The 72,089-nt window shown below is 38.4% G+C and overlaps 2 protein-coding genes across 2 annotated transcripts; both read right to left on the reverse strand.

Annotated features, from left to right (window-relative positions):
- Positions 1-11,853: 11,853 nt before the first annotated feature.
- On the reverse strand, positions 11,854-54,790 carry MARCOL (MARCO like). The gene is made up of 5 exons (XM_090290238.1): positions 54,742-54,790; positions 51,879-52,813; positions 45,494-45,632; positions 31,454-31,592; positions 11,854-11,929 (listed from the first exon to the last, which is right to left on the reverse strand). The coding sequence occupies exons 1-5, from the start codon at positions 54,788-54,790 to the stop codon at positions 11,854-11,856; spliced, it is 1,338 nt and encodes a 445-aa protein (XP_090146364.1).
- Positions 54,791-65,659: 10,869 nt separating this feature from the next.
- LOC150000564 (serine protease inhibitor Kazal-type 12-like) lies at positions 65,660-71,918 on the reverse strand. The gene is made up of 4 exons (XM_090289608.1): positions 71,839-71,918; positions 70,378-70,403; positions 66,330-66,454; positions 65,660-65,797 (listed from the first exon to the last, which is right to left on the reverse strand). Exons 1-4 carry the CDS (start codon positions 71,897-71,899, stop codon positions 65,752-65,754), a joined length of 258 nt encoding a protein of 85 aa, XP_090145734.1. The 5' UTR covers positions 71,900-71,918; the 3' UTR covers positions 65,660-65,751.
- Between the last annotated feature and the right edge of the window lie 171 nt (positions 71,919-72,089).

Here is a 72,089-nt window from a genome sequence, read left to right on the forward strand (position 1 = left end):
CCTGCCAGGCTGAAATTATTTAGTTATCATATAAATGGTTAAGACGTGTAGCCACTGGTTAAGATGGTGATCATTATACAATATATATAACTACCCAATCACTATGCTGCACACATGAACCTAATATAATGTTATATGTCAGTTACGCCTTAATTGTTTTTAAAAAACATTGAAAAAACCCTAAGGAATAATTAAGATGGAGGCTTTGGCGGTAGAGAGTCCAGGGGTCAAATATGGTTTGCCACTTCTGAGTCTCCTTGAGTTAGTGGTTTAACCTCTGAGTTTCAGTTCCTGCATTTCAAAATGGAGGCAGCAGCAGTTCCTATGCACTGGCACAAATCAATGTGCACACTGTACATAATATTGGGCCTGGCACATAATCAGCAAAGGATAAGTGAATGGTTTAAAAAATAATAACAGCAAAATTCTGTTGTTGTTCTAAGTTTGTATCTTAAGCATAACGTGGATGGTTCTAATTTAGGTTCTGGACCTGATCGTCTTCTCGCCACCCCCATCATGCCGGCCAGACCCCTGCCTGACCATGGTGTGAAGGACAGCACCATGACCCTCTGTTAGAGCACTTGGTCTCTGTTACAGCCACAGAAGCCAGCAAAGTAGTCTGACTGCGAGGAAATGAAAACACACAACTTCCCATCGGGGACTTTGGAAAGACTTTTTTAAAAGTATTCTCATTTTTGTTTCCTAAAAAAAAAAAAAAAAAAAGAAGTAGTAAAATAGATGTCTTCTTGTTTAGAGATCCCTGAGAGCAGAGTGTTGGGTTCTGTTTACCTTTGTGTCTAAAATGGATAGTTGTTTGTTTCTGTACTTCCTGACAAATGGCAGGCAGTGCCTGACATATAGATGCAACATAAACGTATATGGAAACTTTAAACTGTCAGGAAAAAATATCAAAAACAAATTTAGGCTTAACGTACTTAAAGCCTTGTAATTGACATCCTAATGGTACTAAGAGTCCCACAGTAATTCTGCAGTGTCTGGAAATAACAATAGGGACCTGTATTATTTAGCAAAGGACAAAGAACAGGAGAACCAACTGAATTCTTCCACAGCTGGAGAAATGTTTCTAGATTCTGTGGTTGTATAGCATCTTTGCTGGAGGAGGAGAAAATGGCTTAGAATTAGGTGGGAGCTGGCAGCCCAAGTAGCAATAAAGAGTGGGAGTTAGGTAAGTGGCATGGAAACGCTTTCAGATACAGCTTGTGCTATTTTTTTCCTCTCGTGAAATATGGAGCATTTTAAATTATTTATTTACTTTACTGTTGGTATTTTTATAGGGAACAGATTTTATTTTTGTTGTTTAAAATATAGTTTCCATACAATATTATATTAGTTTCAGGTGTACAACATAGTATTTTGACTTCTATGTACCTTACAATGTGATCACCATAAGTCTAGTAACCATCTGTCTCACACTACAAAGTTATTACTATATTATTGACTATAAACCCTATTTGGTACATTACACCCCTGTGACTTTTATTTCACAATTGAGAGTTTGTATCTCTTAGCCCCCTTCACATTTTTAGCTACTTGTGCTGTTTCTAAACCTGCATGATAGACATATGAGTATTTGCATTCTTATTTTATTAATATTATTATTAGCATTATTTAAACTGTGTGTGTTCTATACACTCTTCTGTATGTATGATATATGACAAAATAGAGAAAAGATAAGAAGGAGGACAAAGGAAAGTAGTAGGTGCTCTTGAATATAAACTGGCCCTGAATTTGAGAAGATTTGCTAAGTGAAAAGCATCAATATGTTGGCCTTTAAGGCTCTCTTTCTTTTCCAATATCTACAGATCTCTGACACTTTTTCCTCAAGGATGGGGACTTACTCTTCCCCTTGAATGGTCCTAAACGATTGGGAAACTAGTCCATTCAGAGGCCCCCTTTGTATAGAAAATGACGCAGGCTGCGGTAAGGCATTATATTCCTCAACTGGCCTGAATAGCTCCACTTTCTTCCCATGAAGAGCAAGGCAAAAAAATCAAGGGCACCTAGAATATTCATGGTAGGGTACAAAACAAGCACTCAATACTATTAATATTGTTTAAAAATATAAAACACTGATGGCTACAATCCTCACACTCAATGAAGGACTGTCTTTATGGGATTTGTAATAGATAATCACAGAGCTTCTTCATGGACTCTGAGTGAGAAGGGGCTCACTCCTTCCTCAGGCAGTCATGAATGGGGACTCTTACTGTCAAAATTTCTTATCAAACTTAGATTTGCCCCATAGTACTTATTCCTCATTTGTCCTAACTATAGTCCTTGAAGCCACAAAGAAAAGGTCTAATTGAGAACCTTTTGGTACTTTTAAGACAGTTCTTGTCTACCTCTTGAATTTTCTAACCTTAGTTGAAAAAAACTCTTAGACCAGGTTTCTATGCTAAATCATGATTCATTTAATTCACAAAACAGCTCTAGTAATACATCTGTCTGAATATAAATGAGAATGTTTTAATTACCTACCATGGTAAATATAGCATCTAATTTAGTTTTGGAACCTGACAGGAGCTCAAAAGAAAAAAAAAAAGAGTAATACATTAATGAATGAATCTGATTCTTTTCTCACTTAAGAAAAATAAGGTTTAGTGGTGACAGAGTTGCTGTCCATAGTGAATAGGAAACGGTAGCATTATGATTGATAAGCGCTCTCATTGACTCTGGAGCTCAAGCTCTGAAACACTATGTTCTCTAGGCGACATCATAATCTCTATCCCCAGAGCAGCTACCTGAACAGATTCTGGCTCTCAATATTCATTTACAGGGAAACAAATGCGAGTTCTCTGTTGCACAGCCTTTCTGGGCTATGGGCATTATGTCCATTAGTGTTGAAGAGAATCCTTTTAGCCCATGAACTCAAAAGGCAAGAGGAGCTTCCTGTCAGTGGTTTTGTCATAGATCCATGGAATGGCTCTTTGATATGGTCATTTTGCATAGTCAAGAGTCTTTGTAGCATTTAGCAAATAACATAAATGAATTTTTTCTGAAATACTGATTCAAGATAAGTCAGTTACTTCCTAATATCTGGCCTAGTGAGTTGTGAAAATGGTGCCCTTGCTTTGGACAAGGGCAAGGCAGTTGATGATATCACTAGCTGAGTGTGACCCTGGACACTAAATGCCACGGGGGTCTCTGGCTCTTGATCCATCAAACTGTGCTTGGCTTCTTAGGGTTAGCCCTGTTTAAAAACAAAGTAATCATGGCCCAAAGCATCAGGAACAGCCCAGGTTCTGCACCATTGTGTTCTTAAGACATCAACATGGACCTTCATTCTTGTGCTTGAGGATATCAGTGATCTTTCCATGAGAAAACTTGAATAAGCAGCTTCCAACAGAGAACAAGTGTAGTCTCAGTAGCTGTCTGGCTACCCCCCTCACTAGCTCCACTTGTACCACAAAATCCGGGGCTTTCCAGAGAGCCATGCTCTACTGTACAGGCAGATCTCTGCTTAAGCCTTGTCAATTAAGATCAGTAAATTCCACTGTTTTGTCTATTCTGGAACCAGATGAGGACTCCAAGTACAGGGCCTAGAGAGTTGGTGCTGATAGCCATACTGATCACTCCATCATGAAAACAGCACTATTGCAGAAAACGAGGAACCTGTCTTTAAGGCTTATTTCAGACATTTATTAGTTCTGATACCTTAGGCATCTTCTCTAACACCCAATTTCCTCCTCCATAAACTGGAGCTGATGGTAATACCTAACTCAGGCTTTCATGTGAATCAACACAATATATGTGAAAGCAAAAAGAACTGTTTATGCATCATCCAAACATGAAGTGGCATTAATTTGGGTCATATTATGAAATCGTCTTTCACTCTGAAATCTTTACCATGATTCATCGAGCTTTTTAAACCTGCTCTATGGTCTTGTTCCCAGAAGAATGTGTTTCTTAATAGAGATGACACATCTGGCCAAGCTGTAATGTAAGGCTGAGAATAACAGGTCACTTCTCCACTCCACCTCACTGCCCTTGTCCACTTTCAGCATCATGGGAGCAACAGCCCCTCTTGGTCCTAGGACTTTCATTCATCTATAGAACCTCAGCTGAGAACATGTTTCCAGGAAATTCTGTGATTCTTTCATCTCTGAGATGAGCAAGTCTGGTGTTTTTTAAGTGCATTTTCCTCTTTCCATCTGAATCACACAAACTCAGAGCTGGAATGCACTATAAACTCATCTAACCCAGCTTCCTTACTCTATACAGAAAGCTTCCTGGGTGATTTCTGAGAAGTGATCCTCACTTAGTTTCTGCTTCGACAAAAAAATTTTTTTTTTCAAAAAGAAACTCAGCCTATTCCTGACCTGAGTCAATAGACTATTATTGCTTTATTGAGTATAAATCAACATTGACTTAACTTTTTATCATATCTGTGAAAAAATTTTAATAATTTAAAATCTATTACTTATTTGTCCATTCTATATTTACTGAGCACTGAATATGGCCTGATATTAATGAACTAAACTAACCCCTCATTATGGTGATCACCTTCCCAGGCTGAGGTCTTTTTGTCTGGACTCCATTCTTACCCCAAAAGAGCAACCATGGAATTCCCCCTCTGCTGAGGGAGTCAAACTTTTGATTCAAAACCTCAAAGAGAACCCCATGTCAGTTGGCAAAGACTAAGAACTGAAGCAAAATCATCTTTTTTTCCAAAAACAATCGATTTTGTTTAGAGGAAATGACCTTTTCACATATGATACAGAATTACTAACTTTTAGGTAATCTCCAAGTTGAGCTGAATTTTTCTATCTCAAAATCAAAAGCTCTTCCATACATCTTTTAATGTGTAAAAAATCTGATACGGAATCATTTTTCTAGAGTCGTGAAAGATAAATCTGATATGCCACATAATTTTGTTATGTAGCTGAGTATCCATGTAACTGTCAAGGTCAGTTTTATTGAAAGGATTTCAGATTTAAACCATTATTTAATGGAGTCAACAGAGCATAATGTCCAATTGTACTGGCCTTAGAGTCTGACAGAATTCTGCTAGTCCCAGCTTTGTCACTATGTGACTGGGGCTAATCACTTTAATTTCTGGGCCCCAAGTTCCTCCTTTATGGAATGAAGATAGTTATTATACCCACCTCATTGAATTGCTATGAGCTTAACTGCTATAATTTTTGGAAAGGGATAAACATAGCCCTTTGTATTCAGTAAGAAGTCTAGAGTGTTTAGCTAGTATTATTATAAAATGTCATGTTTCTTTACTTACTCTCTAGGGGATGCAGAACATCATTTACCCTTCTCATTTTGACTCACTGTGAAAACTATTAATATTCTTATATGTGGTAATAAAAACTTTCAACTAAGCGGTACCCTTAATTCTCTTTGAGGCTGTTCCTTGTAAGTAAAAGAAAATAATACATTAGCAGAGAGGTTAAGAATATGTACTTGGAAGTCACTTGGGTTCAAGTAATAGATTCATCAGTTACTAGCTAGAAGATCTTAGAAAATTTACTTACCTTTTCCCATTTTGGATTTTCCTTTCTTAAGGAAGTAGTAACAGTATCTACCTCAAGGGTTGCAAGGGTTACAAAGGTAAGCCACGTTCCAGGTTCTCAGAGGATTCCTCATAGATAGCCGGCAGTTCCATGAACATCAGCTATAACCATTTTGTTTCCCTAGGAAACATGCAGCCTGTAAACACGCTGACAAAAGAGTGTTGGTGAGATGCATGAGTGAGCTGGTCTTGAGAAATAAATACAAGTTTTCCCTAAGCAAACAGTGAAATGCAGTAAAATACATGATCTTGATTTGGATGCAGTGAGAATTTCACTGGACCTAAAACAAAACATATTTGGCTGAGGGTAGAGAGTGGAGGTTGAGTCGTGGGACCGCTGAGTTCTCTATAGCCTTTTCTACATACCAGCTAGTATTTTAAGTGCTTTATGTGTGTAAAATCATTTACTACTCCTAACAACTGTATGAAGTAGGTACTTCTAACACACTTTACAGATAGAAAAAGTAAGCCATACAAGTCTTAAGTAATTTCCCCAAGGCTACAGAGAGAAGATTTAAACCCAGAGATTCTAGCACCTGAGTATCTACTTTTAACCACTGTACCATGCTGTCTCTGCTTGGCTAGGAGGTCAACAGAAGCTGAGGAATAAAAGGAGGGAGCAGAGGTGGCAGCAGCTGTCTGGGGAACTGTGGAAGGTGGAGGATGAGTGGAGAACAGGGAGAGGAGAGAAGAGAAGTTAGGAGATGTTTGGAAATTACAATATGTATCCGTACTACATTCATGAATAGGAAGATAAAGTAGGGCATGGGTGACTGGAGACAAATTTCAGGAACAGAACTGAGAAAGAGCTGACGAACTATCTGATGGTGATGAAGAGAGTCCAATATTTTGAACGTTGATGATGTTTATGGCTTGGGTAATTGCATGATGTTACTTCTCAGTTACAGTCTTCCATAAAACTAGGTGCAGAATTTGTTGCCCTCAATGTGTTCCAACCCTTTGTACTTAATGCTCTCTCACATTTTTCAACACGTATTCTACTTCTTGCCTTCATTAAAGTCTGTGGTTGTCCTTGGCCAGCATCATGTATTATACAAGTCCAGCATCCATCCTAATATCTAAAAAAACATAGGGTTACAACACGCAGGAGCAGGATAAATAAATGGTAGAAGCAGTGAGAGGAAGAAGAGTTTAATTGTGAACACCCAAAGGTTGAAGGTACTGCAGAATGTTCACATAGACATGTTCAACAATCAGTTTGAAATTCAGACTGGGAACTTAGGGGTAGTAAGAGATACCAATGCATATTTTGAAGTCATCTAGATGCATAATTGAAGTCACAACTAAATGTAATATCTAACATTTAACAGGTACTATTTGTAATACATATACCAAACACTTGACTGTTTTATTACTTCTCACTTCAAATGCACAAGGTAGGTGTGATTATCCACAGTTTGCAGACAACACCAGTGTTGAGAACTTCAGTAATCCCCAGAAGTTTATCTCCTTCATACTTCTCATAGGAGATAGATTGGAAGCAGAATTTTTTAATTGAGAGTCTGCCAGACATAATTGAAAAAGCCAAATACCTGGAATCAATAATAGCTCAAACAGTTCATGTTATTAAAAATTATAAAAATATTTTATAAGCAGCTGCCATCATGACAAGAGTAATATATCTCAAAAGCTATAAACTTTTGTAAACAAGGAACAGACTACTAGTTACCAGAAGAGAGGGAGGAGGGAGAGGAGTGGCGTAAGTAGGGGAAGGGTTTAGTAAAGGAACTAGTATAAATAATCCATGGACATGGACAATGAGGTGAGAATTGACTGTGGGAGAAGGGGTGGGCTGGGTAGGGGAGAGAAATGAGAGAAAAAGCAGGATAACTCTAATAGAAAAACAATAAATAAATAAAATTTTCTTTTAAAACTATATATAAACTTTTAGTCAAAACCAATTTTTGTTCCAAAGTTAAATATATAAGTGCCTTTTTATATTTAAGCTGAATAAACTTCATTTGGAAGACGTTTAGGGGTATATCTACTCAAAGAAACAGCATTTTGTTGATGTATAGGATTTTCAGGTCCATTATGTTATGTTTTGCACAGCGTAAGCTGGTTGCTAAAGGGAGCTAGAGAATCATTACAAATCCCATCTATACAAGTCCATTGCTTAAATTCTATCACCAGGGAGCCCACCAGGTGGGCGACCAAACCATACTGAATGCTTCCAGTGGCAGGAAATTCCTCTTCAGTTTGCACAGCACATTCCTGGACAGTTAAGAGGCCACATTTTTGTTGTTGTTATTCCATAAGTTCAAAATAGGTAAATGGTTTCAATGTTTTGCTAAATCTAGGACAATCTTGTTGTTCTGCGAGCACCAAAGGAGGATTTGAATAATTAATTATATAGACTAAAATAGTCTAATAATTTCAAAGCGATCATCTTAAAAACATATTAGTTACTACATGAAGAAACATGGAATAAAATTACAATTGACCCTTAAGAAGTACACATCCTTTGTTTTAATTATTTCTGAAACATTATTTATGAAGAAAAACAAGCTTCAAATATATCTGGCAGTTTATTTAGCTCTCCTTATCCCCTGCCAAAAAAGGCATGTATAAATAAATAAAACTTAATACATTATTCTGACTTCTTTGAAATAAAAATTAATAGAATCCTGACTAAGAATATTGATTGTAATGAATGTTGAAAGATCATTTTCTTTACTGCATTGCACGAGCCACTAAGTTATTCTGGGGCCACCGCCGTTCCCTTTGAAATTATTGACAGGAGAGGGACAAGCTTTCTCAATCATAATGGTGAAGTCTGGTGCAAAGGAAATGCTTACCTGCTTCCTGTTGTTATTTGTACTTATTATCTCTCCAGAAAGCAAGGAATAATAGATTTGAATTTTTATTGTTAGGAAGTTGAAGTGGTTCTGGGATAATTTTAGTGCATTCTAAGGACCAGAGGTAATTATTTCTCAGGAAAAGGAGGCCTGGCCTTATGGACAATATACATTTCATTGTTTCTAAGTAAAACAAACCTAAAGACCTAAAGGAAATTCTTTCTGACACTTTTTGGTATGAAAACTAAATCTTTTGGCTTTACTTTAGTTCTAAGTAATGGCTCATAGACGATTATAGAGACTCTTTCTGCTATTTTTTTTTTTTTTTTTTACTGGACAACAGTGGAAATCCATAGCTCAAAAGGCTCCAGACATATGCTTTTTCTAACCTAGGCCAGGAAAATAAGCCCTACGATTTGCTTGGTTCATTTCAGTTTTTTGCTGAAACCTGAAAAAATTAAGGAAAACTCATTATGCATGAGAAGCTTAAGTCTCTGACTTCTGATAACTAGCAGGCGTGGCCGGTATCCCCTTAGAACTGTCCTGCATTGGGACTCTGGCTGCTCCCACCCTCCCAAGAGGATAGGGCTGAAGTGTTTAGGAAGTGAACCAAGATCAAGTTGTGCATGTTACAATGGGTCAGTTTCTGTCCTTTCATCAATTTTTTCTGATTCCTACAACCAGATCTGAGATATGTCTTATATCCTAGTTGATCCCATGATCTTTGGCAATCAAGGAGGGTGGCTTGACCATCCTGAAACACTTTCATATGCCATTAACCAAAGAAACAATTACTGAATTCCTAAAGGTATGTTATGTGCTAAGCTCTGGGGATCAAACAATGAACAAAAGAACATTGTCCCTGCTCTTACTGAGCTTTCTTTGTAGTTGGGGAGACATGATGTACTCAGTTCAGTCCCTTGAATATCATAACCACCCAATATTGAATAAACAATACTTGGGCTTATGCAGCATTTCCAATGTGTTACCCACTACTTGAAAATCTCACAGGATACTTTGAAAATTCATTAAAAAAAAAAAAAGATTCCTGACTTTATGGAGCTTGCATTCAGGCTTGGGAGATAGGTATGTAGAGGGTATTTGCAAAAACAAACAAATAATACAAGAACAGACACTAAACATCACAGGTGATTGGAGATGAAATAATTACGAGGCTGCAACAGTGTGAGGCAGCTTTTGGAGGACGTGGGCCTTACTCTAGATGTCACTAAAGCCTCTTACCCATCCTTCTGCTGGAGCCTCTTCTTTAATGATGTGTTTGGCTACTTCAAGTATTTTCTGTCTCCACTTTTGAGGCTCTCATTCCATGTTATATATTTTTCTACATAATTGAAATGTAATTGTCTGCTAATATGCAAAACACTGCTAGAGTTTGGACCACTTAAAGAACAAGAGTGCATCTTAATCATTTTCTGCCCCCATGGCCTAACGGTCTAAGCACACTTAGAGGGCATTTAATAAGAAAGTGTTGAACTAACATTGAAGGTGACCCCAGCCCAACTATTGAAAATTTAGAATTAGCACACACTTAAATAAAATTCTATCTTCTTATGTAGGCAAATATAGCTTCATTGCCATGGGAAAGCCTGGGCTGAAATGTAAAATTCTCAGCCTCTGTAGTGTTCCTGGATGGAAGTAGTGGCATGGGAGAGGCTGGCGCCAGGGCGTTGCTCCCTCTTTAGCCTGCAACCCATCTTCTTTCTCCAGCCCTGGTTCTGTCATGCCTCTTGGAAAGCTTTGTGCACATGCACCTGTATACCAAAGCCCGCATCTTCAATCTTCACCCCAAGCGCAGCAGACAAACACCCCTAGGTCACATCTTAGAGTGAAGGGTATGGGTAGCAGCTACACAGTCTGCCTTAGGGGAATAAATTTGGGGGAAAAGTTTACATAGGCTCTGTAAGCAAGGTCAAGTCAGCTTGAGAAGGGAGTTACAGAGTTCATGGTTTCAGGGTAGTGTCTAGAATGGATGACAATTGTGAATACGGCTGATGTCTTTGACATACAAGCTCTTAACCCTGTGGGGACAGACATGACTATGAAGAGCCAGAGGGAAGCCCTCTAAAGCTAGGGGGTCCAGGGCACAGAAGCCCCTTTGCATAGATTTAAAGATGGTACTAACCTTCCAAAACTATTATAAAGATTAACAAATAACATGGAAGTAATCAGAACATATAACGATGATAACAATGTTAAATGATATACATGTTGTAGCTGCTGCTGCAGCTGTTATTATTATTAGAATTGGAAAACCATTAGGTACTACAGGAACGTGGGTGTTATTTTGTTATTTTGTTAATGCTGCCTCCTTTGGACCCTGTGAGACATGGGGTCTCCTAATCCATTGGTTCTCAAAGAGTGAATCATACTACTCTGCAATTTAAATGTGTGTGTGTGTGTGTGTGTGTGTGTGTGTGTGTTTGTTACATGTCTGGGTCATACTCTGGACCTACTGAATTAGAATCTTTGGGTTAAGGGGAGCAGGTGTGGAAGGCAGGCATGTAAATTTTGAAAAAGTTCCCAGGAATAACTCATTCTGATTTTTCCCCCCCACACTTGTTTCTTCTTGCTAGTTAAACAAAAACAGAATGTACTTTAATGGAACTGAATAATAATTGAACACTCAAATAAAACAACATTTAATCATGCTGCCATGCTACAGTTCTACAGCCTGTAACTAAAACACTTGCCTCTGGAAGTCTTTGTCTTTGGCGACCTGATGACTTAACCCTTAGTGTCCTATGTAAATAGATCATTTGCAAATGACTTCATTATGGGGCCTGAGGTTCTCACAGTGGGGCCATAGCAGCAGATCATCAAAAGAACTCAGCTGTTGAGTTGCTAGGAAACTCCTAACTGAGGGAACTCTGGTGGAGGAGTCACATTGTTCATTATAAAAATGTTGAAAACTTTTGTGGTTGTCCTCTTGGCTACTTGCTGTTTCTCATGTAAGGATTCATCAAAGAACCTGGGGGAGGGAGGAAACACTTGATCTTCCAAGTGAACTAACAAGTCAGAGATAATTATTTTCTTGGTGTAGGGATATTTGAAACTTTGAAGTTAGTTCCTGAGATAAAGAAGCCACTACTCCAACTGCAATGAATGTTACTGGTTGAATCTATTTTTTAAATATTCCAAGAACTGCCATAGATGGGTTCAGACTTGAGATATTTTAAAGAATGACCTATGAGGGGTGCCATCAATATGTGACAAATAATTGGGTCTTTTGAATTGATAATCAATTTCATCTCTCCTTCTTCTTCCTAATACTTTCCCACTGTACTTCCCCCACATTGGTATTTCATGTGCGCACGCACACACACCAGTACCTTCTACACAAAAAGGTGTGCATTTCTGGCATGGCTTGCTAAGAGAGCACAACCCATGTTATCAAGTCTCAAGAGTGGGCTCAGTGTTTCCTGGTTTGTCCAGCAAAATGATACCAACAAGGGAAAGCCAATGATGCGAAACTTAGTCTGGGGGCAGGTCGGCACAGGTGGAGGGGAAGGCAAGGAGGCTCTGTTGCAGCAGCTGAAAGTAGCCAAATCTGTGAGGCACAATGTAAAATATGAAGCTCATTGGAACTCTTAATAGTTTGGTAAGCAGTTGTTGACACGCACATCTCAAACAATCCTCAGGAGTAGATAGAATTTGGGGAAAAAAACCAGTGTGTTCAAGGCAGGCAATCATCAAAACCCAAGACAGGTATCTAAGATTTGTGTCTGCAGGTAGCCAGCATGACTATCAAGAACTAGACATTTCTCTAAAATGGGCCCACCCAATGAGCAGCCCACCCAATGAACAGCCCAGCCTAAGGTCAGATGGCACCTACAAGCAGGCAAAGTGTGAATTTCCAGATGGGAAATGTCCTAGGCATGACGAGGGGAAGGACACAGTGTTTGGGAAAATGAACCTTGTGTGGAAGAGCAATATATTTTTCTATGATGTCCATGGTTATTAATTTATGAGATTACTTAGTGGGCTAATTAACTGTTCACATCTCAACACTACATTGTTTTATTTAATCTTTCTTTCCTGAACATTTTGTTTCAGATATTGTTGGTGAAATGTCATATAAGGTAAGCTTGTAACTTCTTACATAAGGATGATTTTTTCAATCTTAGGCTTATAATACTTCTCTTAGGTTGAACCATATGAAACCATAGGAAACTGCTAACATTTGACCATTTTTTGATCTCTGTAAAGGCCATCCATTATGGCTCAATCTAAACATTTATGTCAAATATTAATAGATCCTGGGGAAAACTAGGACCCATTCCTATCTCTTACTGCCCTTTCGTCTGCTCATACACCACTGGCAATTAAAGCTCCTTGTTTTTATTTTTAAATTTTTCCCTTCCTCTAACCTTGTTGCTTTTGCCTGTATTCAAGTTCTCCTCATTTCTTGCCCAAGGCATTGCAGTAGCCATCTTAAAGGGTTTTTTTTATTAACTCAAAGGATTTCAGAGACACCTGGACAGTGGCTGTATTCGTTCCCAGGCTATCGTTATAGTCGTTTTTGTCACTTCCCAGAATGGTCTCCTTCCCTTCTCACAGGTTATAGATTTACATTACACAGTCAAGGATCCAGGCTGTATAGCCTCGGCTGCCTTGCAAAGTGCAAATCCCCAAGATTCTGGCTGCTGAATTTAAGATCAGGAAGTTGTAACGTTTGAAGTTGAAAAGAAGACATTTTATTATTACCTCCTCTCTGCATAAAATAAAACTCTCAAGGATTTATAATAGAAGCTATTAAGAGACCCCTGTGCGATGAAGAGTTTGACCTGTGTGTTTTGTTTTAGGACATTTCGTGCACTTATTATCAAAATAAGTCTATACAAAGGAAACGAATATGCTCCATAAGAGTCAGCCCGTTATGCGCCACTAATAATGTTACATATCCGAATTCCTGCGTGTACTGCTTCGCGAACATGTAAGTGAAAACACCAAACCTAAAAACAAAACCCTCTTCTGAGAATATAGTGTGTAGCCGACTGAGAACACTTCCACATGTTTTAGGGAATGTGTGTGACCTCCTCGAGGTGTGATTCTGGAAACTAAACACAATGTCATTGCGGTTTCAGTGCCACTGCTGCACCCACCGCAGGGCAGGGTAGCAGGGACTCAACAACTGAGATTCTGAGTCCTTGCCTCCAACTCCAGTGAGAAGCCTCCCTGGGTCAGTTTTGAACATTAGGTTTCAATGTGAGGTTTTATTTGAAAAAAGTCTTGAAAATCTTAACTGGAAGTAAAATCACGCTTTTCAAGATAAGACTAAAGCATCAAGTCTCAGCACGCAGTCAGGAGACCTTGGGGTGAACCCCGCCGCCGTGGTTAAATGGCCTTGGGACTTCTCAAAGTGCCGCCCAGTCTCACGTTCTCATCTACAAATCTGAGACTAGACACTACGCGTACGTGCTGCTTCACTTGCTAAACGTGCTCTGACCACACTGACTCTCTTTTCCTAATATTTTCAAATACACAAAATTCTTCCCTGCTTTAGGACCTTTCGTCAAACTGCCCTCTCCTATAAGAATGTTTTCTCCATGCTGGTCACAGGGCTAGTTCCTCATCAGTTGGGTTTTAGCCTAAATATTTCTTCCCTGTAGATGCCTTCCCTGACCATCCTACCTAAAGTAGATTGACCTCTGATATTTTCCATGTTAATAAGCTTCTGTTTCCTTTGTAAGTCTTATGGGTAACTCCCAGATATTTTATTTCCCTGTTTTGTTATTTTTGGCCTATCACCAAACATAAGCTCCACAAAAGTCAGTAGGCAGGTTTGCGACTTAGTCCTAGCACTTAGCACAGCATCTGGCATCACGTAGGTATCATAAGTGCCTGCTGAATTAAATAAATAAACAAGCAAACAAATGGTTTCAGGGGACAATGAATTGATAATGGGTATAAAAAGCATTTTTAAACTTAAAGCACCCTTTATGGAGTAACTTAAAAACATTTTAATCACATTGCATTGACTCCATCACTGAGAGTTGAATATGTGTTCAAGAATGAAGAATTTTATGCTATAGACTTGAATTGGAATTTCAGCTCTTCTGCTTAAACTATATGACCTCGGGCAGATAATTTAAGCTCAGTAATTACCTGAGAGGTTGGCTATGAGAATTGAAAAGGGGGCTTAGCATAATGCCACATACACACACACACAGACACACACACACCCTATCTCAGTAGGTAGCCATCATTAGGGTCATTTTACAGATAAGGTAATACCTGGTTCAGAAAAGTAAAAAGATTTGTCTGGGGTTCCTCAGTGATTCATTGTTTTCCCCACCCTCCATTTTTTAACATACAAGTTTGCAAATTTGCTAAAGGCTCTAATAATGTCCCACCATGAATACAAAGCAGAGGGGTCTCTGGGGTGAAGGGTGTTGTAAGGGGAGAGGCAAATATCTAGCTATGAGCTATTTATAAGTCAGGAGATTACAAATAAGGCCTCTCTCCCCCTAAAGTACTTATTGTAGTACAACTAGGCTAGGAAGAAGAAGGGTTATATTACTACCAATGGTCTCTAAATATTTCTGTCAATTTCTCATAGAGCTTTGAATTTCACTCTTCATGTTCGATATGGTGGAATATGCTGAAAACCTCAAATGTGACATGATATTTCTTCATTTGTCATGAGTGAAACTGTTTGAATTGAGCATCAAAATGTGTAATGTATTATTTTATCTTTTTTTTAAATCAATACATCTTACCTTATGGAAAGCTCCTCTTTGACTCAAAATATATTTAATGAGCTGCACCAGAACTTTTTTTGTTTCTAGAAATAAAGAGCTGAGTAGAGGTGACCCCTGACTTGAAACAAGTCAGTCTGATAGGCTAATTAGATAATTTGTTCATTTATTCAGTAAATAGTCTTTAAGTACTTATGAGACTGAAAGACTAGGCTAGACTCTGGGTGCTCAGTGGTAATCAAAAGAGGTCTGGGCCCTTATGCAGTTTACAATCTAGTGAGGGATCAAGAAAATGAATTATATTAAACAAAATGATACATCCAGGAGCTGACCTTGACATTGCTACAGGTTGACCTCCTGCTCACAGCTAGGCCTTCATGTTCTCCCCTTTAACATGATTGCACAGAACATTAACATCTCACAAAGCCAGTCTGTAACCAAAAGTAATGCCACTCTAAAAGCACGTGCGAACACAGGCAAAACATGAACATTATCCTACCTACAAATACCAAGCATCCCTATCTAGACTAATGAATGACTGCTGCTTCTTCACCAATTTCAACTCTAACCTTTGGCTGTTCTCCCCTCCTTCTAAATAAGACTTTTTAGGATGCCAAATTATAGAATTAGTCCCACTTCCTGAGAGAATCCAATTCAGGGCAAAGCCCGTCTTCTCTGTATTTTCCAAATTAACCTAACAATCCCTAATCCTACATCCTTTCTAATATCCTTTCACTGAGATGTCTTATGGCTTATCATATGCGTGTCTTCTCTCTCTCTCTTTCTCTCTCTCTTTCTCTCTTTCTCTCTCTCTCTCTCACCTACCACCGTCCACAAAAAATGACAAGCCCACTTGTCCAACTAAAGTGTTTCTTGTGGTCTTTGGCTAGAGAGCACTGATGAATATGAAACTTGAAAGTGACTACTATGCCATGTTTATAGCTCAAACTGCCTTCGCTCTCTTCTCCAGGGGCATTGCCAGGGGCAACAAGAATATGAAAATAGGTGACACTTGAACTCTTAAATTAAGGAATGGGGATTATTTTATTCACTCATTTATTTGTTCATTGACACATGTGCTACCTTGTTTCAAGAGTCATATAAGGTGGCTGATATTCAGTGGACTCAGAGGTATAGAGTAGAAGGTTGCTCTCTGAGAACTGTCATATAAAAGACACTCTAACCAAAGGAACACCTACATATAATGAACCCTAAAGTGGAATGGGGGTATCCCAAATGACACTGATGTTTAACAGGACACCCATTGCCCCGCATCCAAGGCTCCCTCTACCCTTTTCTCAACCAAGGATGACATATTTATCACATGCTTGAGGTACTACCTGATTCCCTGTCCCTATAGACATCTTCTTCCCATTGCTGGAGAGTCTTCATTCCTATCAGTACTCTCAATCCCTACTCCTTTCTGAGGGTAAGCTCATTCTGGTTTCAGGACCTTAAAAATGATGATCCTTTTCCCTTTAATCTTGAAGAATTTTAGAAGCTGTAGTTCAATCTTCAGGTAAATCCAAGTCAAGGTCACTCTTGGTCCAACCTAATGATTTTCAAATAGAGCAGTACTATTCTCATAGAGGCTTTAAAATATGTGGGGACTTGATTTTTGCTCATCACAATGACTGGAGGGGTACTACCAGCATTGAGTGGACTAAGGCCCCTGCAATGCACTGGAGAGTCCCACACAGTGAAGACTGAGCCATTGAAATGCCAATAGTCCTCCTGTTGAGAAACATCTCACCCATAGATGGGCAGTACCTATCATGTCCAACCCTCTTGCTTCTTCCCATGCCCATACCAGACACCAATGATCAATGACAGTATGTACACTCCACTGAGCTGAATGTGTTCTTAACACAGCAAACCCAGGCATCCCTTGGCAGTCAGATTTGGTATGAAAGACAAAACCAAATTGCTATTTCTGCCCTCACCTTTTTTCTTCTTCAGCCTAAGGAGCTTCATGCTTCTTGAGACCAAGTCTTCACTTGGCACCTTAGACCTATTCCACTTTCTACCCTTGTATCCATGCTTTGGTTATTTGACTGCTCTCCCAGTACTTTGAAGACAAGGGCCCTATCAGGAATGTGAGCTCTGTGGCCGGGACTCTTCTCCAGCCCAGCAGGTCTCTCTGACAGTAAATGCCTGCCTGCCAACACTTCTCCCTCTCCAAACAAATGCAGTGGGCAAGCTACACCCTCTAGTGGGGAAACCACATGTATTGAAGAGCATATTGAACTTCTTTGGAGGAATAACATCCAAAAGAAGATCCAACTCAAAGTAAATGAAGGGAAAAAAGGCAAGGGGGTGGGGGGATGGGTTCCATGGCTCCTGTTCCTGGAAAGTACAGAGGAATCTCTGAATTCAGACATGGCTAGACGCAGAGTCTCAAAAAAGATGTTGCCAGAAATGTTTTTCTCCATTGTTGGGATCCATCCATGCCTTCCTTGATGTTGACTTCATTCTCAGATAGGCTTTGACCACCACCCCACCCAACCCCCATGCCTGGGATGAGATTCCCGAATCAGTCCTTAGGGCTACAAGCATACCTAACTCTCACTACAGTGAACTGAATCACAAAGCACTGCAGGAAACAGGGGTGAGGCAGTCCCCAGTATATGGGTTAGAGGAGGGTAAAGAATTGCTCCCCAAAGAAATAGGGAGGCACTATGGCCAGGAGAAATGAATGCAAGTCCATCAGAAACAACAGATGCTTCGGCATTATCTTTTCTGGACACCATGTCTCCATTCTCTCAGCACGAGGTTGCCCTCAGGCCTGACTGAAGCTCAACCCTCTGCTATTTTTCTGCCTTCACTACAGTTAACTATTTAACCTATTTGCATCATAGTAAATGATGACAATCCCAGGACCTAAAACACTTTTCTACCCTGGTAGAAAGCAAGGAAATGTCACCCAGAGATCATAAGATACAAAATGATTTGACTTTCCAGTTCACAAACAATGGGAAGTCTGTTGTCCAATGTCAGCGGACCCCAGGCATTTATGTTCTCCTGGTTACTCCTTGCTCCATATCTCTCATTTTTCAGAGCTCTCCATCAGCCCCTCATTTCACCTTCTGAGACAGAAGCCTCACTCACCACCACTTTGGTGCATGTTAGACTCGCCTCATCTCCCTTCATTCCTCACGCACTTTCAAGGCTATTCAGCATAAAAAGAAATATTGGAAGGTATGGAGCAATAAAGGGGGATAATGGTTAATACAGAATAAGAAATACATCAGGATTCTTTTGGTTAAGAGTGGTGAAAATCTAATTGAAACTTAGCTTAGGCCAAACATGAAAAGTGTGGGTTCATGCAATTAGGAGGAGCCAGGGTGGGTCTTAATTCAAACACAGCAGTATCCGCAGACTTAAGCAATACCAGGAGTCTTACTCTCTACCTCTGCCCTGTGCTGGTCTGTGAATCTCATTAAATGTTGGTTTCATCATCTCCCATCCACACTCCATATACCTGATGAAATAATGACTGCAACCACACCAGGCATGTGTCCTTACAGCTCATGAACCAAAAAGAAAAGGGTTTGGGGTGAGGAGAGAATCCTGAGGCTCAGCCATACACCGTTCCAATCAATATGCTATCGCAATCCCCAGACATGGGAACTAGAATGACTTTTTAACTGATTGTCTGATAACCCCCAAAAGACTGAATTTAAGCATAGAAATGAGGATTAAATCACATCTATATTATTTTGTGTTAAAAAGTCTGTAATTTTCATTTAAACTATTTGTGATATTTTAAGAAAATAGAGCATATTAAAGAATAAGACGGATGACGCTTATATTCCAATTTGAAATTTTTAACAGAGTATTGATTTAAACTGAGAATTTTAAGTTGAAAGAATAAGAATTTTATCAAGACTATTATTGGCATTTTGAGGAGAAGTTGTCATTTGCCATATTTGCATGTTTAATTGAAAAGAGTTATAACATTTATTCATTTGGCAAGGTTTTGTTTGTCAAATTTAAGTGCTTAAAGAAAGATTTGAGTATATTAGATTTATGCATTCATTAATTCCTTCATTCAACAAAACCTGTGTGCCTATCTCCCACCCCCCACCCCCCAGCCCATGTGCTTAGTTTTAAAAAACTTATTCACCGCTATGGTTATTTGTCTGTCTCCCCTTACCAAAATGAAGGCAGAAACGTACCAACATCTCACAATTGTTTCCTTGCATCTAGTCTAATGCTTACCACCAGAGCAAATCCTCAGGAGATATTTATGAAATGAATGAATAAACCATGTCAGGCTCAAAACACAACTAGTTTTTGAAAACTCAACTGTGTTATAGCTGTTCCTTTTGGAATTTAAGGTGCACCTATTTCTGTCCCAGTACTGGGCACACCTGGTTGAGCCCAGGTCACCAGCATCTTCCATGTCTTTCCTTCTAACAGCTGAATGAGGTCCATTCACCTTTTGCCTATAGGGGGCATCTTGTTCATTCAGCCAAGGGCAGGAGAGCCATAGGATGTGTGAGGGGCAATGTGAGTCCTATATGCAGCTGGCACATGGTGTTTGTGAAGGAAAATGAGGTTGAATTGATTGGCTGCGACCAAAGCATTGTGGACCTTGGCTGCCTGATTAACAAGTTACAGAGTGTGTTTTGAGGTTGAAAGTCCAAGCAAAAAGGAGCCACTGACAAAATTCACAGGATGTCTTAGGAAGATATATCAGATTGTCACTTGGAGAAAAAAAATTACAACAGTGCACTATTTAGTAATTAGGAATGTGGGTTTTGAAGTCAGGTTGCTCAAATTTCACAATAATTCTCTGCAATTTACTAACCATGTGATGTTTAGCAGAACACCTAACCTCTCTGAACCTGAGTTGCATTACCAAAATGGGGCAAGCGAACTTACCTCACAGAGTTCATAGGAATGAAACGTGATGATGCATTTAAAATAATCGGTAGAGTCACATTGTGATTCCAAGAATGCATAAACAAAACCAAAACAAATAATAAAAATATCAATTCGTGAGGGAGAAGCTAAAGCCAGGAAGCAGCAGAGACACACAATGAAGAAGCAGTGACACAGAAGCCCGTGGGGGGAGAAAGGGTGAGTTGAAGAGGATGTTTGCAATTATTTTAAGTGTAGCTGCACAGAGACTGGACTGATTCAGCTCCTGCTGCGCTGCTCTGGCATCCTGACACTCCACTGTGCCAGGGTCTCCCACATTTCACTGGTGTGTTCTTCACACATGAGGGCTCCCAGCCTGCCTAGGAGCCAAGGTTTCCCAGACACCTCTGCAGCCCTGGTATGGAACAAATTCCTGGGTCCCATTTGGTCTTTTAGTAAATGTTGGCTGATGGTGAATAGCTCTCACTATTTCAAATAATTTTCTTTTCTAACGAGTCACTTCTTTACTCTTATACCTCTAGAGATCAAGCTAAAAGACCTGTGCTAGACATAGTGTCAGGGAAAACAGGGTAAGGTTAACTGTTAAAAAGAAAGCAGGTTCAGTTTTCCTGTTTCAGCCTCAATCTTTTCACTTTCTTGTAACATAATCTTGATCTTGTGCAGTGTGATCCAAATGAAAAATGACAAGCAAAGGCTTTGTTCCTCAATGCTCACTCATAGCTCATGTTTATAGACGTCTCCCAGGCAGATTTTTCTTTATTTCTTTTCTCTTTTCTTTTTCCTTTCCTTTCATTTTCTCTTCTCTTTTGCCTAATCTACCATCTTCTGTTTGGTTTTAAAACTGCAATTCTCACTATATATACCTACAACATTCTTTACAGAATTCCCTTATGTAAGTCAGATAACTTAGGACACTAAAAGTGAACTTCAGAAATATCACATGCTGAGAATTCAGACTTTGCAACTTCAACTATAGCTGAGAAGAAAGGAAGGAATAGCAGCCTCTGGGCGATCAAATAATAATAGCTAACCTTTGTGGAGCTTTTGCTCCATGCCAGGCACTGCTCTAAACAGATTACAAACGTTGTCCACAAAACACAAATAAGAGCAAGAATGTGAAGAAATGGAAACCCTTGCCCACTGTTTGTGAGAATGTAAAATGGTATAACTGCTATGGAGAAATTAAAGGTAGAAATGATCCAGAAATCCCACTTTGGGGCATATATCCAAAAGAATGGGAAGCTGGATCTAGAAGTGATATTTGTACACTCACATTCATCGAAGCACTATTCACAATAGTCAAGAGATGGAAGAGCCACCCAAATGTCCATCCACGGATGAGTGAGAAAAATGTGAACATACGTACAATGGAATATCATTCAGCCTTAAAAAGGGAGGAAATTCTGACATGCTACAACATGAACGAACCTCAAAGACATTATGTTAAGTGGAAGAAGCCAAATCATAAAGGACAAATATTGATGATTCCACTTACATGAGACACCTAGAGACAGAAAGTAGAATAAGGATGGGCGTGGAGGTGGGGATTAGAATAGGAGCTGTCCTTTAGTGGGTGCAGAATTTCAATTTGTGAAGATGAAAAAGTTCTGGAGGTGGCTGGTGGTGTGGATGCACAGCGATGTAAATATGTATCCTCAATGCTGCCGAACTGGATGCTTAAAATGATTAAAATGGTACATTTCATGTTATATATATTTTACCACAAGTTTTTAAAAAATCATGTAAAGAATTATTCATGTGCAGACTCAAGACTTTTTATTGGTAGGGTTACCAAGCCTTCCTTTTTGATACCTGTGCTGATAAAATCTACATATGCAGCCCAAAATTAAAAACAAACAAACGAAGCCCTGGCTGCTGTGGCTCAGTGGACTGAGCATCGGCCAGCGAGCCAAGTGTCACTGGTTCGATTCCCAGTCAGGGCACATGACTAGCTCGCACATCAGGTTCCCAGTTGGGGGAACAATTTAGAGGCAACCACACAGTGATGTTTCTCTCCCTCTCTTTCTCCTTCCCCTCCCTCCATAAATAAATAAATAGAAATAAACAAACAAATAATAAATAAATTATTTAAAACAAACAAATGAGGTCATTTGGTAAATTAAAGATGGCCACAAATTCTTTGCTACTCCTTCAATAAGAGGTGAAGTCTTATTCTTCTCCACTTGACCCTGGGCTGGCTGAGTGGCTTTCTTGAGCAACAGAATGTGACAGAATGAGCTTAGGGCTAGGTCCTAAGTCTTCTGCTGGAGCTGCCTCCTGCTCCTGAGTGCTTCCTACAAGAACCCAAGTACTTAGCTATGCCTCCCTTGAAAGAATGCAATGCAGCTCTCTCTGTGGAGCCCTCCTGTGCCTTTCCCAACCCTTTCCCCCAAGCACCCTTTCCCTGCCTCTCTTTCTCCCAAGCTCCAAGGGTCCTTCTTTTGCTTCTGTAACTTGTCTCCTGAGCCCATCTTCTATGGCTCACTTTTTCTATTGCTGTGACTTCCTAAATAAAATTTTTCTTGTAGTTTGAGTCTTGGCTCTGAATTCTTTCTTAATCAGAACTCAAGTACTGGGGTTTATGAACCAAGGACTGGTCTGACTACACTGGTCTTACACCTGGTGCCATTTCACCAACACCACCATCATTAATGCCACACACTTTGAACTTTAGTAAAGGAAGAGAAGGGGAAGAATCAAGGGGAAAAAAAGGAAAAGAAAGGGAGAATAAAGAGGAAATAAAAGAAAAAAGAACTTGAAAACACCGAGGAGAAAGAAGTGGATCAGGAGAAGGGAAAAGAAGGAAGAGAAGAAAATGTCAGAAATTATATCCCTTGAAATAGCTTTTAACATTCTCCTTAAAATTCCCATGTGGTTTTAAATAACTAATGTATTTTAAAATTTATTTATTTATTTATTTATTTATTTATTTATTTAGTACTTTATTTATTTATTTATTTATTATTATATATATATATACTTTTTGGTTTTTCAATTACAGTTGTCCCATTTTTCCCCCATTTCTCTTCCCTACCCAGCCCACCCCTTCTCCCACAATCATATCCCTCCCCGTTGTCCATGTCCAGGAGTCATTTATACACGTTCTTTGACTAAACCCTTCCCTTACTTATCCCCCTTCTCTCCCTCTCCCTCCCCCCTATTGACTGCTGTTCTACTCTTTGTCCTATTTAGTTCATTTGTTTGTGTTGTTCTTTAGTTTCCTGTATTAGGTGATATCATATGGTATTTTTCTTTCTTTGCCTGGCTTATTTCACTAAGCATAACTCTCTCTAGTTCCATCCACGTTGTCGCTAATGGCAGGAGTTCCTTCTTTCTTCCTGCTACATAGTATTCCATTGTGTAAATGTACCACAGGTTTTTCATCCATTCATCTACAGATGGGCACTTAGGTTGTTTCCAGCACTTAGCTATTGTAAACAGTGCTGCAATGAACATAGGGGTGCATAGGTTCTTTTGAATTAGGGTTTTAGGATTTTTTGGGTATAGTCTTAGCAGTGGAATTGCTGGTTCAAAAAGCAGTTCCATTTTTAGTTTTTTGAGGAAATTCCATACTGTTTTCCATAGTGGTTGCACCAGTCTGCATTTCCACACAAATTTAAGTGTAGATAGTTTAAATCTTTTATCTCTAACATTTGTGACAAATCTATGAGACAAAATTTATTACTCATTTAAAATAAATAAAATGTGCATTACAAAGTCTAGATATGAAGTCTGAGTTATTCATAGGAAGATGAGATTTGAATTGAGCTCCCAAAGCTTTTCCCACTGAATCAGTCTTGTAAAGCTGACTCATTAGTTAGGAAGAAAAAAAAAATGGCCCAATGTTTCCCTTACTTCAAAAGCCTTCAGTATTTCTCATGTACCTATGAAGTAAAGATAGATTTATTTAACACATAATATAGGGCAATGTCCCATCTGATGTCAACTTCAATCCCCATCCTTTTTCCCTGCTCCTTTTCCAGATATTCACACTCTGTGCTCTATCTCAGGGTTTCTCAAACCTGGCTGCACCTCAGTTCCATATAGGAACTTTTATAACTTATCAATACCCAACTCATTTATTAACAATCATTTCACAATCTTGACAGTGAAATGGCACATCAAAATTTCTCTAGGTGATTCTAATATTCATTTCATTTCTAAAACTACTAAAAATTCCAACTCTTGTTGAATGAACATTTCCAAATTCCTATTTTCTGCTAATGTCCTTGTTTCTTTCCAACTCACCTGCTTGGGGAGTTTTCACATACCTTATCTTAGAATCTGTGACCCCTTCTCATACCTCTGGGTTTATTAGATCAAAATGGCCCCAAACCTCTTGCTTAAGAAAGATAATTGAGAAATATCTGTGAGGCATCTCTTCTGATCTACCTTCCAGCCTCCAGGCTAGACACAGAATACTTCTGTTGTGTGTGCCAGGTCCTCTGTCTGCCCCATAAAGCTCCTCACTCACACATCAATAAAAGAGATTTAGCTTGATGGCTATGGGTGGTTTAAAAAATACTTGGTATGATTCCAATGTTCTCAAATTATTACCACTTGATTTGTAACTTAAAATGTGATCTGTCTTGGAGAATGTTCCATGTAGACTTGGTGGAATGTGTATTCTGACCCTGTTGGGGGGAATGTAGTAAATATCTGTTAGGTCCTTTTAGTCTGTAGTATTGTTCAAGTCTGTCATTTTCTTGTTGATATTCTGTCTGAATGTTCTATCCATTATTGAAAGCGGAGTATCAAAATCCTTTACTATTATTTATTTCTGTTAAAAGCTTTGATTCTTTTCTCATTTTCTTTTGTGTCTCATCTATAGGTACAAAAGGGCTTACCTAAAACATTTTTTAGTTAAGAAAATCTAATTTAAGTTGGTAATAATTTAACTTCAATCACATACAAAAGCTCTAAACTTTTACTTGTCTTCCCTCACACATTGTTATTGATATTATAGTTCATCCAGTTACAAATTTGATTATTTTATTGTTGAGAAAAAAAATCATATTTTCTTATTGTTGAGTTGTAGAATTCTTAGGTATTCTGAACACAAGTTTCTTATTAGATATATAGTTTGTAGATATTTTTCCCAGTGCTAATTATTACTGCTCTTTGCAATTTGCTTTTACATCATACTGGAGAAGGAAAGTGTTATGAAAACTATTTACTTAATCATTTTTAATTTAAATATGCAGTTACCTTTACTCATGTTTATGTATGTGTATAAATTCATGTTCCTGTTTATATCCTTTCATTGTAGCCTGGAGAAATGTTAAAATGTCTTGTTGAGAAGTCTGACAGCAATGGATTCTATTTTTTAAAAATTCTGAGAACGTCTTAGCTCTCTTGATTTTTGAAGGATAGTCTTACAGCATATAGGACTCTTGACTGACAAACTATTTCCTTCAGCACTTTGATGATGTCTTGCCACTACCTTTAGCCTCTGTTGTCTGATGAGACATCAGCTGTTAGTATTAGGAGGAACTCCTCATACATGAGTGCCTTTGTCTTAATGTCTTCAAGATCCTCTCTTTGTCTTTGAATGTCTACAGTGTTGATATGTGAATCTCTTTGAGGGTATCTACTGAAATTTCACTGAGTTTCTTGGATATGCAGATTGTTGTTTTTCATCAAATTTGAAAGTCAGGGTCAAAGTGTCAACAGATCCACTTCTTGGTGAGGTCCTCTTCCTGGCTTGGAGACAAGTGCCTTCTTTCTTGTGGGCTCACAGAAAGCTGGGGAGAGATGTGGAGTTAAAAAATCTATTCACAAGGACTCTAATCTCATCATGAGATTAGTCTCAAAGGCCCCATCTCCAAATACCTTCACATTTGTGTTTAGCACTTTGACATATGAAACAGCTGTTTCACTAAAACAGAAAATTTTTCTATATTTTTCTGTTTGGGAACTATTTATATGGCAGTAGGTCCTTCTGATTTTGCAAGTTTAGTAGAATTTTCTTTTGAAACAATTTGGTCAGAGTAATCTTTTTCATGGAATTTTTTCATTAATAAACATTCACATGTTTTAATGGTCTCTTTAAGCTTTTTATTACTCATGCGTTTTACTAAAAATGAATCCACTTCCTCCTGAATTGTAAATTTATTTGCAAAGTGGTATGCTATGTAATCTTCAAGATGTATACTAATTTCTTCTTTTTAGTGTTTCTTTCCCACTTGGATTTGGATATTTATCACATCTAACATGTCTCTATTGTTTTTATCTTTCTTATTATCTGCCTAGTACTTATTGTTGGGTTAAATCTGTGTTCTTTTTCTGGATTCATAAATTTGGGATTTAATTCATTTTTTCGTTTTTGTTGATAGTCTGCTCTTTGTCCATCTGACCAGTTATGTATTGGGAGTGATACCTTATATACACCTATTATCCTGTTTAAATATTTTTATTTCCTCTCCATTGTTTGTTTTGTGTGTATGCTTTCTCAGTTTTTTAAATCATATTTAATAATATTTGGCTATAATTGTCATGCAGCCTCAACAAAGCCAGAGTTTTCTAATTATTTTTCTAATATTCTATATACCTTTGCTTTTTATTTTATTCCTAAAATAAGAAACATTTTGCTATAGGAGTATCTCTTAGAAGCAGCATATAGTTGGATCCTACTTTGTAAACTATATTAATTTTTTGAAGTTTTTAGTTAGTCATAATGTATCATTATGACTGACAGCAGTCTGAATATTATATATTACACTACATTTTGTAAGTTACAAGTAAGATACAAATATATTATACTATATTCTCTGTGTATTTTTCCACATTATTTGTTTTTTTTTATTTTTATGTTCTACAATACTTTTGACATTTAAGAAATTTCTCTTTTTCTAGCAATTCTCTTTGTATTTACACCTTCTTAGAAGCCTTTGTTCCCTGCTTTCTTAAGTGTTCTTCATACATAAAAGAACTTAGAAAAAATAGATATATCATGTTTTTAGACAAAAAAAATTTGAATGACTAAAAGACAGATATTGTGATCCTATTAAGGTTTGAACAATTTCATTTGATTCTTAATGAATAATTTTGTAACAGAACAAATGGCTCTAAGATACATAAAAATATATTACAATTTATTATTACATATACACATATTGTAATAAATATACAAATTCATATATACATTGTATACACACATATATTACTATATATGGTAACATATATTACTATATATGGTAATATATATTGTAATATATATCTATATATTCTTATATATAGATCTTTAAACATTTATAGAGCACATATCTTTAAACATTTAAAAACTTAATTTAAATCTAAAATTAACTGAAAATAAAAGGTTGAAATGTTTAAAAATTTAATTCAATTGAGTTTCATGTGCTTCTAATGTAGAAAACTAAGCAGTCATGCTGTATCTAGTTCCCCAAACTGTTTCTTGCTTTGATTCTCTTGCATTTTCTAGGTCACTTGCTTAGAAAACTTGCTAATTTCTTCTCTATCTTTGAATTTATAACCACTCTAACTATCTTTGCCTTCCCCATATTTCTGGGTTGATCATATCAAATTGTCTTCAAGTTATTTCTAACCTCGAATGAGCTACTTTAAAGCTTCTAGGCAGAACACAGAATACATCTGTGTCTTATTGCCTTGGGCCACCAGTCTTACCCAGATCAAGCAATTGAGCTCCTCACTCAGAGATTAAAGAACTCCTCAGCTGGATCAATGGGAATGAGAAGAAAAGGCAAACAAGATAACCAATCTCCCTGAAGCTGTTCACCTCTTTCTTCACCACCTGCTCTGCCTGAGGCAGGTCATGTGGAGAATACAGGGAGGTAGCCCTGATTACAGCACTACTTTCAGAAATAATAGTTTCTGTTTCCCTGAGAAAAACACTGAGATTCAAAAGTAAAATTTTTTTTTTTTTTAATACAGCAAATGTTCTTACATGCTGGCCAAAGGATTGGGAGAGTAAGTCACTCCTTGTGTGTGAAGAGAACTTTATTTCTGCACTTTCTCTCAAATATTTAGGAGGCCTTCTGCTCATATGTTACGAATATCTTGTAGAGCTTTGGGTTGAGGAAAGAAAAAGGAATTAGTTAACCTTAATTAGGATTGTAGATCATTGGAGTTGTTCCTTTGCAACTAGTAAACTTCATGAAAGTGGACCGAGGTTCTGTTTGTCCACTGAAACTATATAGTACACACACACATATTTTCTTGTTATGTCAGCTGAGAGGGCCTAGAAATAACTGAAATTCAAAAGGCTTTCCTTTAGATAGAAAAAAAGGAAAAAAAGATAAAAGATGTTCTGCCTTACCAGTTCTACTCAATATTGTTATGAAAGATCAACCCAGTAATCCAGCAAGAAAAAAAAATTAAAACTCACCAGTTTGAAAGGAAAAGGCAATTCTGTCCTTATTCTCAGATAATATGATCATCTATAGAAAATTTGATGGAGTCTACAAAAAATATTGGAAATTTTAAGGTGAGTGCAGCTAGGTTTAAAAACACAAAACCAGCACACTAATATAAAATATTTTTATACAAACTAGCTACCAAAGAGAGAATTAAAATTTGAAAATACCACTTATAATAATATAGAAAAATAAAATGATAAAACTGACCAAAAAAGGAACATTTAACTGTACACTTATAATTATTACATGAAAGAAATTCAGGAAGACCTAAATTTATTTAGAGATACAAACTAAATTTGGTCAGTAAACATAGGATTATTAAGATGTTCATTCTCCTTCATATTAACCCATGTTTGAAATACAAGCCCTATCACATCAATATTAAGCTAATTCTAGGATTTATATGGAAATATAAAGGACATAAAATATCCACACAAAATTTGAAAAAGAAGAACAGATTAGAGGTGTAAGACCATCTGTTTTTAAGATTTATTAAAAAGATACAATAATCAATATAGTACCTTATTGGCCATAAGAAAAATAGTTAGATCAGTGGAAGTTAATGTAGATGAGAAAGCAGACTCAGACAACATGGACAATTGATTTTGACAAAGGTGCAAAGTCAATAAAGTGAAGAATGAATACCTTTTCACCAAATGATGCTTGGACATTTGGATACTCATATGCCAAAAATAAATGTATATTTGTACTTCACACCATATACCAAATGAAAAATTATATACGTGTATATCATATATAGCTACACCTATTAAAGTAATTGAATCAGCAATTAATAACTTTCCAAAAAGAAAATTCCAGGTCCAGATGATATCTCTCATTAATTCTACCAAATTTTAAGAAAGAAATAATACAATTTTCCACAATTTCTTTCAGAAAACAGAAGCAGAAAGAATACTTTCAAATTATTCTATGAAGCCAACATTGCCTTAACACCAAAACCAGATAACCATGTTACAAGAAAGAAAAACAACAGAACAGTATCTCTCATAACTATAGATGCAAATATTTTCAACAATATATGAGCAAACTGATTCCAAAAATGTGTAAAAAATTGCATACTATGACCAACATAGATGTATTCCAGATATAAAACACTAGTTCAGCATTCAAAAGTCAGTGTTATTCATGATATCTAGGGGATAAAGGATAAAAATGATATAATTATAGCAATTTACGTAGTAAAAGCACCCACTCATGATAAAACTTCTTGGTAAACTAGAAGGAGCAAGTGATTTCCTCAACTTCATACAGAACATCTCCTAAAAGAATCACAACTAATGAGAGACTGGACACACCAATAATATCAGTAATGAGGTAATGATGCTCTCTATCACTATTGCTATTCAACATCTTATTGAAATTTCTAGCTAGTGCAATAATAGAAGAAAAAGAAAAATTTTAAACAAAGATAGGGAAAAAAGTAATAAAACTATTACCAGCAGGTGGCATGATTGGCGATGTAGAACATCCTCCTCAAATCTACCCCCAAAGTCTGAGAATTATTTAAGTGTGTACAATTGCAGGACACCAGGTCAATATACAAAGTCAACTGCATTCTTACACACCAGCAAAGAGCAACTGAATTTGAAATTTTACAATAGCACCAACAAATTAGATATTACCTAACAACATATGTACAAGGTCTGTTTTACAGAAATCTACAAAAAAGTGATCTCATTAAATAGAGGAATATACCATGGGAATATTCAATGTTATTAAAATCTCAATTCTTCCTAATTTGATCTATAGATTCCATGGGGTCCCAATCAAAACCATGACTAGTAATTGTGTAGATATCTGCAATCTGGTTCTAAGGATTATATAGAAAGTCAAAGGCCTTAAATAGCCAACATAATAATGAAGAAGTAAAATAAAGTCATGGTTCTCACACTACCTAATATTAAGATTTACTATAAAGCTACCTTCTCCAAACAGTGTAGTATTGATGGAGTAACAAGCACACACTTCAACGGAACGAAATAAAACACCCAAGGTACTGCCAAAGGAATCTGGGATCATTCCCCAGAGTACCCAAGTGGTGAAAGACAATTCAAGAATATTGCCCTCACCCCCACCCCCCAAGTGAGGATTCTGAGTATGCCTTGTCTTTTATGCTCCTGGCATCTGGCCTAACCCTTGCTCTCCCTGTTGCCATGCAAACTGGGCTGCCACCATTAAGGGGGTAGAGAAGCTGAGTGCCATGAACAGGTACACTCATCAAATAGATAGTGATAAGAGGTCACATTTCAAAGGTCATGAAATGCAAGATTGGACAAAAGAACATGAAAGCATCAAAAGTAATAAAAAGGAAGAATGGAATATTAAAACAGCAGATTAAATTATTAACAGGTAAAACCACCTCATCTGGGTTGGCTAAAGTGCTATCCTAGGCTTGAATACATTTGAATGATCAACCAATAAGACCTAATATCCCCATAAGCCAGGCTGGAGATCTCTGCTGAGACACCCAATACCATAAAGGTATAAAATTGGTAGGAGACTGCCATTGCCCTGACTCTCTCCATGGGTCAACATGCTATGATGCTGAGAACACCAAGTCCATCATGCCTGGGAAAGGTGTTATATACTCGAATTTGCAATGGGTGTCCTTTTGGGATACATGAGTCACTTCACATCCCCTAAGGGGGCCTACTCAGTCTCCACTGGCATCTTGGTGTCCTGTGGCACAGTGGGGCTGACAAAACACACAATGCCTGGAATACATATCAAAGACATGATGAAATGTCCATCTAGGGATAGAAAAAGCATGTTAAGTGTTCTCCTAAAGTTTTTGGGTATATTCAATATGATCAGAAGTCTGGGGTTACTTGAAACTTCCCTTTGTATTAGGGGTGGAACAGCATGGAGGCTCTTCACCCATTTTGTTTTCAGTCACCAAAACATCCTTCCTTTCCTCCTCCTCACTCCTCAGGGATCCCAAGTCATAACACCCTAATTAGGTTTGTCATAAGCACCATTTTTAATCCATTGCTGTTTGTGCCTCCTTGCTTTGTAAAATGGCACAGTAGAGCTTCCAACTTATCACATTCTTGCCCCTTGTCTACTAACCCCAAATCCTGTAGCGCAGTGGACAAGGGCACCTCCTGGTTTAACCTCAGCTCTCGTTCCAGCTTCCTAACACGAGCTCGTGGCGCTGGTTGGGCATCTGGGCCAGCCCACCACAGCAGCTTTTCATTTCCGTTCTTTGCTACAGTGCACAATGGAGCAGTTTTGTACACAAGCGCATAAATCAGTGAGCATTTAGGCAGCCCACAAGTGTCTAACACACAGACCATCACCCCACACATATAGAGGTCCCCATGGCCGATCTGGGATTTCCCCCGTAGATGCCTCTTTCCCAAGACCCATTCCTTGGTCCCCTAGCTGGCTAGCCAATGGTTGGCTTGCAACCTCGGGTGGTCCCTGCTTGAAACCAAACATTGGTCTCATGACCTGAAGGCCAGGAGAGACCAAAGGGAGGCAACACACTTCATGTCAGCTGGGAGCAGGTTGAAGAAGCAAAGGACCTAAGCTTGTCTTGAGCGCCCACAGGCCGAGAAGATCTCAGGCATCCCAGCCGCGGAATCTTAAATTTTCATGGACGTCTAAACGGTGTTGGCTAGTAAACTGCCCTGCTCACTTCAACACCTTGCTCTTTCAAGGCTGCTTTCAGAAAATGGCTCCAGCTGGCAGAAATGGTGGGCGGAACCACAGAAGGGTGGCAGAGGGCAGGAGGAGCCTCTAACTGCCAGCTGCCTGAGTCCAGCTTACTGGTCAACTGGCAATTGAGTTCCCTTTATTTTATTTTAAAGGGATAATACAGAAACGTGAAAAGAAGAATATCTTAATCCCATCCTCCAGTGGCAACCACTAGAATATTTTAGTTTTTTATCTTTTATTCATTATTTGTTTTTTCACAAAAGTTTTGACGATGGGATATGTACACAAAATACATGTACTTATTACACTGCCATCTTATAATTATAAAAGCAATAAAGCCACCCAGTAGAATGGCTACACTTAAAAAGAGAGTTCTAATCATTATGGGTAAGGATTTGGAAGAACTGCAACTGGAAGAACTCATCCATTACTGGTGGAAATATTAGAGGATAAAACCAAACCAGAAGAGTTTGGTTGGGTCTTAAAGTTTATCATAAAATTACCATATGAACCCTCCATTTGATTCCTAGGTATTTATCCAAGAGAAATAAAAACATATGTCCATTGCATCATTTCATATAATAGCTAAAAAGTGGAAACAATCCCAATGTCCATTAGTTAGTGAATAAAAAAAATGATCATATCAATCAAAATAGAGTATTATTCATGATTAACAACTAATGAACTACTGATACAATATAGAAGAATCACAAAAACATTATACAAAGTGAAGGAAGCAGATACAAAGGATAATATAGTGTTTCATTATGTTTATATGAAATGTCCAGAAAAGCCACAGCAATACAAAAAGTTAAAAAGGTTGGTGGTTGCTTGGTGCTGAGTATTGGAAGCAGGAGTGACAACCACAAGGTAAGAAGAGAGACTTTTACTGGATGATGTGTTTTAAAATTAAGTTGTTGTGATGATTATATATCTTTGTATATTTACAAAAATCATTGCTCTATACCTAAAAATGGTTAAGTTTTGAGTGTGTAAATACCACAATAAAGATGTTTTAAAGCAATAAAATAAGTTTCACGTTAAACTTCTTTCTATTTTAAATATTATTGAGGTCCAAGTTTCTTATTTTTACTGTGGCTAAAATATAAAGCCAATGTCTACCTAGCAAGATTCTCAGAAGAACTAAGTTAGATAACATATAGGAAGTTGTTCACAGAGTTTTATGGAAAATGCTGACTCAATGGAGAATAGTTTACATGCTATAATGGGCAATAATTTTAATTAGTACACCAAAATTCCCAGAGGTTAGTGATTTATCTACTTCTACTTAACATTTTCTTATCATCTTACTTAGGGCATGATGCATAATAGGTTTTTATACACATGGGATAAAAATATAAAGAATTCATGTATGAATATACCAGTGCTCACTAAATAGTTTTATTTTTAATTGTGGTAAAATTTATACACATGAAATTTACCATGATAACCATTTTAAACTGTACAGTTTATTAAGACTAAGTACATTGACATGATAGAGCAACCAATCTCCAGAACTATTTTCATCTTGTAAAACTGAAAATTTATGCACATTAAACAACTATCCATATCCTTCCCCCCTAGGCCTTAGAAACCACCATTCTACTTTCTGGCTCTATAAACTCAACTGCTACTCTAGAAACCTCATATTAGTGGAATCATACAGCATTTCTACTTTTGTGACTGGCTTATTTCACTTAGCATAATCTCCTGAAGTTTCATAATGTTGTAACATGTGTTAGAAATTCTTTCCTGTTTAAGGCTGAATAAGGTCCCACTGTGTGTGTATACACATTTTGTTTATCCATTTATTTGTCAGTGAAGACTTATGTTGCTTTCACCTCTTGGCTATTGTAAATAATGTTGTTATGAACCAACATCGGTATGCAAATATTTCTTTGATACCTTGCCTTCAAATCTTTTGAGAATATGCCCAGAAGTAGAATTACTGCATCATATGGTAATTCTGTTTTTTAATTTTTGAGAAATCACCAGTATTAGTGGTTGTGCCATTTTACATTCCACCAACAGTGTGCAAGGTTGTTCCACATCTTTGTCAACACTTATTATTTTCTGTTTTTGATAGTAGCCATTCTGTGTGTATGAAGTGCTATCTCATTCTGATTTTTATATACTTTTTGAAGAATTCTTTGATTACAAGATCTTTATAAGGAAAAAGGTCATGAAACTGGCTGACTGCACTTTTATAATGTGACTCCAAAACGTACACTCCAGTGGGTATTTTCTTTAAAACACTGATACTGATACAGAGTCCCATCTGGGTCGCCAAATTGTTACAGAACCCCTGGGCTGCTCCAATTGAAAACAAACCCACGGGCTCTTTAGTTAGGGGTCCGATTGCCTGCCGCCAGAATTACAACTCTTAAATACTTCAGTTGAGTGAAAAGAAAATTGTTTATTTAACAGTTACACATATCCTTGCTTTCCCCCTACCAAACCTAGCCAGTTTTAGGAAGGTTAGAAACACTGTTTCCCTACTTCCCAAACACAGTTCAGCTTTACTAGCAGCTGCCAATCATTTAATCTGATTGGGGAGGTCCTTTCTGTGCTGTGGTGTCCTTCAGCTCTCAATTCAAAACCGCCGGGATTCTCAGCCTCCTTGCAAACTGTCTTCTTTCTGTAAACCACGTGGATCTCCTCTCCTTCTCCAGAGCACCCCTGCAAACACCCGCCAGCGAGGGAGACAGCCCCAGAGCATGCCGTCCCCTAAAGTGTTCGCAGCTGCCTATATATCCCTGACGGCATCCTCTGACGCAGTAGGTGTTGCCAACAGTCCTGACCATTCATAGAACTCCACATAGGCTCTGTGTGCTTTCCATACCATCCCCTGGTTCAAGACTCCTCCCATCCACCTGAGGCCTTGGAAGCATCCAAACAATTTTGCATAATGAAAGCCACCAGCCACCAGCCTCAGGAGTGTGGAGGCATTCTGAAAGCTGCTTCCTTCTCCCCATCCCCCAGCCGCAAACTCAGGGGATTTTTGGACTCCCCTGTTTCTGTAACAATACTAGATATTGTAAATTAAGAAATAGCTTCTTCATAGATCCCACATGTTAATAAAAATGCAAAAAATTATTTACCTCAAAAAAATACACTCGTTATACATGGCAGATTGATACTCATCTTCTGGTAGTCAAAATAAATTTCTGTCATTAAAATAAACATTTAAATAAATTAGCATTTTGCCACTCAGCTAAAGGTTGCCTCTTTTTTAGTTTGGAGGAAAGAAATGGAAAAACATCAGTCTTATGCCACAAATAGATACTCTGGGCTAAAAAACAAAAACAAAAACAAAAAACAGTGTCATCTGGCATTCAAAGATCAATCACCTATCACTTATTTATGGAGAGAGAAAAAATGAGAAGATAAACTTTTCCGAAGCCTCAGAAACCTTACAGTATCTTTGAATAGGTTTTTCAATGCATTCAATTATGAAATAACTTATAATTAATTGATTGATCGATTAAAGTTCTTATTGCCTAGTATTTGTGATCATAACCTTTGAAACTATTGTTTTGATTACAGTTACCCAGAGTGTGCACACGCTTTAGCTGAAAGGCATTTTAATAAAGGTAACATCATTTAACATTTTAATGAGTGAAATATTTATTATTTTAAATTGCAATAGTTTTGCTCTAACAAGTAATGAAAACATTAGCTTTTCAATCTGTAATTGAATAATTAAACATAGAGAATCAAAATCCTGAAATCACAGGAAGTTAGAGTTGGAAAAAAATTTGAATGCTTTATATCCCATCTTCTGTCACATAAGATTCACCTGGTCATCTGTGAATTGAAGGCTCTGATTGAGAAAACTCTAATTGTCTGTAGGGTGCACCACAAAATGCAATTACAAGAAAAGCCATATTGATGTGCAGCCCCATCAATATTCACATACACCAAAATGTTCAAAATCAAATTTCTTGCCTTTTTTCCTAAAGTGAAAGAAAGAGGGGAGGGGAATTTCAGAGTTTTGAGGAAGAAATGTAGTGTATTACATTCTTTTTAATATTAAAAAGGACAGAACTGAAAAAATTGGTAAAATCCAAATAAAATCTGTAGGTGAGTTAATAGTGACATACCGATGTTAATTTCTTAGTTCGTATAAGTGTGTCAGACCCTGGCTGGTTTGGCTCAGTGGATTGAGCGTCGGCCTGCGAGCTAAGTGTCGCTGGTTCGATCTTCCAGTCAGGGCACATCAGAGAAGGAAAACTCTGACTCCAAAAAACCTCCGCTGCCTTGCGGCATACCTCTTCAGGGAAAGGCTAAGGGAGTAAACCCCGACAGAAAATCCGGAGCCGGAGTCCCTAAGGCGGTTTGACGTTGTAGTCAACACCGGCAACTCCTGCGGCGCACCTGAAGCCAAGCTGTATTGACTCCGTCTTTCCCTTGGATCCTTCAGCTGCGAAGAGAGGGGGGGTCTGCTGCATGGACAACAGCAGACCCTCCATATCACCCTGCCCAGGCTCTGTAGCTTCAGCTCCACTGGAGAGGACACTCCAGCGTCATTGCAAGATGTCGATTCAACACGGGAGGAGACAGATACCGTGTCACTCCCGAGTCGGACTGCACAGCCATTCTCGGCGGTGCAGATAGACTCTGAAGAAGCTACACCATCGTCTCTCGAGATGGACGGCTGCCGACGACGATGACAAGTGTGTCAGGGTTCTACAGGTGTTAACCTCAGGAGAAACTGGGAAAATGATACAGAAACTTGGTACTATCTTTGATATTTTTCTGTATATCTAAAAATTTTCCAAAATAAAAACTTTTTTAAAGAAAGCATTTTAACTCCCTGGGTAATATAACTGCAGAAAGTACATTTCTTTCTATAAGTTTGACCCTACATTGCATATATTGGACCAATTTCTATGGTGCAAAAATACGTGGCTAATATGCATGCAAGAAAGCACTTCTCAACAATGAGGATTTGAACATGGAGCTTAATGGAGAGACAGTGCTTGACTTTCAGAAATAGGTGAGCTCTCGTCGGCAGCCGTCCGTCTCGAGAGACGATGGCGTAGCTTCTTGAGAGTCTACCTGCACCGCCGAGAATGGCTGTGCAGTCCGACTCGGGAGTGACAATCCCTGCCGCACTTGGTACAGGTGAAGGCAGATGGCCGTTGTTGCTGCTGTTGACGCTGCTTCCGCCTCGATCTTTTCTGGACCGCCTCCTCGTTGCGCGCAGCCTCTGCACGTGACGTACCTTGCCTGACCGCGAGCCTCCAGGCTAGGCGATCGTCTGCTTGAACTTCCCATGTGTTGAGATTGATGGAGCATTGTGTCATGTCCTTTTTGCAGATGTCTTTGAACCGCAGTTTTGGGCGCCCTGTCATCCTCTTACCTTCTGCTAGCTCGCCGTAGAGGAGGTCTTTGGGAATACGGCCTGCATCCATTCTTTTGACATGGCCGAGCCACCTGAGGCGTCTCTCACTAAGAACTGCATGCAAACTGCTCATATTGGCTCGCTTCAGCACCTCGGTGTTGGGGACTTTATCCTGCCAGGTGACATGCAGGACGCGTCGCAGGCACCTCATGTGGAAGCTGTTGAGTTTCCTTTTGTGCCTTGCGTAGGTGGTCCACGTCTCGCTGCCATAGAGGAGAGTGCTGAGTACGCAGGCTTGGTAGATGCGCAGTCTGGTTTTCTCAGTGAGGCTGGAATTGTTCCACGCTCGCCGGTTCAGTCTGGCCATAACTGTGGCTGCCCTGGCGATTCTCCGGTTGACCTCCAAGTCGACTGACAGAGAGCTCGAGATGGTGGACCCGAGGTAAGTGAAGTCGTTGACAACCTCCAGGGTGTACCCGTCGATGGTGATGCATGGGGGAGTCCCCGTGCCTTGAGCCATAACATTCGTCTTCGTCAGGCTGATGGCTAGTCCGAACTCCTTGCATGCGTGGGAAAGGCAAGTGACTAGCTGCTGGAGTCCCTCTTCGGAGTGTGATGTCAAAGCTGCGTCATCGGCGAAGAGCATCTCACGGATGAGCACCTCTTTGACTTTGGTCTTGGCTCGTAGATGGGCCTGGTTGTAGAGCTTGCCATCGGATCTGGTGTGAATGAAGACACCCTCGCTGCAGTCCTTAAAGGTGTATTGGAGGAGCATGGAGAAGAAGATTCCGAACAGCGTAGGCGCGAGGACGCAGCCCTGCTTTACTCCGCTGCTGACTGGGAAGGCCTCAGAGGTTGCGCCGTTGTAGGACACCGTGCTGTGCATGTTGTCGTGAAAGGACATGACCACAGCAAGCAGATGTGGCGGACAGCCAATCTTCCGTAGCAAGCTGAAGAGACCGCTTCGACTGACCAGATCAAACGCCTTCGTAAGGTCGATAAAGGCGAGGTAGAGTGGTTTATGCTGCTCGTGACACTTCTCCTGCAGCTGGCGTAGGGAGAAGATCATGTCCACTGTTGATCGGCCAGCTCTGAAGCCACACTGGGACTCTGGGTAGACGCGGGAAGCAAGGGTCTGCAGGCGGGCAAGAGCGACCCGGGCGAATACTTTGCCGACGACGCTGAGGAGAGAGATGCCCCGGTAGTTGTTGCAGTCGCTGCGGTCTCCTTTGTTCTTGTACATGGTGATAATGTTGGCGTCTCTCATATCCTGAGGGATGTAACCCTCCTTCCAGCAGAGACAGAGTAGATGGTGGAGCGGCTGTAGCAGTACTGGTTTCCCGCTCTTTAGGATTTCTGGAGGGATTCCGTCGCTTCCTGGTGCTTTCCCGCAAGCGAGGCGGTCGATGGCTTTGCTGAGCTCTGCCGCAGTAGGTGGGGTGTCTAGCTCCTCCATGACTGGTAGGTCTGGGATGGTGTTAAGAGCAGTGTCTGTTACGGTGTTCTTCGTTGCGTACAGCTCGAGGTAGTGCTCGGTCCACCGCCGCATTTGCTGTTCCTGGTCAGTGATGACCTCACCTGTCTTGGACTTAAGGGGGGCGATCTTGGAGGGGATTGGGCCTGTTGCCTTCTTGATACCCTCATACATTCCTCGTGCGTTGCCTATATCGGCAGCTTCCTGAATGCTTCTGCACAGGTTTAGCCAATAGGTGTTGGCACAGTGGCGGGCGGTCTTCTGGACTTTGTTCCTGGCAGCCCGTAGAGCTTGAAGTGTACTGGGAGTGGGCGTGACCTTGTAAGCCAGTAGGGCCTTCCTCTTAGCCTCGATCACGGGTTCCATTTCTTCCCAGTGAGCCTCGTACCAGTCAGCATTCTTCCGCTCTTTCTTCCCGTAAGCAATAATGGCGGAGTTGTATATGGCGTCGCGGAGACGTGGCCAATTGGATTCGATAATGTCATCTGCCGCCACTCCCTCGCCGAGTGCATCTTCCATCTTGTTGATGAATTGCTGGGTCTTAACTGGGTTGCTGGCACAACTGGTGTTGATGCGTGGGCGACCCTTCATCTTGGAGTGGTGCAACCTCTTCGGCATGATGCGCACCTTGCTTACCACGAGGGCATGGTCCGTGTCGCAGTCTGCACTGTGGTAGCTGCGGGTGAGGAGGGTGCTGCCAATATCCGTTCTTCTGGTGATGACGAGGTCAAGCTGGTGCCAATGGCGGGAGCGGGGGTGCCTCCATGACACCTGGTGGATCTCTTTGCACTTGAAGAATGTGTTTGTCATGCACAGGCCGTGGTGACACGAAAGCTCAAGCAGTCGCTGACCATTCTCATTGATCTTTCCTCTCCCAAAGTTTCCAAGGCAGGTGGGCCAGGCCATGTGGTCGGCTCCTACTCTTGCGTTGAAGTCTCCAAGGAGATAGAGAGCGTTACTACTGGGGATCTTGGATAACGCTTCGTCCAGTGCATGGTAGAACTGTTCTTTCTCTTCGATGGTGGCGCAGAGGGTTGGGGCGTACGCGCTAAGAATGCTGACTGGGCCGAAAGTTGTTGACAATCGGAGGGTAAGTAATCTCTCTGTGCCTCCTGTGGGTGGCTCTATGGAGTTAACAAGCGTGTTCTTCACAGCGAACCCAACACCGTGCTGTCTTGGTTGGTCCGGAGACTTCCCTTGCCAGTAGAAGGTGTAGTTGGTTTCTCTGATAGTTCCGTTGTCGGCCAACCGGGTCTCCTGTAGAGCCGCAATGTAGATGTTTAGTCGTGCCAGTTCCCTATCGATGACAGCGGTTTTCCTGGCACCCTTGATCCACGGAAGGTCTGCAGTAAGTCCGGGGCACATGGTCCTGATGTTCCAGCTAGCGAGGTGAAGAGCCGGAGGCTTCTTTCTTGTTGTTTGCTTGGAATTAACTGGTGTGGGTGTTTTGTGGCCCACTTTTCGAGAGGCGCCTCTCTGATCCCCACGCACCCAGTGGGGCAGGCGAGCCATGGCGAGACGGCACCTAATTGGCTGGGGCTGCCCAGCTTGAGGCTGGCGGTAGCTGTCCAGTGAGGTGCGATGACCTCTCCCACCGTCAGAGGAGACCCCTGGCACTCGTTTCCTTCGCCAATCGGATGAGCTTATAACCGGTATCTGTCTCCTCCCGTGTTGAGTCGACATCTTGCGATGACGCTGGAGTGTCCTCTCCAGTGAAACTGAAGCTACAGAGCCTGGGCAAGGTGATATGGAGGGTCTTCTGTTGCCCATGTAGCAGACCCCCCCTCTCTTCGCAGCTGAAGGGTCCAAGGGAAAGACAAAGTCAATACAGCTTGGTTTCAGGTGCGCCGCAGGAGTTGCCGGTGTTGACTACAACGTCAAACCGCCTTAGGGACTCCGGCTCCGGATTTTCTGTCGGGGTTTACTCCCTTAGCCTTTCCCCTGAAGAGGTATGCCGCAAGGCAGCGGAGGTTTTTTGGAGTCAGAGTTTTCCTTCTCTGATTTTAGAGATGGTAAGGATGGTCAATGCACATTTCTTCTGCGCACTTGAAAGCTGTTGCCGGCCTCACATTATGCGAACATTAACTGCTCTGTTAGATATTTATTATACCTGAAATTGGCACTGGATTTTGAAGTGCTTTCAAAAACCCATTCCCAGCCATCCAACTTCCCTCAGACACTGCTGTGTATCTTGCTTGGAGGAAGGAGTTTCATTAGTTGTCTGAGATCTACTCACTTACTTTATAGGGTGTCCACGTGCCCGCCAAGGGAAAGGCAAAAGATTTGGTCTCACTTCTTCATTTGATCCTTGATGCCAGACACTTCAATTTCTCCCTGTATACCAGTGGTGCTTTCTAAGCTGCTACCCAGGTGCTGGAGCTCAGTGGGAGTGAGTCTGAATAGGTGAGTCCATGTATGGGTTCTTTAAGGTGAACTGCTGAGGCTTCAGAAGTTTCTTCCACCAACTCAATTCTTGCTGGTTTTCGCAGCCTGAAGTGGTGGGGACTTTTATTCCTGGCACTGGAATCCTGAGCTCGGGAAGAGTCGGGATAGAGGTACACTATTTAGGGCAAGTACACAAGGATGCAGAAAAGGCTACAGGGAGGATAAAAACAGGAAATATTGGGTAAAGAAATTCCCTAGGTGAGCTCTGCTTGCTCCTAAAGGCACATGGCCTTTCTTACATGCTTAGTCCTCATTCAGTCTTGAGACCCACCTAGATTTGAGTGAGGAAAATTTAGAGATTGTCTTAGTGGTTCTTCAGATGCCCATTTGGGGAATTAAATCTGCAAAGATTTTGGGAGATAAAACACCTATGAGAAAAAATGAGGAGGGAGATAGAAGAGCTGGCCAAACAATTAGTATGCAACTCCTTCAAAGTCAAAGAGACAGGAAGAGAGACTGGATGGAGGTGTTCTAGAATGTCTTGCTCTCCAAGAGAGATTCAGAGGCTGTCATGGATTTCAGGAGACAAAATGGGCCATCAGAGGAGTCCCTTACGAGCATAGATGGGCCCTTTGTGATAATTTCAGAGTGCAGGGATCAGTTTTGGTCCCTGCATGATTGTGCTCCCTGCAGCTTGAGGTCTGCATGGGTCAATATCATAACCACCACAGGTGTCTACCATTCTCATCTGGGCTTTGGAATTACATTATATTGGTTGATAGTGTGTCATGAGTAACTCATAATTAAGTTAAATAATTGACTTATACATTTGCACAATTTTATGCAAAACTATAGTGAGAGCTTAAACACAAAATTACTTTCAGAAATAAGAACTTCAGAGAAAGGGACAAGTGTTGTCCCTAATTTTTTACAGAGATCTTCATTATTTTCTATGTATGTTGTACCTGGGTAATCAGCAACACAGAATTCGCTATCACTTTGCTGTCACGATATCCCTTGGAAGAGCAAATGTTTACTATGGTGTGCTCTCATGCATTCAGTGCAGAAAATACGTCTGTTGCCGTAAATTTTTGCATTGGTTGCACAAATTGGATCCCATTCTGGATCAAGTCACTAGATAATGTGGATATGGTTGAAAATTTGGCTGTTAAACATAGAGAAACAAAAATGTATCAAGGCATGAAACTTTGAATAAAATTGTATTTAATCTTAATATGAGATGTCATGCATCAAAATTGAAAAGCAAGTCTAGATGTAGTTTTAAAAAACTGATGTTCACAGCCCAAACTATTAACATGATCTTACAAACCTGCTATTATTTTTTGGAAGGTCATAGAAGTGGCTGAAAATGCTTTTATAATGCAGTGACCACAGTTCTCATCTCCCCTGACATCATTCTCCTCCCAAATATAAACAGAAATCACGAGACTGACTTTTTTAGTTATCATTCCCATGTCTTTCTTGATTAGTTTACTGTATAGATAAGTGTATGTCTGTGTGTATTTGTGCATGTTTGTATAAACAGATATAAATACAACTTGTTAAGTGTTGACTGTATTGATAATTTACATAAATAAGCAGTTCTGTGTATATGCTTACATCATCTGCTTTTAAAATCTTTTGAGACTAGGTTCGGTCCAATATTTAGAGCTGTTAAATTTTTCATCTCTATGTAATATTACACTATGTGGATATATTATTTAATCCACACTTAAGTGTATATTTAGGTTTGTTCCTTTTAACTTTTGCTGTGCTAATATGAACACCCTTTAACCTTTTTCAGATGCTTGTATAAACAACATTTATGTCAATTTGTTAAATTTTTTTGTAACGGGAAATGCCCATTTTTATATTGTCCAGATAGTGACAAATGGTTTTATATGGCTGCTAAGTTTGTGTTTCTTGACTTTAGTGTAAGAGTAACACTTTTTTTTTTTTTACTTTTTGAAATATCTCTCTATTCTATATTTTGTTTGATAAATTTAGCTGTTCAAATATACATATAAAAAGTAATTGTTTATCTTTTTATCCTCCCATCAGTATTAACTTACTGAAAACCTGAAGTCTGGGTATGATGGTTTAGGTGCAAAAGGATTTTCTGCAAACCAACACATAAATAAAAACGTTAATAAAGAGGAAGGAGGAGGAGGAGCAAGAAAAGGATGAGGAGGAGGAAGTCAAAATAGGGGGTAGGAGAGAGAGGAGGAGGGGAAAAACAGGAGAAGAAAGAGGATGATGAGGAGAGGAGAGAAGAATCAAAGAAGTAGATAAAGGAGGAGAAATTGGGGCAAAGTGATCCGGAGGAGAGAATCCAACAGAGCCCATATCTCTAAGCAGCTAAAACATATGTAAATTGCTTACTCAAGACTCCTACAATTAATGAGGCAAGACTTTCATGTCATTAGCAAAAGAAAAAATTTACAAAATAATACCAAATTTGGAAATATTTTTAAATTCCCAATTTTTCCTCTGTGAAAAATAATCTCATGTATTATTTTTAATAATCCCTAACATTCTCCTTTGAAGATATTGATGTTTTTCTCCTTATTTTTTTATAGATAAGACATCCTAGACAGAGAAGACAATGCTTTACCGTATGTCACTTCAATATGAAGATATCAATTAATTCTTTTAAAAGAGATTTTATTTATTTTTAGAGAGAGGGGAAGGGAGGGAGAAAGGGAGGAACAGAAACATTGACATGTGAGAGAAACCAGGGACCATGCACCCCAACTGGGGACTGGGCCTGCAGTCCAGGCATGTGCCCTGATGGAGAATCAAACCATGACCCTTCACTCTGGAGGACAATGCCCAACCAACTGAGCCACACCAGCCAAGGATTAATCAGTACTTTGATTTGCATATGTGTGTGTGTGTGTACCCAGTACCTCACAGGTGACTTATTCTGAAATTCATGGTCCCCTCTGAGCTCTGAGAAAGTTAATTATTGCTAAAGGTGTCAATGTGCTCTCTCCTTAAACAAAGGTTTGTCTTTGGGGACTTAGAGTGAGTGATCAAAAAATCAGAATATGTATCAAGCAATACCAAACCTAGAAGAAATAATTTCTCTCACAGTTTGCATTTAACAACCATGGAATCTACCTCCAATGAGGAAAAAAAAATTTATGTAATGTTCTTTGGTCATATTTGAACGAAGAGCAAAGTTCTGCCTATTCTAATCCACTGTTCTGTCTCTACTTGTTCCAAATGGAAAATAAGAAAAAGCCATCCACTATGCAATTTTATTTTTTAATTAATTTTTTAAAATTAAATTTATTGGGTGTGAAATAGGTTAATAACATTATGTGGGTTTAGCGTATACAATTCTATGATACATCATCTGTGTATTGCACTGTGTCCCCACCACCCAAAGTCAGATCCTCCTCTGTCACCATAAGGTTGACCCTCTTCTCTCCCTTACTACTCCCCAGTCCCCTTCCCTCTGGTAACCACCATACTGTTTACCTGTGTCTATGAGTTTTTCTTGGTTTCTTTGTCTTGTTTCTTCATTTGTTGCTTTCAGTTTTATAGCCCACATCTGAGTGAAATCATACTGTTTTTGAATTTTTCAGTCTGGCTTAAAGGGCACTTGTAATATGCCCTTTCTCACTTTACCAGCTCAAGGTTTACAAATCCTATAGCATAACACTCCTCTGTTCCTAGATGACAGCAGCCATCTCCTGCATTTTCTATGATGGGAAATGCTTCACCTCAGACTGGAAAATGTACTTACCAGAATAAAGAGGAAACGTCATGGCAACAAGGAAAATAGCTTTGGTCCATGATGAGAAGAAAGACATTTTATCAAGTCTGTAGAAGGAAATTTTGGCAAGTTTACAGGACACAGGGTCACATTTCCCATTTCCTAGTGAAAGTTTCTTATTGGTAAAGAAATCCCTCCACCCCCTTCGAGTCTTAGTGAAGGTGGACTAGAGTCTCTTTTCTTCCCCCGACTCTCACATTCAATAGGACGTATATATGAATAGCAGGCCTCCTATACATGTGAGAGCAATCCCAGGACAAGTCCTCTTAGCACACCTCATTCCCACCCATTGGCTCAGCTCACAAGAAGCCTGGGCTGCATTTAAGAACATGGGCACATCGGAGTCTCCGTTTTCCTCACAATATATCATAGAAGCGTTTCAGGAAGGACTGACCCGGAACCATCCTCAGATCAGCACTGCACACCCAGGGCACCGCGTAGCTTCCCCGCCTGACCTACCTGAGACAGAGGGCAGTGGAGACGAGCCTAGGAGACGAGGCCTACAGCTCCGGAGACTGTGAATATTCTGTTCTCCTTTCCCCTCAACCACCTCCACCAGCTGAGGAGTCTCCTTTATCTGCCTCTGGTGAGCCGCTTGCTGGGTAAAGTAGATGCCTTAAGGCAGATAAGACCCTGAGGTAGTTTGGGTTCTGCACCACAAACCATCTCAATAGGTCTTCCCTCAGCAGGAGATTTGGGCCAATCTGATCTGATGAACACAAAGTATGAGAATGGGAAAAAAGTAATAAGAATAATTATAGATCCTAAGAGAGAGCAAATATATGTAAGCCTTTCAAGCTATTGAGTTGGAAAGGACAAGAGAATCAAAGCCAGCAACAAAGAGTTTCATAAAATGTAATACGGCCCACGCCTAAAGCCTCAGTATTTTGTAACACTATAGCACAGTAGACTTGATTGGATATTTATTTGAAATCTGAACTCTCCTTAAAGTGTAAATGTAAATTTTTCATTTTGCAATAATTGTAGATTCACATATAGTTGTAAGAAATAATAGAGTTCACCTGAATCCTTTAACTAGTTTCTCCCTATGAGAACACCTTGTAAAGTTACAGTACAAATTCCCAAGCAGGATTTGACATTGACTAGAGACCTTTTATCAATGTCAGGTGTCACCTTCAAGATGGTGAGTCAATTGTTTATAAATGAAGTATGTTTATGATGAGTATCTGGACAGTCATCTCTGAAGTCCAGACTAGAGGATAGGATGTGAATAGTAGAAATAGGAGAGACCTTACTATGCTAATCATTTCTCAATATATATGTGTATCCAATCATCACATTGTCCACCTTAAATTTATACCATGTTTTATGTCAATTACATCTAAATAAAACTGGGGAAAAAATAAAGGAGTCTCATGGAAGTGAGATTGAGGCCACATGGAGTAATGCCTTAAATTATATGTCTCCCTAATTAACTAATCTTCATAATCTGATTTCTGAAAAGACTTTGGTTGTTGGAAGACTTGAGTTCAAATCCCATCTATCACTGAGTAACTTTGACACAATACTTACTTAAATTGGCTAACAAGCAACTGTTTAAATGGGCAAGTAACAATTCTTGTCTCTTAGATGTTAGAGATGAAATATTAAGACAGTCTGCATTCAAGTTGAGTGTTAGACTTACATTTGCCATCCTAATCTAACCTGCCCTTTGAGGCAGTGGGAAAAGCTAGGATTTAGACAGGAAACTTTGAGTGTAGCACTGTTCAATTCCAATTTATCAGAAGAACACAAAATCTGATGAGTGCAGAAAGTGCTCCATTTTTATAGTTAAATGAATAGTATTCTTACAGTAACTCTTTGAATTATTTACATAGACACCATGAGAGGGATCTATGGCAAATCAGTCCTTCTGGTGCAGGACATTTGAGGAAAAAGGAAACTAAAGCTTGGAGTTGAAATGATTGTGAAGCTCTTTATTTCTCACACACTCAACTTCTCCATACACACATATTTATTTATCAGCCGACATTAGGAGCAGGAGAGGCTGCCTGTCAATCAGAGCAGACTATAAGATTTAAAAAGAAAATTTTTTATTAGCCATTAAAGGGAACGTTAGAGGTATGAATTGAAAGTTTCATGAAGAAAGAAAAAAGCATACATTATTTAACTTGCACCAGAGGTGAGGTAAGACAGGAAGACTGTGTCTTTAACATAATATCAACATTAAAAGAGAGAGAGAGAGAGAGAAAATGGGAAGTAAGAGCAGTATTTAGTCTCACAGTGTCACTGTCCCATATGTTGTGGGCAGAGAAACCCATTCCTTGGTGCAATAACAGGAAGGAGCTACTTGAAGTTAACATAAGCTAAGACTTGGATGCAACCTTTTCTCAGGTCACTGAATAATGTGGGTTTTTTGTTTAGTTTGGTGTTTTTAGTTATTTTTTTTGAATCTTCAAACTTTGAAAAAACAACTTAAAAAGTCCACATTTCCCAATATTTATAAGGAGTCTGAAGTCTTCTAGACTGTCTCCTGTCTCAGAAGAGACCAAATTTGTTTGGTGTCATATATCATGCTATAAAGATGCCTCAGGCAGTGATCAATACAAATGTATCTGGGTCAGACCATTCTAATTCAGAACAAATGCACCCTTTCAAGGAAATAATACAAAAGAATCACTTGACTGAGCATGGTATGCCACCATTTCATGTTAAAAGGCATACTGTGTTAAATTATCTCAGGAATGACTTTAATAGTAAGAATCAAGCCAGAACTTTCATGATTGGACTACCATTATGTTTCTTTCTCCTTAAACTACTTACTCTGTCTGTTACCCAGCTTTTCTCTACACTTTGATCTGGGCCATGTGCCCTACTGCATTGTCTGCTTTCCTGCTACCCTTGCTGTGTTGGACCCATGTATTCCAAATATAAATTACTGTCTAAATCCCCTACTGCTAAACAGAGCTCCCTTGGATATAAAAGTACTTGCATTAACCACTGACCTCTGTTCAGTCTCTCTGATGTCATTTTTATTAAAGTATTCTCTAAAAAAAAATAATGTATTTGTTTGTTTATTTTATTTTTAGAGAGAGAGGAAAGGAGAAAGAGAGGGAGAGAAACATCACTGTGGGGTTACCTCTCACTCATGCCCCCAACTGGGGACCTGACATGCAACCTCGTAATGTGCCCTGACTGGGAATCGAACCAGTGACACTTGGCTTGCAGGCCAATGCTTAATCCACTGATCCACAGCAGCCAAGGCTTAAAGCATTCTCTTTACTAGCTCTGATCCCATCATCATATTTGCTCTCATTCCTGTTCTTGAGACTCATGTTTCTAATTAATAAGATTAATATTCTAGTGAGATCCTCCTAATTAACTAGTTTTTAAAATGTGAAAGACTTAAAACACAATTCAGAAAATTTATTTTGCATATGGTTCCAGAATCTTCTGAAGCCAATCAATGCATCCATTTAAAAAACTCCTAAATCAGTTTTCTATCAGTGTCCAAAGACCACCTGGAATGTGATTTAAAACTGTAGTTTGTTACCAGACCTACAGCATAAGTATTTCTAGAGTAGATAATCTTTTTTTTTATATGCAATCCTGGTATTTTTATATCTATTAGCACTTACAAATTGCTACTTTAGGTCCTGAAGTATTAGTCACTTCAGCACTTTGGGAACAGATAGGTCTATGACACAAGGTTTGGGGAAGTCTAAAAAATAAACATAAAAATAAAAATAAAAATCAGAAGCAACTCTGGAACTGACTTTATTCGCAGTGGAACAAACTTGAAAATAATGTAGGATCCATTATATCTATAAGACTCGCTGACCTTAGTAGAACTCCCAGGGAAATCCATTGCTTAAAGAGAATTGAAAGAGAATTTTGAGGTTCCAGGCAATTTGGTTGCTGTAAATGTTTAGCATTTTCCTTCATGATCTAGACTTAGATTTCCATCAGTCAACCTAGAAAAAAGATATTGAGAGAAATCAAGTATCAAGTAATTGTGGCATCACCATAGAGAGAAAATGTGATTATTTAAAAATCACATGGAAGAAAGCAGGCCTAGGCTCTGGCTTGCCTGTCTCATATGGACTGCTCTGAGAATTTGTAAACTTCGTGCCAGGCCTTTCTGGTCCCTGGGCCAGGTGCCTTGTCTATAAAAGTATAGAATGGGTGCTTACCTTTTTTTCAACTCTAACTTTTATGACTATAAGGTATGTTTGCTTTTAACACTTATTTATTTCCACAATAATGATTTACCAAGCACTTAATAAACTACGGAACTATCAAAAACAAGAAAGGTATGATTTTACCTTATTCCTACCTTCATAGATGAACATTCTTACCTTTTCAAAGCTGACATGTCTAACTGTTTATTAGCCACATGTTCTAATTTTAAACAGCTTTATACTCATCTTGTTTTTTTTTAGATAAAGTGTAATTCTTAACGGTTGCCATGGCTTACCAAAACCAACCTTTAATTTTGTTACTTAAGTTTAAAATACACCTTAGTAGTTTACAATTAGGGATCTGTGAGTTTCGAAGTCCCCTTTATTCTCTAGTAGATTTAATTTCTTTGCTTTTTAATTTTTTAATTCCAAAAAATGAAAGCTACATGGAAGCAAGGATTTCTGTGTATTTTGCTCATTATCATATCTCTAGTGCTTAGAGCAATGCCTGGTACATAGTAGATATTTAGTAGCTATTTGGTAAATGAATGGCTCAATAATAAATATGAGAAGCTGAATATAGCACATACCCTTGGGACAAACATCCAAGGCACTATTGTGAGGAACTACAAAAGCACAGAGAAAAATGTTCTTTACTCCGTTTGGTCAGAATAGTACTTTCTGGTCCAAAGAAACATCAAGTCCTCTTACCTTTTTTCTATATTAAATAGACAGTGGTTACCATAGGTTTTTCCATCAGAACCACAGACTGGTTTGTAGATAGAGTGACAACTTGTCTTTCCAGTTGAGTTCTTGCTGCTGGTGGTGCCAGTCTGTGGTAACGTGAAAGACCATTGGATAAATATGGGGTACTCAATTTAATTCTGCTATCGTAAGAAGACAAATATTTATTGCTCATTAACTATTGACTAAGCATTATACTAAACAAATCATTCTGTTGATCCTTTGTATTCCAATGTAATCCATGCAACAAGATGAGTATAAATCCTCCCCATTGTATAGTCACAGGCATACAGTGTACTTAAGTGACAAGCCCAAGACCATATATGGATTAAATACCCAAGCTGGGATTCAAACCCTGAGTTATTTGACTCCAGAGCCCCTGCTTTATCACATGTTAGAATGCCTTTACTTTAAGTTTCTAGACAAGCCTTTCCCTACCTCAGAAACCATAATTAGGGAAAAATCACACTGGCAAATACAAAACACATATGGTCATAATTTATTTCATCTTACTTCTTTCTCATTCCATGAAAGAAAATGAAGCAAGAGGTAGACTTATACAAAGTCAGTTAACTAATACCTGAAGGATTTCCTCAGAATCAAGTTATAGAATGACAGAAGCCTTTAAATATATAGAAGCTTTGACTAGCAGATGGGAACAGAAACATTAAATGCACTGGCGAGGTCCTTCAATAGGAAAGTTAGTCTTCTTAGAGCCAAGGAAAATGGACAAATACCTTGGCCTTTTCCATTGGTTTAGAGTTTACCATCCTCTTCATATCAATCCATTGCTTATATTCCCACATACTCTGTTAAATGATAATCTAAACACTCAGAGACCTTCTAGTGGTGGCATTAAGGTCTGGATGGCAGGAATGTCTATGGGAGATTGTGACTGCATGCCAGCCAAGATATAAAGACCAAGAGGGACAGGCAGCTTTCATTTCACATGGAGTTGAGGATCAGTTACAAGATAAAACTGAAGTTTCATTGAGATAATGAGATGTAGGTAGTGTTCTAAAAACTCTTTGGGATGTATTAAGTGACGTGTCCAGAGTCATTCATAGTTAAATGGAATTAGGAGGCTGGCAGTTGAGAGAGAGACTGACAAGTGAAGGCAGAGCACAGCAGAACTCAGAAAGTAATACAGGTGTCATGGATGTGCACCTGTTTTCACGATGGCTCCCAAACATCAGGCATGTATCTACTTATTTGACAAGTAGTTCAAGAGAACCCATTCTATGCCTGTGTTATTCTAGGATTTGGGAATCCAGGTTTGGAAAGAAACGGTGCTTTAAGAGTTTATGCTAATTGAGTGGACAATCAATTACAAAGCAATGAGGTACATGCCACATAAAGGATATCATTAGTGTTAGGAATACCTTTGTAGAAAATCAAAGGATTCTGTACAATGCATATAATAAGTTAGCAAGAATGGTATGACATGTCCAATCATGTCCCGTTAAGAACATGGGGTTCAGTCTTGACAACCCTTAAATGCCGTGCTCATGGCAGGGAGTATTTTATCCTCTAGGTAGTGTGGCACCACTAAAGAAGTTTCAGCAGAAGAGTGATATATCAAGTCAGATTTGTGACTTAGAAATACCACCAGAGTGCTTTGTAGATTATGGACGGGATGGAAATGAGCACGAAAAGTTAAATCTGGTGGAAATGAAGCTCAATTAATGAGGCTTTGAGCTAATCCAGTGTAGGTAGAAAGGTTTGAGTGGAAAGAGTAGAAGGAAATGAGAGATGTAATGGAAGATCATGATACTCACTAATGATCATAGATGTATACAAAAATAACCACCTCCAAATTCCCTCTCCTTTTGCTAACTGGTGTCATTGCAAAGTGCTGGTCATTAATACAGTGTATTCTGTTAACCATTTCAAAACTTGGAAAATAGAATGACTGAGATAAGTTGACTGGGGAAAATAAAAAAGAAATTAACACAAACCTGACTTTCCATATTGCCATCCAAAGGGTTGCCTACATTTTTTCTTTCTTGTTGATTATAAAAAGATCTTGGCTTTCTTTGTTGGCTAGAAGATCCTGGTTTTCCTTGCTGACTAGAAGATCCTGGTTTTCCTTGCTGACTAGGAGATCCTGGTTTTCCTTGCTGGCTAAGTGACCCTGAACCCCCTTGCTGGCCAGAAGACCCCAGCTTCCCTTGCTCGCTAGATGAACCTGAACCTCCTTGCTGGCCAGAAGACCCTGGCTTCCCTTGCTGGCTAGAAGATCCTGGTTTTCCTTGCTGACTAGAAGATCCTGGTTTTCCTTGCTGACTAGGAGATCCTGGTTTTCCTTGCTGGCTAAATGACCCTGAACCCCCTTGCTGGCCAGAAGACCCCAGCTTCCCTTGCTCGCTAGATGAACCTGAACCTCCTTGCTGGCCAGAAGACCCTGGCTTCCCTTGCTGGCTAAAAGATGCTGGTTTTCCTTGCTGACTAGAAGATCCTGGTTTTCCTCGCTGGCTAGAAGATCCTGGTTTTCCTTGGTGGCTAAATGACCCTGAACCCCCTTGCTGGCCAGAAGACCCCAGCTGCCCTTGCTGGCTAGAAGATTCTGGTTTTCCTTGCTCGTTAGAATTTCCTGAACTACCTTTTTGGTTTGATTCTCCTGAAGGCCCTTGCAGACCCCCAGCCTGATTTAAAAGTCCTGGCATCCCTTGTTGATTAAAACTCCCTGGTTTCCCTAGCTGGTTAGAATATCCTGGTTGTCCTCGCAGAATAAAAATCCCTTGTTTTCTTTGTGTGTTGCTATCATGTTGCTTATTAGATTCCTTTTGTCCTCCTTGAGGGTTAGCTTCATTTTTTCTCTCTAAGGTAAATGCAGGTTCTGAATCCTCTTGTAGTTTAATAACACTTGTCTTCAAAGTCTGAGTTGAAGACACTGGAATGATACCATAAGCACAAAAATAAAAATAAAGTTATTTAACTTCAAAAATTTAGAATCATCAGCATTCATCTCAAGATATAGTTTGTACTTAATGCCTCTTTGATTTTTTTTTAACCAAACCTGAAGACAGAATCATGTCATTACATCTCATAAATTGAATATTTTGGTTCCTCATTTCTTTCTTGACCCTATTACATGGTTTCCCAAAAGCATGGGGTCAAGAAAGCTTGCCCCATTTCTAAATCAGTGCGTGAATTGTTTGAACTAGGCCTTCATACTATTCCAAGTTCCTTTTAATGAACTCCTGATTAATTAAACAGACTCTGGTTAATGCCTTTTATAAACTTTCTCCATATCACAGAACCCTTTCCCATATTCCTAACATCACCTTACTGAAAATGTCATCACCTTCCCAGATGTAAAAGCTGTCAAGTATGAGCCCTCCTTTGATATTCTCTTTTCCATCTTTCTACTTGCTTTCTGTAGATGTAGTTTTTCCCTCATACCCTATTCCAAAGACGGTGGTTTTTCTTCTTCGGGACATACTTTCTTTTTCAATCAGCTTTATACCCACCATTTCCCATAAAGGCTTTAGTATCAATCCATCAGTCATACTCTTTCCTCTGTATTTTTCTCTTCTGACTACAAACTCTAAATACATGTTTGGCATTGCTATATATTGTAATAGGCATTCCTGATTCCTCACTTTTCTTCACCTTCCAAATCCATGTAACCATTACATGTGTTATTAATGTACTTTCTTTCAGCCATAAATGCTTGCTGAATACATACTAAATGTTACTTAGTAGGACACTGAAGTACACAAGAGATATGGTACCTGCCTTCATGAGACATACTTGTTTTAGTAAAGGACTTCATATGTATGTTTTTTTCTATGAAATATATATATATATTTCTTTTCCCTTCTCCCATCCTATCACTCAGCTCTATATTATTATTTTTTAACTCTATTACTTTTACTGCTCCCTAAATGACATCTCTGTACAACTTTTCTCACATCTAATCCATTTTCAATATCACTACAGACTGATATTTCTTAACAGAATAGGTCTGATCACCCCTGTACTCAAAACCTGAAAATGACTGTAATGCTTAAAATGAGAAGAGAACCATTATTTCTTGTGTTTCAATTATAAGCAGCTGAATGTCATAGGCACTTTACTTTCATTATTTCCTTTCACTAGGTATGAGAAAAGAATGGTCAAGCAGAAGGTCATAATTTGGAGACAAATTGGAAGAGGTTTCATTTATCCTAATTTTATTGTCTTGAGAAATGTATTACTTGTGTCATTTCTTATTAAGAAATTTACATTGTTGGCCAGATAACCTAACTGTACTATATGTTGGGTGATAGGCACCTAAGAAGAATGCAAGTAATGGTGGCTAATGCTAGCATCCATGTGATTCCTATAGCAACCTGTAGGAATGTATAATTATTTCAATTCTGTAAATGAGAAAACTGAGGAAAATAAGTTAAATAAGTTACCCCCAAAACATAAGCAGAACATCAAATAGAACCCTTTTCTGTTTGAGCACACAGGCCTGGATCACCACACTAAATCATGTCCTTTATGGAAAATAACTTGAGTGTATTCACAAACTCTCACAATCCTTTTAGACTGAACTTCCTTTCTAGTCTAATGTCTTATGTTTCCCCTTCCCTTGTTTCTGTTTCTCTTTAGGCACACCAAACTATCTATTGTTGCTTCATCTGATCACTACATTTATACCCCCGGTCTGTATGTTATCTGAAATTACCTTGTTGCATTTCTCTGTCTGATAGCTACTCCCATTTTAAAAATCAAAAAATTTCTGACAAAGTATTTCTAAATTGCTGAGCATTTCTAATTCTTTCCTTTGAGAAAGTTGGGAGAAAAGTCATTGAATGTAACTGTTCTTACCTGAGAACATGGCCAAGCACATGAAGAGAAGCAAAAGGAAAGTTTTCATGTTATCGCTGGTTGTTTCAGACTCAGTGGAGTTGGATGGAGCTAAGAGTAACTCTTCAGTAGACACTTTCTGGATAAAGCATGGTGATCACCACCATGTTATATATTTGAAAAATCCTCCACCCTAATTGCTAAACACGGTCATTGTGTTAAAAAATTACAGAGTAACTTTCACAAACTGAAAGGTGTTGCATCTTGAGTGGACTGTCATTTTAAAAATTAGCTTCACGCCCTAACTCCCATAAACATTCAAACTTTAATATGCTTCTATTGGATATGTTCCTCACAGAAAAATATTTAAAATGGAGAAACCCATCTGAAAAAGTAAATTCAGTGTTCACTTTTTTTTTAAATTAAGGGAGGACTTAGGTTCAGTCAGTAGTCTTATTGATCCTGTAAAGTTTGTATGTGCACAATAAACATTCCCATGACCTTTTCCTGCAAATAAGTTATGTGCCAATTACTTACTTCAAATTATATTTTAAAAGCAAGTCAACTTACATTGAGTATTGGTCATTAGTAAATGAGGAGCACATTTATTGGGGGATGATGATGGGTCATGCAGTTTTATGAGGCAACAAGGGACAATAGATTTCATGTTTGAGAACAACATTACACTCTTGGCCTTCTTGCCTCAAGCTATTATGCCAAACAGAAGCTCATGTGAAATTCACCTCGAGATATTTAGTCAGTCATAAACTCAATGTTATAAAACACTAGAATATTGTGTTCAAGGTTGGCCGCTCCATAGAGGAAAAACTTGAATTAATTGAAGCATGTCCAAAGAAAATGACCTGGATAAAATGAGATCTGAGGACCATAGAGAAAAATGTTTGTTGATGGTAGTAAGAAAAATAAGCTTGACATCGACATTGTATTCATCCTCTGAAGGGCCTTTGTAAAGAGAAGGAAGATAGAACTTGATCTGTGTAGTTCTGGATGACAGAACTTGTTCCAGTGTAAGTGCAGGATAAACATTTTTGAATTCTAAAGAAAATTTTAGCTTTTGGAAGGGAAATGAGCAAGATGATTCTTACAATCCCTTCCAGTTCTAAGCATCCTCTGATTTAGGGCTTATGGATTGCATTTGACTTTCACATTAGCTTATTTAGAAGGGTAATTTTTAAAATGATAAATGATTTATTTTATACAATCCAACAATTTTAAGGCACCAAAATGACAAATTAAAAAATTTTTATAGAAAGAAGGCAACTTTTCCCCCTACATAATTTTCCTCTGTACTTACTAGAATTACTATAAATGTATATAAATCCCATATAATATATCCCACATAATGTACCTCATATAATCTACCCTATATTATATATGTGTATATATACATTTTTAAAAGATTAAATGCTTTTTACCAAAACTTCATTATGAAAAGTTTCAAAATATAGACAAGTTGAAAGATTTGTACAGTGAAAACCCATATACATACCACCAGAATTCTTCAATTAATATTTTGCTGCATTTGGTCTACTACGTATTGGTCAAAATAGGTAAATATGATGCCATTTAATTTCACATCCAGACACTCATCTATAGCATTAATGCAGTAAATTTCTGAATATCAATCAACAAACAGACCACAATAGCTGAATTTGTATTTTTCCAAGACAATTAGCTCTTAAACACTTAGTGCTGTCATCTCCCTTAGCCATGCATTTTTTTTCTAACTCCAGTGACAGTATACTTCGAAAGGGCATATATTAATAACAGTGACCGAGTGTCTTGAATGTAAGGATATCTCAGTGAGAAGATAAAGTCTCTTGAAGCCCATGCTCTGAGGTCTCAGAGATGACCTCGGTGAGTAGTGGAAAGTATTGTTGCATTGAGTAAGGCAATGCACTCTCTGTATATATGCTTATTCTCCAAACCATTCCAAAGGGCCTTTTAAATAATTGCTTTTAATCCTCCAACTCTCTTACATGGAATATTTAACTTCTCCTTTAATGATGAGAATTCTCTCATCTTTAGAATTGTCTTCCATTATTGTCTTCCTTTACAACTGGGAGTAAGGTCAAAATTCTGACTTGGAGTAGGCTCAGAAAATATTGACCACAGCCACTTAGAGAAAGGGAGAGGCTATTTCACATATCTTGGAGTGGGATTCTAGATCAAGGTTATTCTTTCAGTAGTCATCATATTTGGGTGGAAATAACAAAAGCAATGATGCCAAATGACCCAAAATATTTGTCTCCTCTATTTTTTAGCTATGTGATTTTGTACAAGTTAATCTCTCTCTTTCTCTCTCTCCATCTGCCTTTTTTTCTATTTCTCTTTCTTCTTATTTCTAAAATTATGATAATACTCCACTGAAGGGGTCAAATTTTGCTAAGTGTTTTGCAGTTTGGTGGAGAAAGTTCATACCTACAGTTTAATCACCTTGGTTTCTGATGGTGAGCTATTTTATAGTATCTTATGTCTAGTTACCTGATTCAGTCTCAACAAGATACTTGTTATGCAGTTAAAAGGTAGGGAACCTTGAACTCCCTATTTGCTTTTACCTGCTGAATACTTTAGACATTAACGCTTCTTTTGCATTCCTCCTCAGGGGGAAATAGCACATGTTAAGTTTTGTTCTTTGAACCTCAGGAGGTGTGTGAAGATTGAGCATAGTAAAAGATAGAAGACTTCAGCTACGCAGCATTCATTAGGCTGACTATTGAGGCATAAACTTAAATAAGTTGAACTGAATTCAGCAGGCAAATTGAATGTTTGGTCTGATCTTTTAAATATAACTAATTGCATGGAAGACAATGCCTTTTAAACTCTGTATCATATTGACAGTGCTCTCAGAGAGAAACTTGTCAGTTGTTGGCAAGTCGCATTAAATACTTCTTCACAATTCTATTAAGAAGAGGCCAAATATCAAGCACTAGGTAAGATCCACCTAACTTAAGGCCTTTTGCCCTTTCTCAGTTGACTGACTTATTTGATCATTTCACCCATTTTCGCCTCTGTGGAGGCATTAGTTTCAGAACACGGAGTCCTGGTGGGTGGCAGATGCTTGAGACAGAACCCTGGGTAACTTCCTTTCTGCTGGGCCTAAATATTTTTCATTCAGCACACAACATTTCAATGCAGACCATAATTCAAATAAATTTAATTTCATCATTATTTATTGAGATTATGCATGTATCTGACACACACACATTAAAATGTTCTATTAAGGTTAGCTATTGTGAAAATACTCATGTAAGCATTTGAGATGAGAAACTTGACCTCTGCTACCTTTGCTTTAGTTGAATACACAGGTGGCAACTAGAGAACAATACCATATTAAATAGAGCATGATTATAATAGTAATGGACCAACTGGCTAAAATAAGCATCTGTTGACATATTCCTGAGACTTGCATCATGTGGAAATCTTTGATGTGCAAGTTTATAAATTCTAAGGGAAAAAACCCTGCAATATAATCTCTTTCTCACCCTCAAATTAACCTCCTTACCACCACCCCCATAAATTATTGCAGTACCTTTTTTAAAACCTATCTTCATACTTATGAGAAAACAAGTTACACAACTTGGTCCCATGTTGATAATCAGATTTATTATTTTTAGCCATTCAAGTCCATTTATTCTGTCAAATCCTTTCTCAAACCTTACTTTCAGTCACCTTCCATATAATGTTCACTCATAATCAGTCTTACAACTATATTTTAAAGGAAGAGGTGATTTTTAGAATATTGTTTACAAAGATCAACATCAACAAGTCCTCAATTTCTCATTACCAAATCTATTCTGCTTCTACAGAAGAGTCCATTTCCTCTGCCCTTGACTCTGAGCTGGTCATGTGACTTTCTTTGACCAATAGAATGCAGTGGATGTGACAACATGACATATTTAGGTCTAAGCCTAGAGAGCCTGGCAGGGTTGGATGAGAGACTTTGGAGAGGGAAGTGGGGAGAGAAAAAGAGATAAAGAATGAGAGAGAGGGAGAGACAGCAAGAGAAACCTCTCTAACAACTTCACTGAAACATCAGAAATGTGACGGAAGTCCTTGTGGATCCCAAGAGAGCCACCCAGCCAACACAATATGGGCAGAGGCAAACCACTTCTGCTGAGCCTGCACACATTTCAGAATTGTGGGAAAATAAATGATTTTTTATGCAGCAATAAATCTGTTGTTGATAAGACAATGATTACTTTTCCACATTGAATTAACACCCCATGATAACTATAATAGCTACCATTTATGGAGGCATTTTATATGTATTATCTCATTTAATACTTAAAACAGTACTTCGGTACCACTAAATATTTGATGAACACACTCAAGCACAAGGTTATTAAATAACTATTTTTAACAGTTAACTCTAGTAGAGATATTTTAACTTATCTAAAGAACACCACTCCTGACTATCTAGAAGCATGGGAATATTCTTCCTAGAAATAGAGACTTAGAAAATAAACATTTGTTTGAGAGATCAACCTATGAATCCCTCAGCTGAAAGTCAATTGGTCTTTGGCAGTACAGAACTAACATTCTAGTGTTAAGTCAAGGCTGAAAAGAGATCTTGGTCCAGCCATAAGGAAATTATTTCTGAGACTCCTATAGTATACACTGGATCATACCTCACAAATTAACTCTAGGTTAACAGTCTACATCTCTGATGCCAAGGTTAAGTTCATGCTCAGGAGGGTTATAGGGAACTCTACCAGCCTCTAGCATAGTGATTTATTTTTTTAGCATAGTCATTTTTAATTTAAGATAGATGATTCTAATAGTCAATGAAACTAATTTTTTATCTGCTTCTTTTTAAATGTTTTATTGTTTATGCAGTAACAGTTGTTCCAATTATTTCCCCCTTTGCCCCCCTCTGCCCAGTGTGCTCCCCACTTTCATAGTCAATCCCCACCCTATTGTCCATGTCCATGGGTCCTTCATATATGTTCCTTGACTAATCCCTTAACCTTCTTTCAAACAGTCTCCACCTCCCTCCTTCCCTCTTACAGCTATCAGTCTATTCTATGGTTCTATGCCTCTGGTTCTATTTTACTCATTTGTTTATTTTGTTCATTAGAGTCTTGTAAGTGAGACCATATGGAATTTGTCTTTTACCAACTGGCTATTTCACTTAACATGATAGTGGAACCAAATTTTATGTGTATGTAGACATATTTCTTAAAGAGCAAGTTCGTGGATCACATTGTATTTTAAAAATATTTATAGCCATAACCAAACCAAACAAATAAATTCTATAATCTACTGATTTGAGGTTTCTAAAAAGAAATCAGTCTTTCTTGAATAAAATCTAAAATTTTTGGCATGTATATATATACTACTTGTTCTATTTAATACTTATATTTTTCTTTAAATTGATCAACTATTTTTATTTAGAGCCATTCCTTTTAACTAATACAATTTGTTTTATGGGCTACTTTTCTTTTCCCAAATCCCCTTTAAAGCAAATGTATAGCTATTAACTTTTTTCAATAGATCATATTACATACTTTATAGCAGAAATACTGGTTTAGTACTTTAAGAGACATTGTGTCAGTACTTCTATCCCACATTTTCCATGGATTTTAGGTTACTTCTTTTTCATTTCAATGCCTTGTACACTGATGAACACCTACTAAACACAAAGAACTTTGGGGTATAGATGACTAAGTAGTTGGATATCACAACTATACTTGTCTTAGAAAAGAACATCTAGACCAAAAAGCTTGTTGATTCTCATATCATCTCTGTCACACATATATCCTGATTCACTGTTTTTCCTAATATCTTACTTTGCATTTATATACTCTATATTAAAAATAACTAATACTTATTAAACACATACCCAGGACCAGACACTATGCCTAGTGCTTTACATGAATAATCTTATTCAATTCTTAAAACAACCTATTATATAGCTATTATTATCTTTACTTCTCCAATGACAAAACAGAGACTAAGGTCATAGAATTATATTGTGACAAGGTTCATATTATAAATTTTATCTCTTTATTACAATTTCAAAAACCACTTGCCTGTATTGTAACTTAAATACTGCAACAAGCTCATGACCTTTATCAGATACCATGCATCATGGGGCAATATAACATTTCACAGTATGTTGTAGAACCCTTAAATATTTCATAATTAGCATTGTAGGTTTAGTAAGCACAATTCCTTTGCTTTCCACTGGTACCTCAGAACAAATTGACACTAGTTGTTAGTAAGTCCATGAAAAAATGTTTACACATTTCCTATGTTGAGAGTTTGCCTGTATTTGAATTCAGTCTCTACCTCTTATTAACCTGGTGCCTGGTCACAAGTTTCTGTGCTTCAGATTGCCCTTATGTAAGATAAATAAAATAATGATGCTTATCTCATTGGGTTGTTGTGAATATTAATGAGTCAATACAAGTAAAGCCCTTGGAACAATGTCTGGCACATAAAAATACCTGAAAGCTCAATAAATGTCAGCTATTTTATTATTTTTTGGTTTAGATTTATAATTTGATCACTAGTATAAGCTGACACTATTGAAACAAGGAATTTTAAATAAACTTGCTAAGACACCTGATATTCTCTTGCAATAAGGTAAGCCTAGAAGATGTTTGGAGGAAGAGGATGTCAAAGGGGAAAGTTAGAGTTGTGTGTGTGTGTGTGTGTGTGTGTGTGTGTGCGTGTGTGTCTGATTTGGAAACCATGTTTTTGTATGAGGTTTCAGAGCTGAAAGACGTATTGTCATTTGGTAGAAGTAATAAAGAGGCAAATATTGACTTCCAGCCAAGATGGAGGCATAGACCAACATGCTCTGTCTCCCTCTACAACTAAGAAGGAATACAGCTAATGCAAAACTAAAAATAATAAGTTCCTGAAAATAAAGCTACATGGAAGTCCAATGTATGCAGTCATAAACAAGTGTTGCCCATCCAGATGGGTAGGAAGTGCGAACCCGCATCTGAGAAAGATCGAGCTGTGCTGGAGGCCACAGCCGCAGCAGCAAACGGAAGGACCTGGTGAGCAGACGCCTGTGTTTGGGGGGAGGAGAGAGGCACCTGGGGGCCACCCCAGCTGCAGAGCGAATCCTTCGGCTCGAAACTCCAACAGCGGAGAGGGCAGATCCCGTGGGGAGGCGGCCCTGTTCGCCAGCCCAGAGTAACAGCGGGAATTCATATTGGAACCCCACCCCCACGCAAAGCGCCACAGGGTGGTGAGAAAGGTCGCCAGGTTGTGACAAGCACACGGGGCTTCGCCCAGTACAGCGTGGGAGGTGTGACAGCGCCCCGCCCAAGAGGGAAAGATAAACAAAACGGTCAGAGCGGCAGAATTAATGATTGAAATACCAATCACACAGGTAACAAAAAAACAAATAAAAGCCTTGACCAAGGAACAAAGAGCAAATCTTTCAGAAGCGCACTTTAGAGCCATAGTTGTAAGACAGCTTACAGACCAAACAGCGGGGCTGAATCAAGACTGGGAAGGAATAGAGGCTAGCCCTGCTGAAATGAACAAAATACATACAAGACATACCCTGGCTGGTTTGGCTCAGTGGATTGAGCGTCGGCCTGCGAGCTAAGTGTCGCTGGTTCGATCTTCCAGTCAGGGCACATCAGAGAAGGAAAACTCTGACTCCAAAAAACCTCCGCTGCCTTGCGGCATACCTCTTCAGGGGAAAGGCTAAGGGAGTAAACCCCGACAGAAAATCCGGAGCCGGAGTCCCTAAGGCGGTTTGACGTTGTAGTCAACACCGGCAACTCCTGCAGCGCACCTGAAGCCAAGCTGTATTGACTCCGTCTTTCCCTTGGACCCTTCAGCTGCGAAGAGAGGGGGGGTCTGCTGCATGGGCAACAGCAGACCCTCCATATCACCCTGCCCAGGCTCTGTAGCTTCAGCTTCACTGGAGAGGACACTCCAGCGTCATCGCAAGATGTCGATTCAACACGGGAGGAGACAGATACCGTGTCACTCCCGAGTCGGACTGCACAACCATTCTCGGCGGTGCAGATAGACTCTTAAGAAGCTACACCATCGTCTCTCGAGACGGACGGCTGCCGACGACGACATACAAGACAAGTGGTGAGGAAGAGAAAGCCACAGATCAAATCAACAAATCGGAACATAGGGAGGAAACAAGCAGTCAACCGGTGCAGAAAGAGGAAACGAAGAGTGAAGAATATGACGAGAGGCCCAGAAACCTCTGGGACAGCTATAAGTGATCGAACATTCGAATTATCAGATTGCCAGAGGGTGAAGAAGAAGAGTTAGAAATAGGAAAATTATGTGAAAAAATAATGAAACAGAACTTCCCTAACTTGGGGAAGGAGGTGAACTTACAGGTCCAAGAAGCACAGAGATGTCCAGATAGACTGGACCCAGGGAGGACCACACCAAGACACATGATGATCAAAATGTCAAAAATTAAAGATAAAGAGAGAATCTTAAAGGTAGCAAGAGAGAAGAGAAGAATCATGTACAAAGGGGTCCCAATTAGACTATCAGGGGATTTCTCAAAGGAAACTTTATAAGCAGGAAGGGACTGGCAAGAAATATTCAAAGTAATGAAAATCAAAAACCTACAACCACGATTACTCTATCCAGCGAAGCTGTCATTCAGAACAGAAGGGCAGAGAAAGTGCTTCCAGGACAAAGACTGAAGGAGTTCATTAGATCCAAACCACTGTTATATGAGATGTTAAAGGGACTTGTTTAAAAGAAGGAGGATCAGGACAATGAACATTAAAATGAAAACTGTATTACAACAACCAACAGCAGAAGCTAGGGAACTGAGGCAAGGGCAAACTAAGTAGGCAACGAGAGTGGAAAAAGAATTATAGGTATGGGGAGCATATTGGGGGGAGGTCAGCGGGGAGGGGGAGGGGAGAGAGGGAGGGAGATGGTGCAGGAATTGGGAAGCATAGTGGGAGGGAGTGGAGTGGTCAGGAAGACATTGAAAAGAACTATATGCAGGACCAGTGGGCATGGACTAAGGGGGGGGGCAACAGGAGGAAGGAGGGGAGTTGGGGGAAGGAAATTGGGACAACTGTAACAGCATAATCAATAATAAAAAATAAAAGAGGCAAATATTAACTGCTACTTTAGATTGTGAATTTTTCAAAGTAAAAAAGGTGAAAGGATTAAGAAGTACAAAATGGTTATTAGAGAATAATCATGGGGATGTAAAGTAGAGCCTAGAGAATATAGTGAATAATACTCTAATAACTATACATGGCGTAAGGTGGGTGAGAGATTTATCAGGATGGTCAGCTGATCCTGGGGCTTTGTGTGAATGACTCAGCTAAAGGAGTCAGCAATTAACCAATTGTTGTTTATTAAGAAATAGGAGCACTGTGTAAGCATATCTTATTTTTTCAAGAGTTTCTAGAAATCCAGTTTTTTTATGTGAATTTTTTCAATTTTAAGTACTGACATCTACTGAAAATAAGTAAATTTGTGAGTTAAAGAGCCATCCCTAAGCCACACTGATCTTATTTATCATTAGTGTGAGAGCTCTGCTATAGAAGCACTATGTTAAAGTGGGTGATATTAAAGTACTCTATCAGATTTCTGACCTGACATTATTTTTTCCCACATATTCAGTTGGGACTTTGAAAACAAACTTCTCAAAGATACCATTTTTAATGATGTTTCTGGTTAGGGTGGGGTGGGGTGGGGTTTGTTTTTTTTTCTGCTTAAACTGTTACTCCTTCCTGGCAAAATTTTCCTCTGCCATGGATCAGCTACAAGCTATCCCTTCTCTAAAGTCTTCCCTTACTGTACTTCAATTATTTCCTATAATTCATAGGATAAAAGCCAAACACTTTAACTTGACTCCCCAGGCTCTTTATGAACTGGCTCCTCTCTCCCTTGATCGTGCCAGCCTTATTTCCATTTCAGGGTTCTTTTTTGTGTGTGTTTTGCTGTTTTGATGTTTGTGGTTCTCTTTGCTTAGCACACTCATTCTCCAAATTTGCTTGTGCCTAAATTCTTTTCAGGTCTCATTATTCTACTCAAAGTGACCAATTTCAAATAAATCCTCTCTACAAACTGTACTGGTTTTCTTCATTATACGTCTCAATTTTGTTACTTTTATAAATCTATTTATAACTGAAAATAGATTTTAAAAATATTTTTCTTGTGTACCCACTAAAGCATAAAATTCTTTAAAGTAGCGATCTTGTTTGCTCTGTGTTTGGAATGGTTTATGGTATATCATAAGCATTGAATAATTATTTGTGCAATTAACAAATGAGATAATTCCTTCACTGGAATGTTTTTAAACAGAAACATGTGAAATTATGTTTTAGTTAGGTGGTATATATATTTGTCTCTCCAAATAATCTATACACATTTTAAAGATGCCAGCTTTCTCTATTTTTAGATTTCTGAGGACTGACATATCAATAAACCTATTCTAACTTTTTCACCACTCAACACACCTAGAAAATGATAATATTTTATGTAGTACACTGTAGTAAACTTAAAAGCCAGAAGCAACTTGACGAAAGGCTTCAGCTATTCCATAATCTATTCAGCTGCCCCACGACTGAAGTGATCAAAATTTAGTCTCACTTGTTACTTATTTGTCTCTGTATGCAAGTCCTAAAACAAGCTCAATATGTCCCTTAGGGAAAACACTTTCCAAACAACCATACACTAAAGAATGCTAATTTATGTCAGATGATGTATATTTTCTTAGATCAAGAATTGAGACTCAGAGCACTGAACGGAATTCCAGAGGCTATTAGTGTGGTGGCATACACTATGTCCTGTCTTTGTTTTCAAATTGTATCATTTCACTGAGCAGTTGGTCTAACTAAATCAAAGGTGGCTCCATTATTACCTGAAAAGAACATCAATGTAGAAATCCTGCCAAGATAATTTTATTGAAATGGCTTTCTTTTATGTATAATTACTGGTGGAAAATACATCGCAATGGAAACTGGGTTTCAGGGAATAAACCTTCTAAAGCAAAAGGCAAACGAAGGCACTTCCAGCACTGTGGCATCGAAGGAATCAACATTTCCCATCATGTTTGACACCAAGCTTTCCACTTCTTTCCCTGAAAGAAGAAAGATGGTACTCAGAATGAAATACAATGGAAATGGCTTAACCCCAGACTGGATGAACTGGGAAGGATTCTTTACACTTTCTAGGTTTGTCTGGAATAATAATATTGCCTTATTTTAAATAAGAAATACCATATGATATCACCAAATACAGGAAACTAAGGAACAACACAAACAAATGAACTAAGTAGAACAAGGAACAGAATAACAGTTATTAGGGGGGAGGGGAGAGGGAGAGAAGGGGGATAAGTAAGGGAAGGGTTTAATCAAAGAACGTGTATAAATGACTCATGGACATGGACAACGGGGAGGGATATGATTGTGGGAGAGGGGGTGGGCTGGGTGGTGGGGAGCGATGGGGAAAAAATGGGACAACTGTAATTGAAAAACCAAAAAATTAAATTAAAAAAAGAATTATATGTAAAATATATAGCATAGTAGAGGTTTAATAAATTATTTCCCTGGCTCATACCCCACTGACCGAAACTAAGGGTCCTGTTTCAATATCTGCTTCCATGTACTTACATAGCTGCTTTGCAGAATTCACAGCGATTGTTGTAAGTTTGCCTATCAGTACCACATACTGGTTTTTGGCTCTTGGGACATGGTTTTCCATCTGTAGCTGTTTTCTCATAATTGCTGCAAAAAGTCTGTGATTTAAATGAAGTTCTTTCTTTTATTATATAATCAATAGCATTGACATCATCAGCCCTCTCAAGGAATAAAAGCACATGCTAACCCTATGCTTAGCATTTCTTTCGAAAGCTTTTTTTATTACAAAAATATATGCTAAAAATAAAAAGAAGTAACAATCACATGTAGTTCTAGCACCCAGAGACGACACTCTTCATTAGCATTTATTTTTTCTTTCATCTCTTCTTTATGCATTGTTACTTCCACTATATAATTTTAAAAATAGTCACACTGTATATATGTTCCACTTATTCTTTATCATTTACCTTTTCTATACCATGCATGTTCATAAAAGTGATTCTGTGCTGTAATATTCCTTAATAAAGATGTAAAGTAATTAATTTTACTAATACCCTATTGTTGTATGTTTCTTTTTACATTAATTAGTTGGGATGATTGTTTTGTATATAAAACACTTGTACATTTTCTCATTATTTTCTTAGGGTGTGTTTTTATGAGAAGAATTGCTGTCTCAAAGGTTATAACTTTTAAGGCTTCCAGTACTGATTGCCAAATTGCTTTATCATAAATGTATACTGAAGCATAAATTCTGTATCACTTTCTGAGAGTTTTTGGAGGTATTTGTCTATACTACTCCTGTATGTCACTCCTCAGCACAGCTAAAGCATCTTGAGATAATAAGCCATGTCTGTTTCACTTTTTTATCCAATTCCTAGACCGGGTCTGGTAAAAGTCAAATGTTGAAAAACATTTGCTGAATGGATGGGAAAAGAGATGTTAAACCATTTGTTCAAAACTACAGAGTTATCAAGTTGTAGAACCAAGATTCAAACAAGGACAATTGAACTCCTGAGCCTATTTTCTTAGCCTTTACACCATTCTGACCAGGCAGGAACCCAGTAATTTAGACAAATTGTCTATTAATAAGCTTTAAAAGCATTTTGCTTTTTCCCTAACACTATACTATTATTTTTCTCTGAAATAAATTTTCCCTTTCATATCATTCTTTAAGGTACACCTAAAATACCATCTTATACTCTGAAATTTTCCTAATGACCCTGAGGAAAAATAAATTGCTCTGGTTTCCAAATGCCTACAAACTTATAATTTGACAACATATTTCAATAGTGGAAACCTGTTGGTTTTTACTTACTTGTTTTTCCTTTAGATGCAAATTCCTTGAAGAAAAGGATAATAAAAAATATGTATGTATAATCATAGTTCTATCACTGACCTGCTAATTAACTACCTAGCTCTCTACCTACCAATCATACAAACAATGCGTATTTATAATAGAACCTTTAGAAATACAGAGCAGTACAAGAGGGATTTATTTAAATCATCTGTAATTCATTTATATCAAAATCTGAATTTTTCCTCAAGAAAGTAGGTGTTGTTTAAAAAGAGTAGAGACTGAGGAGACAGAAACAACTGCATGTGGTCTTAAATTAGATCCTAAATTAGAAAAATGATATTTCTGGGACAGCTGGTGAAATTTGAACAAGAGGATAGATTAGTTAATGATTACGTAACAATGTTAACTTCCTTCCTTTCGAAGATTGTACTGAAGTTATGTAAAATTTTAACATTTAAAAGATGAGTAAAAGATATGTGGTATTTCTTTGTACCACTTTTTCCACTTTTTTAAGTCAAATTATTTCAAAATTAAAAGATGAAAAAACCCTTTCAATAAATCAAGTTTTAAGTAAATATATAGACTAAAAAGGCACATCTCAAAACGTTTGTAGTGGGCTTATTTTTACAAAGTAGAAATAACATTATATTTCACATTTGATAGTTTTCTTGTATGTTCTTTAAAATTGCTGAATCTTTCTTTCACTCATAAATCCACCTTTTCAGTTACCAAAACCATCTATCTATTTGTACATCAATTAGGCGAGGTATTTATTAAATTAGTGCCATGATTAAAGTACTAGGATTCATAAAAGAGAGAAAGCATTTTCTCTGACCTTAAGGGGTTCACATTCTGAGAAGACTATCTGTGAAAGGTAACAAAATAAAATAAATGTTGAATTAAGTATATTAGTAAAACCCAATAGAAATGCAGATGAGAAAGCAATATATCATTCCTGGGGACTATACAGAAGTGATTTCACTGTTAGGAGATTCCCACTGATGTGGAGCACAGGAGAGGGGGCATTAAGGTCCTTCCAAATGAGAGAATAAGCACACTTTTAATAATCATGTGGTTATTGGCTGGTAATTTCTTTAGGCATGGAAGAGCATCATTAGCAAAAGCATATGAGAGGTCCTGGCATGTTAGAAACTGTAGGCCATCGAGTGTGGTGAAAGCATTGGACCACAGGTGGGTAGAGAATGAATGAGGCTGAAGAAAGAGGTTGCCAACAGGTTGGAAAGAGACTTGATTGCTGGGCTAAAGAATTTGGAAACTATCTTCTCGGTAGGTTATCTGCAATTTTGGACTGAGACATGTGAAGGATATTAAAATGTTAGAAAGAATATACTTTGGCATCAAAAATTAATTCATTCAACAAAGAATGTTTGTTGAATTAAATAATTTTTAAAAAGTAATGGAGTTACTTCTCTTTATATTTCTTTACAACTATTTTGTTAAAAATATTTAATATTCAATTAGAAAATAAATTGTAAATGTAACTTAATAGTTAAGATTAAACCATAAAATTATAATTAATAGTTAATATTTAAAAGTATTTAGCATTTACTATGTACTAAATGTTCTTAACAATTGTATTTAAAATAACTCACATAATTAAGTACTATTATTAGCTGAATTTAACTGATGAAGAAACCAAAACCTATAAAGGTAAAGTAAGTTACCCCAAAGCAAACATTTACTGAGTAATAGTGCTGAAATATGAACCTGCATATTCTCTTTCTCAAAGTCCATATTTCAAAAAATAAGCTATACTGCCTGTTTATTTTTCTATTTTAAGGTATACAGCTATTTTTATGAATGTAGACCTTATTATTACTAATTGCCAACACAAGGTATTTGGAGATTCAGTATCTGTGAGTCTGCCAAATACTCTCTCTGTATACTCAAGTCTGTTTAGTGAAATTCAGAACTGTGATTATCTGGGTCTAATGTGCACTGAAATGTCAAGAACTTCTTTTCAGGGATGGGGAGGAGTTCAAATTGAATATTTTATTAACATGATAGTTATCTTTGTAAAATGCACACACACTCACATACTCAGAATGATCTGCTTGGGAGGTGGGGAAAAGTATATATGCCCAAGGGGAAAATGAAAAATTAAAAAATTTCTGTAGGTTTTCATTATTGTAGGCAATTATGCCCACATCATTCACAAAGCTATACCAGAGGACTTTCTAAATGTAGGTTCTTAAGCCTCATCACCCCTAGAGATCCCAGTTCAAATGATAGGTTAAACATGCATGTGTAGGGAGCAAAAATAGGCATTTTACAAAGCATTTGTAGTGGCTTATGAACAAGATACTCAGATCTAGAGTAACTATATGTTCTAAGTTGCCTGGGGTACTCTCGGTTTATGATAACCTTCTTGTGATAACTCATATAAGTACTCCTTTCATTCTCAAAATTATCCTGACTTGGAAAATAAATGATATTCACATCATACTTTTAAAAGCACTATACTGTTTTCAAAGTTTTGACTGCACATAAACTCCTTATCATGGAAATATGATATCTGATGAATTTAAAGAAACTGTGAGGTAATTTTCAAATCCTTTTCCACTGCTAAGAAAAATGCATCTGTACTAATGATGACACCTTGTCTAGATCGATGTGTCATATGATCATTCCACCTTCTCACCACACCAACCAAATGAACTCTGAAGGTCTTAATGCAATAGCCACAGTACTTCCTAACTCATCACCATTGTTGAAAGACAACCTCTTGTCATAGAGAAGCACCGAGGATGGAGATGCACGTACCTGAGAGCCTCCTTGGCTCACAGCCTCTGCAACAAGGAAACAGACACTGATTAATCACAGCACCTCAGAAGAATTCCAGAAGTTTACTGTTAACATCTTAGAGATCTTCCATGACAGCTGTCTTGCTTTATGAATGAAGAGCTGAGGCCCAGAAAAGAGAAGAAAACTCATCTAGGATACTCACCTTGTGACCTACACACCTGAGCAAGAGGACAGGTTTCAAAGGACCAGTACAGCATTCTCTCTACTACATTTGGTGACTTTTGTGACTCTTATCCAATATGTTGTTTAGTTTTTAATAATGTTTACCTTCAAACTAACCCATACCTGAACAGAAGAAGGCAAACTCTGGACCTCTTCTTTGTCAAGGAGACCTATATTTCACCAGAAAGAAGCTGAGATTCCAAAATCTAGAGCCATTGGATTAAAGGATAGTAAAGACAACTGGCAAACTATTTAATACAAAATAGTTTTGAGAGCATTTGAAAAAAATTGTATGATTTATCACCATTCCCACTAAAAATATCTACCATTTATGTGCAAGATTTCTATGTTTTAAGCACTGTATTAAATTTCATTTATATTAAGTTTAATATTTTCATTTTAAAGGTAAAGAAACTGAGCTCTTGGATAACTTGTCTAAGGACATACACCTTGTAAATGGCAGAGCCAGGAAGCAAACATTCGTCTTTTAGACTCTAAAGCCAATGTATTTTTTTTTTCAAAAACCTTTTGTTGAAAGAAGCCTTAGGGCATACAAGATACACAGTCTATTTTCATGTGATGAAACTGAAACCAGAGGAAGGGAGTGAGTTGCACAATATTAAAGAAAATGACAGTAGCAGAATTAGAGGCCAAATCTTAAAATCCTAATCCTGGATTCTTTCTTATCTATCCATCTATTGTCTATCTATCATCTATTTATCTATCTGTCTTTCTAGAAGGTCTTCATTTCTTTATTCTCCTTACAGAGATGGTAAGTATGACTCAGCTTTCAGTAAAATGGAAGCATCTCAGAAAAATTCTAGCTCTTTAGATAAGTATTTCTTGAAGGTGACTTTAAATGAGAATGTCTAATTTCAATATAAATTGTTTTCTTGAAAAAATGAAGCTTATTTGTAACCTTATGATGTTACGTGTGGTCCGCTGAGGGGAACACAATTTGCCTGGAAGTTCTGGATCAGCCCTTTAGGGCCCATGTGACCCAGAAAAGGCCATCTCATCCTATGTCACTTTTACAATTTGATAAAACTAGCACTTGTATAGTATTACAGTGATAATTAAAGTAGCTAATTTGTATGTAAAAGTTCCTTCAACAAAGTGTGGTGGGAAGTCACCATCATTAACCATCCTTATCATCATTGTCATCATCATCATTATCATAAACAACATCACACCATGACTGCTGACATTGACCAGCCTGGTCCAGAATTCCGTTTCGAACACATACATAGTACTCACCAGCAAAGAGGAACAAACAGACCATGCTAACCAAAAGAAGAAGGCTGCCTGATGGCTTCATGATCAATGAGGTCTGTAGGGCATGTGTTAATGGGGTTCATCACTGTGGGTGTTCTGTAGGCTGTATTTATAAGTGGGTCCATATGCATGCATCTCAGCACCTACACATGTGGAAGCCAGCCAGATTCTCCACCCTGATTCTGTAATATATTTCCCTAGTGATTGGAGACACAGCTTATTTCATGCCTTTT

Source organism: Furipterus horrens, unplaced genomic scaffold (genome assembly GCF_987537825.1).
Source record: "Furipterus horrens unplaced genomic scaffold, mFurHor1.1.pri manual_scaffold_10, whole genome shotgun sequence".
Classification (NCBI taxonomy): domain Eukaryota; kingdom Metazoa; phylum Chordata; class Mammalia; order Chiroptera; family Furipteridae; genus Furipterus; species Furipterus horrens.

What these genes read in the sequence shown, in the direction of transcription:
- MARCOL (XM_090290238.1), bottom strand. Translation starts at nt 54,790, where the DNA reads ATGAAAACTTTCCTTTTGCTTCTCTTCATGTGCTTGGCCATGTTCTCA. An exon ending in GTGCTTGGCCATGTTCTCAG is followed by an intron (nt 52,814 to 54,741) that starts GTAAGAACAGTT and finishes GTATCATTCCAG; the next exon opens with TGTCTTCAACTCAGACTTTG. An exon ending in ACTGCGCTACAGGATTTGGG is followed by an intron (nt 11,930 to 31,453) that starts GTTAGTAGACAA and finishes TGTGCCTCACAG; the next exon opens with ATTTGGCTACTTTCAGCTGC.
- LOC150000564 (XM_090289608.1), bottom strand. Translation starts at nt 71,899, where the DNA reads ATGAAGCCATCAGGCAGCCTTCTTCTTTTGGTTAGCATGGTCTGTTTG. An exon ending in CTGTTTGTTCCTCTTTGCTG is followed by an intron (nt 70,404 to 71,838) that starts GTGAGTACTATG and finishes TCCTTGTTGCAG; the next exon opens with AGGCTGTGAGCCAAGGAGGC. An exon ending in TGAGCCAAGGAGGCTCTCAG is followed by an intron (nt 66,455 to 70,377) that starts GTACGTGCATCT and finishes TTTAAATCACAG; the next exon opens with ACTTTTTGCAGCAATTATGA.